Source organism: Staurois parvus, unplaced genomic scaffold (assembly GCF_062004578.1).
Source record: "Staurois parvus isolate SC_StPar_1 unplaced genomic scaffold, SC_StPar_1.0 ptg002861l, whole genome shotgun sequence".
In the NCBI taxonomy this organism is placed as follows: domain Eukaryota; kingdom Metazoa; phylum Chordata; class Amphibia; order Anura; family Ranidae; genus Staurois; species Staurois parvus.
Window position 1 is genome coordinate 44,909 of NW_028320657.1, and position 72,089 is coordinate 116,997.

At 41.0% G+C, this 72,089-nt stretch overlaps 1 long non-coding RNA gene across 1 annotated transcript; it reads left to right on the forward strand.

Moving 5' to 3' along the window:
• The first annotated feature begins 16,535 nt into the window (after positions 1-16,535).
• Positions 16,536-50,758, forward strand: LOC149429021 (uncharacterized). Its single transcript, XR_016310626.1, has 2 exons — positions 16,536-16,603; positions 47,901-50,758. It is a non-coding gene; the product is annotated as an uncharacterized LOC149429021 (long non-coding RNA).
• The last annotated feature ends 21,331 nt before the right edge of the window (positions 50,759-72,089 follow it).

Consider the following 72,089-nt stretch of genomic DNA (forward strand, 5'->3'; position numbering starts at 1 on the left):
CACTATGTGTGGAGAAAAAAAGGCCCAGCAGACCAACATCAAAACCTCATCCCCACTGTAAAACATGGCGGAGGGAGCATCATGGTTTGGGGCTGCTTTGCTGCCTCAGGGCCTGGACGGATTGTTGTCATTGATGGGAAAATGAATTCCAGAGTTTATCAAGACATTTTGCAGGAAAACGTATGACCATCTGTCCGCCAACTGAAGCTCCGCAGAGGATGGGTGATGCAACAGGACAATGACCCAAAGCATACAAGTAATTAAAAAAAACAATGGCTGCAACAGCACAGAATACGCCTTCTGGAGTGGCCCAGTCAGAATCCTGACCTCAACCCGATTGAAATGCTGTGGCATGACCTTAAGAGAGCGATTCACACCAGACATGCCAAGAATATTGCTACACTGAAACAGTTTTGTGAAGAGGAGTGGTCCAAAATTACTCCAGATCGTTGTGCAGGTCTGATCTGCAACTACAGGAAACGTTTGGTTGAGGTTATTGCTGCCAAAGGAGGGTCAACCAGTTATTAAGTCCAAAGGTTCACATACTTTTTCCTCCCTGCACTGTGAACGTTTACATGTTATGTGCAAGTAAACCATGGCAACATCTAATGTTTGTGTAGTATTATGTTCAGCAGACTGTGTTCTTCTATTGTTGTGACTTGGATGACATTCAAAGCACATTTTATGCCTAATTCATGCAAAACTCCACGTAATCCCAAGGGGTTCACATACTTTTTCTTGCAACTGTAGACCTAACTGTAGGTTAGATTTCTGGTACCTGCTGGAAAGAAACATGGCCGTGTTGTCATATTATCCAGATTTTTGTTTTGTTTTATTTTTTTTTTTAAAGCTGCACTTGAAAAATAAAAGCTAGATACTCTCATTGCACACATGGTAGGAGTTAAATTAAAAAAGGACCAGTTGAAACATGTTGAAAAAAAAAATAAGTAAAAAAAGGTTGGGATTTTTACATGATCCCTGTTGAAAGACAGGATCAGCCAATGTGAATGCCAGAGGCGTATTTACCGTAAGGCAAACAAGGCGTTTGCCTGGGGCAGAATTTTTCATGTGGCAGGTGACAGAAGATGGGGACCAGGTGAGGCACTGACTGAGTTCCGCCATTTGATCCGAGAGAGGCTGCGGGCTTCTAGAGGGTGAAGGTAGAAGCTGACTCTTGTTCCTACAAAAGGGCAACACTGGGGATAGCGGGCTGCTTTAATTTCAGAGAGGTGCAGGTGAATGCTGGAAGACCACATCTCTCTGTCTGCTTTTTTCTCTCTCCCTTTTTTCTTTTTTTTTTGGGGGGGGGGGGGGCAGCACAAAGACCAAATACATTACTGAGGAATGCTGATCCTCCCCTTTAGCTCCAATCATGTGAGCAATTTCCAGTGCCTTCACATATGTGACCAGCACAGGGGAAGTCTGGATTTTGCACACATTTCACTAAGATGGCTAAAGCGACATTGACCCTCAAAGAAAAGTGTATTCTATTAAAGTTAGATGTGGTGGCTGCATTTGTTTTTTTTGTTTTTTTTTAGAGGGTTTTTTCCCTTTATTTTAACCAGGATGGATCCAGCCAGTAGGCATGTTTTTTTCATTTTCCTATTATAATACACCAAACTACATGTACACGTACATTATCCGGCTCTTACGGGTAGGAGGCGCCCCGTCTGTTCTGCCATTTGCTCATGCAAATGCAAATCAGCGAGTTTTGGCCAATGATTTATGGCCAGAACCAACTGATCGGCTGAGCAAATGACAGAAGAGAGCTCTGTGCTGATAACAGCACAGGGCTTTTTACAGACAGTGGCGATGTGCCATTTTTTTTTTCCCCCTTGGGAACCAGAGAGTAAAAACTGGCACATTGCTTATTGAAAACAGCACACAAACATTGACTTGCCCCTAAATGTTAACCCCTTCCCAGCCAGTGTCATTTGCACAGTGACAGTGTATATTATTAGCACTGATCACTGTAGTAGTGTCACTGGAGATGTCAGTGTTTAATCAATTCCAACCCAGTGTCAGATTGCCTGCTGCACTGTCTCACGATAGAAAATCAAAAAAAATACCAGTATATAAACCATCATTTGTAGAAGCTATAATGTTCACGCAAACCAATTAATATACACTTTTTGGGGGGTTTTTTTCTTTCCAAAGACATGTAGCAGAATACATTTTGGCCTACATTTATGACGAAATTTATTTTTTTTCTTCATATGTTTTAGAGCAGAAAGTATAACATTTTCGGTCTTTTTTCTTTTATATAACAACAAATAAAAACCCAGAGGCGATCAAATACCACCAAAAGAAAGCTCTATTTGTGTGGAAAAAATTGTATGACTTTAATTGGGGTACAGCGTAGCATGACCATGCAATTGCCAGTTAAAGTAGTGCAGAATAGCAAAACAATGCCCTGATTAGAAAGGGGGTAAAATCTTCCAGAGCTTAAGTGGTTAAAGAATACTAAGATGTAAATATTGAAATTTACTTTTGAATCCATCCAGGAATCATTGTAATGTGAGCTCAGGGTATTATAAAGTCTTATTTATTTATTATTTATTGCAGGTACTTATATAGCACCATCAATTTACACAGCGCTTTACATATATATTATACATTCACATCAGTCCCTAACCCTCACCTGGTGTGCAATCTAAGGTCCCTAACTTCTATTCATACATACACGTACTAGGGACAACTTAGACAGGATCCAATTAACCTACCAGCATGTCTTTGGAGTTATTTATAAAAGATCCCCATGTGTATTGGTGACTGCAGCTTCTACTGACATGACATTGCACTGTGCATGCAATCTTTCTGCATCTGTCTTTGAAAGGGAAAACAAAGTGCTCACAGTGCGTGGGACTGAATACGCCAAGCCTAGATGTTCCCATGACAGGTCTGCTGGTTTTCCAAAAACACCGGATTACCAGCAATAAGGCAGTTGCATTGGGGGGGTGGACCTAGTACAGTGAAGCAGTGTATGCCAGAAAACCAGAAGCTCTGGTACATATGCTATGTCTTTTGTATGCATTTCAAGCCTTTGTTTTCACTTTTGACTGGAGTATGCCTTTTAATTAAAAGCTGGTGAGACACTTGTTTTTCTTCTGCTCCTACACATAATGAGCCTGGAAGACCTTTTCTGTATATAAACAGCAGTTGCAGCATTTGTTACTTATTGAAGGAAACTGTTCTGAAAGCTGGTGAAAGTATTACTCAGTGTCTGAGAATACAGACAGCTGGCATTCCTCAGCAAATATGTATGTGTGTTGTATTTAATCTTTAAAGGCACTACTTTCAGATACTGTTGTGAAACAGTAAACAGGCCTTCAATCTGATTTCTGTGCAGCAAAGGCAGTGTGGGGAAATGTGCGGTGAAGGGAATGAAGTGTAAGATTCAGCTTCTAAGCCTACTGAAGCTTTCTTTGGATATGGGGATATGAAGAGGAAACAACTCTCACCAGTATTCGCTTAAGAAAGCAGAAGTTGAGATCCAATCACGAAACTCAATTCTGCATCCTGGGTTTTTACCTATTAACGCTTTCTTTAAGTTAAAATGTTTTGTATAGTCAACGTTTTTTTTTTCTTTTTTTGCTTTGGACACAAAAGGAAATGGTTTAAACTCTGTTTACCATTTTCTCTGTTGTCCCACTGGTGGGATCTCTCTTCCTTTTCTGTTCCGGAGACCCAACAAAAAGTCACTGGAAATCTCAAAGTTCTAGGAATTCTCATCCAAGCAGCTGTCACTGGAAAATTCTAATTAGGATTGTTAAAATTTCATTACACATCTAGTCTAGATCCTGCAATTTCTGCCAGATTGCTCCATCTGTGTCAGGTTGGGATGGGACTGTCGACAAACAGCAACTTTCAACTCTTGTCGCAGATTCCCATTGGATTAGGCCTTTTTAAGATATTTAGGTTCTTGGGTTTAAACCACTTCCTTGTAGCTTTGGCTGTTACGCCTGAGGTAATTGTCCTGTGTGGAAGGTGGCCCTCCACCATAGTCCAGTTCGCTTTCACACTAAAAAACAAGTTGCTCTCCAGAACTGATGATACAGTATGTGTCCTCAACTTGATGCTACTACCACCACCACTTGAGCGATGGTGTTTTCAGGATAACCAATGTTGGCTTTCCAACTCGCTTACCATTTTGTGCTGAAGGAAAAAAAAGTTAATCTCACCAGACCAGAGAACCTTTCTCCACATTTGCAGTTTCTCTTATGCTTTTTGGAATACTTTTTATGTGTTTTTTTCAGCGATGGCTACCCTGTCCTCTTGTCATTTTTCCAATAAACCCATCTTTGTGGAGCATCAGGACCATAGCAACTCCAGCAGTTGAAACTTTTTATATTTAAGGAGTTATGGATTCATGCATGGTCCTGTAAGCACCATCTGGACCTACCACTGTTCCTGCAGCCCTTGTCTGTGTCATACTTCCCTGAATGCTTTATAAACCAATCTAATGTACTTTTTGCTTTCTCAAAAGAACCAAATTATTCAGTTTTTGTTGATGAGCTTTGTGAGCTTGGTGGATGATTAGTCATCCTTATAATAGGTTGTATCATAGAAGTATTCATTGTGAACTCTCAAAGCTATTTCTGTGTACAACCACCATGCACACTTGTTCATATCCTTACCATCCGCTGTGTTTGTGTACCGTCTTGCATATCTAAGTTCTTAACGCTATAAAAAAATGGTGAAGTTACATGACCTTTTCATTACATTCTGCTGCCAGCTAATATTTCTGTCTCTTTTAACCACTTCAAGTCCGGACACTTTTACCTCCTTCCTGTCCAGGCCAATTTTCAGCTTTCAGCGCTATCACACTTTGACAATTGCGTGGTCATGCACTGTACCCATATGAATTTTTTAGATTTTTTTGAGACAGATAAAGCTTTATTTTGATGGTATTTATTCACCACTGGGATGTTTATTTTTTTTGCTATATAAATGAAAAAGTCCAAAAATGTTGAAAAAAAAGTGTTTTTCTTATAAAATTGTGCAAATAATATTTCATCATAAATCTTGGCCAAAATTTGTTCAGTTATCTTTTTAGTAAAAAAAAAAATAACCCAAATTAGTTTATAACCGAAATTTGGATTTCCCCCAATTTTTACATTTTTATTTTATATATTATTATTTATGTTTTTTTTTTTTTTACATACTATCACCCTAGTAGTACATTGTCACCACTGTACTACTTGTGGGGGTGGAAGATTTTTTTTTTTTTTTACATTGATTGCTTTTACACCCATAAAGGCTGTAAAAGCAATCATTTCTCCTTCTCTCTGGCTGCATTCTTGCAGCCATTGAGAAATACTGTGTGAGCTGTGATTGCTCACAGCTTGTCATGTGGTACAAGGCTGTTGTGAATAGCCTTGTACCATGTGACCTCTGTGACATTCACAGATTTCACAAGTAGTAAGCAATGATGTCAGAAGTGACAACTTGCTTACTACTCTGTATGTGATCACTGATAGGCCAATCAGTGATCACATGATTGGGACCTCGCACAGAGGTCCCGTACAACAATCGGTGTTCTGATCGGAGGACACAGCGGGCACCGGTTCACCGGTGCTGCGCGCTCCCATGGAGCATGCACAAGCCAGGGGTGGGGAGGCCGTTTTTAAACGGCCACCTGCCCCTGCACTGCCACTGGACGGGAGGTGGTTAAAAAGTTCCTCAGTTCCTCACAACTATAGGGACTTTGGAGGTCTTCTGTACACAGTTTATTCTATTCTTTTTTTTTTTTTTTTTTTTTTTGTAGTAGGAGCCTGAAAAGCATTGCACCAGCAATCTGCAGATCGCTGATGCCATGCAGGTCTCTTGCAGACTATCAGTTTATCTGCTTGCTCATACATCCTGAACAGGCAAGCCGATACTTCTGACAGGAGGACTCACTGATCTACCACAGTGCCGTGGTAGTTCATTGAGAACTACAAGTCGACGGCTGCTAAGGGTGTAGGGACTTGTAGTCCATTCATTCACGGAACACTGTGAATAAATGACGTGGCCGTGTGAGCGGAGCCCTGTGCGGCCGAGCTTTTTTTACAAAATGACAGCTAGTGGGGGGAATTTCTCCCTGTACTGCTGTCACAGGGGAAGGAGGGATCGGGGGGCAGCTGCAGGATCAGGAACATGTTGAGTATTCCAACCTAAAACTAGGTGGAATGTGTAACATGTTCCCAAAGGTGAACTTGTCATAACAAATTTATTATAATGGCCTGATTTGGTATCTCCAAAACAGAATGACAAATTTAAATACATTGGATTTAAAGTGTCCAAAAAAAATAAAAAATAATAATTTCATGATAATTTTAAGTTTTTCAATGTTCACATAAATTGTGCTCAAACAAGTGGTGCGTTTGCTACTTTTAAAGTGCAGAACTTTAGCTGAGATCTAGAAAGTCCATGAGTGAAGATGTTTTTGTTTTGCATGACAATTCTTCCAATTTGTATGTAATTCAAAATATTGAATCTGCTGACTATAAATCTATATTCAATAAATATATCCTCTTGGTGGAGTATATTGGCCATGCGTTATTTTCATAAAGGACACTCTTTTGTAAGCAATTGTATGATATTATTTATGTGCTTTAAAGTGGTTCTGAGGCAGAAGGTTTTTTTTTACTTTCATGCATTCTATTCGGTTGTCCCAGGACTCCCTCTCTTCATTGGCTGAGACAGCAGCGAGAGGCATTGGTTCCCACTGTTGTCAATCACAGCCAGTGAGCCAATTAGGAGAGAATGATGGACAGGGCTGAGCCATGGCTATATGTGTCTTGTGGATGCATAGAGCCGGGTTCGAGAGCGAGCATGCACCAGTGCCCCCATAGTAAGCAGCTTATTATGGGGCCACTGGTCCAAGAGTGCTGGCAGGGGACCCGAGAAGAAGAGAAAAGGGGCTGCTTTGTGCAGAACTAATGCACAGAGCAGGTAAGTATGACATGTTTGTTATTTTTGTTTTAAAAAAGCTAAATCTTTAAAGTGTTACTAAACCCAGGACCCTGCATTCAGTATATCCGGTCTCCCACAGTACACACAACATGGAAGTGCAATTATGTTAGTAAATATAAACTGCTAAATACCTTTTCTCATCAGCAGTATATAGCAGTCTTGTGACGTCTATCAGTGTCCAGCCGAGCACTGGTTAAAGCTTGTAGGAGGAGTTTCCATTTTGCTCTAGAAAGATGCAGAACCCCTGACCTCTGTCTGGACAGTGCTGATTGGCCCTGTGCTGATCACATGCATTCTCCCAAGAAACAAAAAACCTCTCTAGCAATACACAGAAAGCTGAGCATGAGTGACCCCACACAATATGTCTTTTTAGGAGATGAGAGGGAGATGCTGGTAGAAGGGGAGGATCAGAGAAGTCGGGATCAAGCAGTGTTTTTACACAATGCAGAGGATTAACCCCTTAGGTTCCACACTGAGTATAACAAGCATGCTTTACTGCATATACAGGCTGATTTTACTGTTGTGTGTTTAGTAACACTTTAATACCACTTTAAGAAAGAAAAAGCCCTGCCTGTGCCTCTGGTTGCTGAAAATGACCGGTTCTTTTTTGGCTTGAAGAATGTGGTAATTCTTTGGGCATAATTAAATGCCCTTTATACTAATAGTGTAGGAACAACATTTTTCACCAGCTGGTAGTCACTTTTTTTTTTCAACTTGAGAACTGGACGAATTTTGATCCATCTGTGGCCAGCTTTACCATTCAGGTTCCTTAGAAAGCAGCCACAAACTGAGTAGAAAAGTATGTTTGCTGAAAATAAAGCCTGTCCCCTTGCTTGGCAGGGGAATAAGCAGGGAGTATGAGTTATGCTGATTGCAGAGCTTCTGGTCTGACTCCATAAGGGGTTTGTTGAACCTCTGCAGAAAGACCACTTCTTCCACGCAGAAGGGAAGGGTCTTTCTCTGTAGCATTCTAGCAGGGGAATGCATTTTCTACACAGGCTGCGACTGCTTTCCATAGAAAATGAACTGTGAACGTTTTTTGTTTTGATGCACGGAATGTATTTAGCAGATTTAAATAAAACATTTAATTGGAGTTTATGGATTCATTCACCTAACTACAGTTTCCTCTGTTTTACAGCATAAGGGAAACACGGGAAAGAGCAAGTAGTGGGAAATAATTTACCTTAATACAGGGAATGCATTAAGGTAAAAAATGTCTTGACTTTAGAACCACTTTAATTCATCTCCTTCATCGTCGTAGGGTATATATTAAAACTCCTGAAAAGCATCAGCTATAATTGCAACAATCAAACCATCTTTAAATGAAGAACCAACCATCCACGTATTTCTATGTACCACAACGCTTTACAGTCCCGGTTTGGAGTAGAGTTCTCACTTTTTTATTCAATATTAAGTTTATATTCCTGTATGTATAACTTCAGAGGAGATTTTGTCTCATTTCATGTCCTAGCAACAGGTTTCACAGGAACAGAAAGTGAAAAATCTTTCCAATGGGAGGAGAAACTGTAGTATAAGTATAGTTAGGTAAGGTTAGAATGTCTGTAGGTTTTTATAGCTATCGTTGTCTTCCTTTACTGGTGACACTGACCTCCCTATTTCTTGTCCTGGTGCACAGGGACTGAAAGTGAGAGTGGAGCACAGATGGCTGTAAAAAACAAACAGAAATTCGTACACTTCCCCACTCTATTAAAAGTCTAAATAATTAGACTGGATCTGGGGTTAATGTACCTGTTCACACCAAATGTTGTGTATAGGAGCATTATAACATACACTATATTGCCAAAAGTATTCGGACACTTGCTGTTACACGCACATGAACTTTAATGGCATCCCAGTCTTCGTTCATAGGGTTCAATATTAAGATGGCCCACCCTTTGCAGCTATAACAGCTTCAACTCTTCTGGGAAGGCTGCCCACAAGGTTTAGGAGTGTGTCTATGGAAGTGTTTGACCATTCTTCCAGAAGCGCATTTGTGAGGTCAGGCATTGATTTTGGACGAGAAGGCCTGGTTCGCAGTCTCCACTCCAATTCATCCCAAAGGTGTTATGTTGGTGTGAGGTTAGCACGCTGTGCAGGCAAGTCAAGCTGCTCCACCCCAAACTCACAAAGCAAGGTCTTTATGGGGATCTTGCTCTGTGCACTGGCGTGCATGTTGGAACAGGAAGGGGCCATCCCCAAACTGCTCCCACAAAGATAGGAGCATGAAATTGTCCCAAGTGTCTTGGTATACTGACACCTTAAGAGTTCCCTTCACTGGAACAAAGGAGCCAAGCCCATCCCCTGAAAAGCAACCCGAATCCATAATCCCCCCCCCCCACCAAACTTTACACTTGGCACAATGCAGTCAGTCAAATACCATTCTCCTGGTAACCGACAAACACAGACATGTCGATCGGATTGCCAGACAGAGAAGCATGATTCTTCACAGCAGAGAACATGTCTCCGCCGCTCTAGAGTGCAGTGGCGAAGTGCTTTACACCACTACATCCAATGCTTTGCATTGCACTTGGTGATGTAAGGCTTGGATGCTGCTGCTCGGCCATGGAAAACCATTCCATGAAGCTCTCTACACACTGTTGTGCTAATCTGAAGACCACACAAAGTCTGGAGGTCTTTAGCTATTGACTGCAGACCGTTGCACAGGTGGCAATCTATCACGGTAACACGTTTGAATTCACTGAGCTCCTAAGAGTGACCCACTCTTTTACAAATGTTTGTAGAAGTAGTCTGCATGTCTAGGTGCTTGATTCTATACACCTGTGGCCATGGAGATGATTGGAACACCTGAATCCAATGATTTGGAGGGGTGTCCCAATACTTTTGGCAATATAGTGTGTAATGCCTGCAGAGTGCCCATTGGTTTCAAATTCTGTCCAGCTGCTTTTGTACTGGGAACTGATGGGACTGTAGTCTGAGATTCCCCAGCTGTTTGTAGAATTAGAAAGGGGGATTTAACCTTTGTCTCCCCAGTGCTTGTACATTAGTCATAATGATTGCCATTCCCTTATTCTGACCAGCAGCCATTGCCATTGCAACACCAAATGATGGTCTCCTTTCTTGTTTCAACGCATTGGAGGGGCTATTTGCAGGACGGCTATGCTTTCCTATTTCAAAAACTTTATTTACAGACACTGCTGAGAAATTCATGTAGCTCCACATACAGTATCAACTGTTAGTTTGCAAGCCTTGTATTTGCTTTCAACTTTTTAGAAATCTGAAGTTTGTCCAATACTTGATTTATATTGAAAAATGTAAGCTTTGATCGGTAGATGCAAAAGTCTTCCTGGCAAAAAAAATCTGTTAGAAAATATTAACTCTCTTAAGCAGAAATAAAAATAGATTGTGTTTTTGTAGATACTCCCTAGATTGTGTTTTTGTAGATACTCCCCAAAACAGTTCAGAGAACTATTGTGCAAATATTTTAGTGGAAAAATCTGGACAATTCTTTGGCAACTCTCCTTATTAATGACAGGGTGAAATCTCTCCGTCCACGTCTCGTGTGCCAAGTTTTCTTATTGTGTTTTCTAAACAAGTAGGCACATGATCTTCCCTGAGCTGAACCTGTGATCCCGTCTCTGTCTGTGAACTGGCATCAGCCAGGAAGTCGTGCAAGGACACAGGAGACCAGAATACTCCCTGGCCACTCATTGTGAACCTTCATTCTTTTGAACCCTATTCAAAGTTAAAATATTTCTGACCAAAATAGGATGCTTTTTAACATTCTTCTCATTGTGAAAGACACAACATGGGAAACAAAGCAAAGGACATAAATACTGCTGCATAGTTTCTGTATTATATGTTAAAAGTGAAATCATCCCTGCATTTAGTATTTATTAAAACACTAAAGTAGATGTAAATCCTAACTGGATGACCATGGACATTTTTTTAAATAAAATACTTGTTTTCACCTTCTGTTGTATCACAGTGCTGCCGATTTACTGCAGCCCCTTTTGCAGCGGCATCCTGTTTATGTGCACTTCAACAATGGCTGCATGGCAGTCTTTGTGGCTGGTTTCCTGATAACAATGGATCATGCCCGCATAATGTGTGTTGAAACTGGCTCTGTATTTTCAGCAGCCCATATAACAGGTTGATAAGGCAGGAGCATTGGGACCTTGAAATGGTCCCATGCACATGGCTGTAATAAATTTACACGAGATCTTGCCAGCTGCAAGATACTCCAGAAAAAGTGGTCCATCTTGCATTTCAACTCAGATGGACATACACACATGTAACGGAACTGACCCAGACTGTGCTTGAATACTTCCGTTAGAATACTGCTTTCCCATCTGAACACCGACAACAGACACCACAGCCGACCATACAAGACTAGACGACACCAGTCTTGAAGTAAAGCAGGAGGTAGACTACTTTATTTGAACACAGATACAAGATATATACACTCAGGGGACAATCCCCCCTCCCTGCATAATGACAAAGGGTGGAGTAATCTACATTTAGTAACAAGAGACACACAGTTATTCAAACTTCACACCAGCAGACAGTCCCATCAGGAGGGAGGGCTGCTGGTGACACCCCCCACCAAGCTAATACACATAAACACATACATCCCATAATAGTTTGCTCCCAAGCCAGACAAACAATAGAACAATGGGATGCAGCCACATAACATTAAACAATCAACAACCCTCACCCCACCTATCTCCAAAACATGTCCACACAGTTTGAAACAAAGCCCACACAATATTAGGACAGATCACCCAGTACCCCTAACAGGCACAGGGTGATTTACACATAAGAGGGATATGGGGAGCTGAGATGCGTCTCCCCACCTCTCCAAAGTGAGCTGGGTCCCATGGCCCCCCCCACCCAAAGTGACTTCCATCACAACACACATGTCTTTATGAGTTAGAATGCGCAAGTCATTCTGCGCATGCGCCACCACTGCCTACACATTGTTTATTCTGAATGACTGAAAGCTTAGGTCCTTCTGCACCTATGCTGCATGAGTGACTTATTCAGGGCGATGCATTCTTTAACAATGTGTAGGTAGTGACACATGCCAAAAACAATCTTGACCTTTAGTCTTTCAGAATGACTGAATGCAAAGTTGTCACTGCTGCTGGCTACTCACTTGTTTGCGTCTCGGCCCTGAATTCAGTGTAACAACATATACATGAGTACAGCTTAAAATACTGTCAAAATTGAACTGTGGATTGATTTCCAATTTTCATGTTTTTCTTTATGCAGCTGAATACAGCATATTGTACACCCATACTCAGAAAGTGCCTGAGCATGGACCTTGGTAGAATCGCCCTGTATTATTTTGTTTCAAATTTCTTTAATATGTTTAAGCATATAGGAGTTTTAATGTTTGGGGTTGCATATACTTAATTACATTATTTTAAAACCAAATTCTGCACATTAACCCCCCCTTTGCACACACCACCAAACTAATCATCATGTTACTCTATTCTAAGCTATAAGCTCCCTTATTTTACGTAGGCTGTGGTCATGTAGTGCACCACGTTCTACGTCTTCTAACTTCACTTCACTGGAGGAGGGTTCTTCTTGGGGTGCCCACGTCACTGCCTAGATGCATGCCAATGTAAAATATTGATCACTGGTTCGTGTGGGCGCAGGCTACAGCACTGGATCACTGGTCATCACTCAAGAAAGCAGTGCTGGTACATGAATAGTAGAGTTAGGTGTTTGAGATTTTTTTTGTCTTACTCTATGTGTATAAAATTGCATTGAGGTATGCCACGTGGGCAGCTTAGATGCAAATGAGGAGGTTTTTTGGGGGGCTGAAATGTGATTTTCTAGTGGACAGGGTTGGAACAAATACATATTCAAACCTATTTATAAAGTACAGATATTGCATATTAGCAAGGCAAAAAACTGTAATAGAAAAAAGCAGGTAAATCAGAATATGATAATTGCAACAGCTCCTTAGATTAACATTTATCATGCCAATTGATCGCAGTAAAATATTTCTGTTAAATGGTATCCAAACTCAAAACCCTTTTTTTTTGTCATAGAGCAAAACCAGTGAGCTGAAATGGGAAAAAAAAAACCAAAAAACCCAAATGTCTCTATCCACACAAATGAGGTCCCAACAGGAGCTGATTAAACAAGAATATTTTTTTTTTCCTTTGCCTAGTTCCAATTTTTAAAGAGGACCTGTAAGCAGCAGTTTAAAGCAGAGAACACTTCCGCTGTAATATAGGCATTATAAAGAGACTGCTTCTATTTCTCAATGCTGCTTGTGTCTACAGTATAGCACTGGAACCTCTGGAAATAATGACTTTCTGAAAATAGTATTTATATATGGCTTTGCACAACCATGGTGATGGTGCTCAGCTTGGCAATAGATTTCTCATGCAGCAGGCTGTATCAGTTGTGTTGTCTGCAGACAAGTCCAAGACCAGGGTAGAAGGTTGAGCTTGGGTATTTGGATCACAGTACTTACTAAGGACCATTACAAATACTTTGTAAGGTAGAACAGTTTTCATATATGTATTTGCAGCTTCAAATTTTTCTTTGAGAAAACATGCAGTAGGTCAAAACATTGCTTTGCAGTGTGCTCAGCAGGAAGTCTGCTGTATGCAAGAAATTGGTCTTTTGATCACAATAATACATGTGGGAATAACTCATTCACATCTAATGAGGATTACATCTAAGTGCTATTTGTACCAAATAGACTTAATACTACATCAGCGCAATATTAGACAACCAACAATCCTATTCCTGAAGAAGAAATAACTTCCCAGCTTGAGAAACTGAGACAGAATTGGTAATAAGTTATACTTAAAAGACTAAACTAGGGGTCTCCAAACTTTCTAAAGAAAGGTCCAGTTTAGTGTTCTTCAGACTTTAGGGGGGCTGGACTGTGCCAAGTAAACAAGGCCTGATCTTTGGTATTAGGGGTAGAAATAGTTAGTGTTAGTGGGAGAATACTGCCCCATTTTTATTTTCAGTGGAAGGAATTATGCCCCATCATTTGTGTCAGTGGAAGGAATTATGCCCCATTATTGGTGTCATTGGAAGGAATAGTGATCCATTATTGCTGTCGGTGGCAGGAATTATGCCGCATTGTTGGTGTCAGTGGCAGGAGTAATGCCTCAAGGGCTGAATAAAGGCAAACAAACAGATGCATCCGGCTCCAGGGCCACAGTTTGGGGACCACTGGTGTAAACATTTGTGTATAGACCTAGGACAATAAGACTTATTCAGACAACTCCTCTACATTGCAGTGTGTAATCGCATTTGTGTTAATGTGATGTATTTTATGTGGTAGTGTGCATTGTGGTGCATTGTGCTCATTCAAAATAAACACTGCAGGTATTATCAGACCTGCATTACTCTCCCAGAGACACTCACACCCAGCACCACAATGCATAGATGGTTCGCAGCTGTGTGTTTTGTCGCTTTAAAAATATGTTGTGGCATGTTAGCTCAGTGTATTGGGGTGCCATTCAAAATAGCACTTTGCCACACGTTATCACAACATATAGCAATGGCGGAACCTGTGTTCTGCTCTGTGATGCAGTTCGAAGGCAGTTTTATATATTACCATGTGTTTTGCTGATGTGCATGCACATTGGGCAGCACAGTGGCTAAGTGGTTAGCACTCCCACCTGGCAGCACTAGGGTCCATAGCTGCCGATCACTTTCATGGAGCCGGCAGCGTGGAACCACCCCCCCTCCTCCCTTGGTTCCCTGGATCTCTGCTCTTACCACAGCCTGGGGACACTGCCACCGGCTAGGAGAGGGAGAGGGAGAGCGATGTGAGACCGAGGCAAATCCTTGCCTCGATCTCACATGCAAGTGATGTTGCTTCTGGTTTCAGATACACCCTTTCCTGGCCAGTACAGCCAGGGGACACATTTAACCAAGCTGATCTGTGCTTGGCTAGATGGTGTGACAGGCAGGGGAGATGTTGGGGTCTATTAGACTCCTAATGTCTCCATAAAGAGTACCCGTCACCTGCTGCTATCACATAGGTTTAGCAGCAAGTAAGTTAAGTAAAAATAAAGAAAAAGAAAATTTTTTAAATATTTTAAATCATAATAAAATATATTACAATGAAAAAAAAATGCCATAACCCATGTTGCCCCGCACACCTGCGCAAACATAAGCTCAGGGTGTGCTCTCATATGTAAACCGCGGTCGCACCACGTGTGACATATCGCTGTAAACGTCTGAGCGAGAACAACACGTGACAGGTCCCAGAAGACTACGGGGCCATTCACAAAGCGCAGCGCTTCTCACGCATGCGCAGTGGGCACCTGGCTGTGAAGCTTCAAGTTGTCACAGCCAGGTGCCCACACTGAAGATGTCGGCACCAGGGAGAGAAGACGGCTGGTGAAACCAGCCGTGGTGAGGACACCGCTGGACCGAGGGACAGGTAAGTGGCTGTATTTTAAAAGTCAGCAGCTACAGTTTTTGCAGCTGCTGACTTTTATTTATTTATTTATTTTTAGGTGAAACTCCGCTTTAACTCTAACCTGATGAGCTATAAATGCTTTTAAAGCGTCATCTATGGTGATTTTTGGACACTGTAGTTTTTGGCAATATTGAGGGTGCACACAATTTTAAGACATGGAAAGTTTGGTATCTATTTACTCGATGCAACTTCATCTTTTATATTTTAACCAAAAATGGGTATTCTATTGTGTGTTTTTGCACTGAAATTTATTTTATTATATTTTTTCCTGAAAATCTGTGTTTTAATAAACAGTTGCGCAAATATGATGTACCATAAAATTGTGCAAATGTCATCTTTTTATTCTACAGGGCCTCTGCTTTCAAAAATATATAATGTTCTGAGGGTTGAAGTAATTTTGTTGCCAAAAATTTAGATTTTTACATGTATGTGAAAAATTAAAAAAAAAATACTCTGTTGCTGAACTGGTTAATGCTGCTGTACTCAGGCAATGTTAAGAGCCCTTTCTGACTTAAGTGGGCCTTGTGACGGCCGAGCAGCTGTTTTGCAGCGTGACTTTATTTTAGAGGTGACAGGACACCTTAATGCTGCTGTGCGCAGGCAACATTAAAAGCCCTGTCACACTCACCTCTCATGTAACCTAAGACTTCTGGAGCTCTGCCAGTCAATGAGGAATGATGTTGTGTCTGCGCACATCACCCCTTCTATCCACCGCATGAGGATCTCAATCTGGGAAAACCTGCTGCATAGCTTGCAGACGGACAAGCAGATGGGCGTGAATGGGGCCTCATGTCTAAGTTCTGCCTAAGGCCTCACAAAGCTCTGGTTGTAAGCATCTCGAGGGCAGGGACTATTGTGAATGTACAATATGTGTGTGTGTAAAGCATGCGTAAATTGACAGCGCTATATAAGTACCTGAAATAAAAAGTAAATCAATCTAGTATTTACTCTTGTCTGTATATCCATATATGCTATTGCAGTGGGCTGAACTTCCTGTCTTTCCTTGTTGTAGTATGTTCTCCAATCTAACTCTTCCTCTAACTTTTCTCTAAAATAATAAAAATTGCTAGTAATGCATTCTAAATAGTCATGTGATCTGTCTTCTAAAATCATTTTAGTAATATATATTGTTTTCCTTTTTGTATTGAAGGTTCTTACGGCGGTTGTGTCGCTATTTGTCTTCGAAATCTCCTTGAATGTTCCCTTGGCTATATGGTAAGATCATTGCTCGAAGATCCTTCTTTTGCTCAGTAGAGTGATGGTTGCAGACAAAATATTCTTCCCTGGTCACAGTTCGGTCTTTCTGATTTGGAACCAAGAAAACAGGGATAAAGCAATATACTGTGAAATGTCTCCATGTTTTATTCCCTAAATGATGACAATTGCAACAAATACAAAAATAGTTATTATAAAGGAAATGATGCAACTTAAAAGATAAGTTCACCTTTGAGAACGTTACATGTTCCACCCATTTTTAGGGTGGAACATGTAACAAATGCTTACTGCTGCAGCCACTGCCCAATCCCCCTCTTCCTCCCTGTGACAGCAGTATAGGGAGAAGTTCCTCATACTAGCTGTCACTATTTCAAAACAGTGCATTCACCTGCAGAAAAATTTACTTTTTTTTCATTTTTGTTCAAATTATGAACTTATCCTTTAATGTGTGAGTGGTGCCATAAATAAGTATACTGGTATAATAGATCATATATTGAGTACCCTGAGCCCTAAAAGCTGTGCTTAAATGAAAGCAAAAATCTAACTATGCAAGGCATACTTGCACTTGATACAACCCTCAAATATCATTTATCACAATGTAGATAATTGCTTATTCTGCAGAAAATAGAATATAAGATTACCAAGCACAGTAGTGCATATCAGTCATAGAACAAAAATCATACCTGACTTTACCACTGCTCAGGATGTGGTAAGCTGAGGTTGTGTTTTTTTATTTAATTTTATTTCTTCAAAGTGGTTAAAACATATCTGATTATAATACACATTAAAATTATAAGGGTCAGGTCATCTCATGCTGGTTTTGGCCTCCAGATCTTCCAGAAATTTAAAGTACGCATTTCTCAAAAATTGGAAACGAAGGCTTGAGTAGCATGCATGGCATTCAGCTGGTGTGCTCCATGTCATTATGTTTTTCATTCAGACTTTGCTGCATTGCATCAGTATATCTCATTCATTTTTGTCAGTAGTCTGAGAACCCTCTTTTCCTATCTGTGGTTATGCAGGAGAGGTATTTCCAACATGCCTACTGCAGGCTCCTTGCTGTCTCTACTATACAGAAAGCAGGATGTAACAGTAAGCAATCAGAGTCCAGACTACCTTAGCACTTTCAGTTTGATTTGTGATACAGAGACAAAGAGGAAGTTACTCAGTACTTGCTTAAAATTTCTCTTAAGTCAAGACTTTTTTTCATTTTGACAGGGAATACGTAAAACCCTGTAATGTTTTTTTCTACATCCATTGAGTAGATTTCCCTTAACTTTATGTCCTTTTGCAGGAAGTGAGAGGAAACCCCTCCAAAATGAGGAAATTCCTGCTTGTCACCAGAAATACTGTTGCCTTTGGAAGATATCCCCTCTATTCCTGTTCTGGTTACAACCCAGCATTCTGGATTTTCTTTAACGTCAGTTTTGATGATAATGCCAAACATGGCAAATGGAGAGGTTGAACACCCCTACCACTGAATCTTCCCATTCTATCCAAAACTAAAAAAAATGCCTTTAATAATTATACTTTAAGTAAACCTTATTACTAAAGATACACCCTAGCCAATAAAAATGCTTAAAAACAAACATTCTCATCTTTTAATGTTTTTAAAGGATGAGTTCACCATTTTTTGGGTGGAACATGTAACATGTTCCCACTCCTGCAGCAGTTGCCCATTCTGATGCCTCTAGTGAGAGCAATTGATCAATCTTCACCTGCCCCCGTCATTCATTCACAGACTTCTGTGAATGGGAAACTACAAATACAGATAGCCTTTGCAGCTGTCGGCTTGTAGTTCTCCATGAACTACCATGGCACTCTTGAATGCTCTGGTAGTTAATTGTCTGTTCCTGTCAGTGTGTATCTGCCTGTCCGTATGAGGTACAAGCAGATAGATACACTGACAAGCACCCGCGATCTCCTAATCGTGGGGTACAATGCTTTACAGGCTCCAAAAAAAAAAACACTTTTTTTTCCTGCAAAAAGATGTGCATTCATTATTTTTTTTTAAAAAGGTGAGCGTATCCTTTTAAGTGTTTTTATGAGCTAAGGTACAGTACTATGCAAATGTTTTAGGCAGGTGTGAAGAAATGCAGTAAAGTAAGAATGCTTTCAAAAATATACATTTTAATAGTGTTTTTTATAAAATTACAAAATGTGAACAGAAGAAACCTCTAAATCAAATCAATATTTGATGTGGCTACCTTTTGGGTTCAAAACGGCATCAATTCGTCTAGGTACACCCAGTTTTTGAAGGAACTTGGCAGGTAGGTTGTTCCAAACATCTTGGATTACTAACCACAGATCTTGTAGTCTGCCTAAAATCCTTCTGTCTCTTCATGTAATCTCAGACAGACCCGATGATGTTGAGCTCAGGGCTCTGGGGGGGCAAACCATCACTTCCAGGACTCCTTGTTCTTCTTTACACTGAAGATAGTTCTTAAAGACATTGGCTGTATGTTTGGGGCATTGCCCTGCTGCAGAATAAATTTGGGGCCAATCACATTCCTCCCTCATAGTATGGCATGATGGATAAGTATCTGCCTGTATTTCTCAGCATGGAGGATACCATTGATCGGGCAACGTTGATGACCGCAGACACAGTGGTCGGCCAAGGAAACTTAATGCAACAGTTGAAATACATATCGAGCTTACTTCCCTACAAAATCAGACGTCCAACAGCATCATCAGCACAGAACTTATGGAAACCAGTAGGACTCTGGTACACCCATCTGCTGTCCAGAGAAGTCTGGCCAGAAGTAGTCTTCATGGAAGAAGTGCGGCCAAAAAGCCATACTTCTGATGTGGAAACAAGGCTAAGCAACTCAACTATGCACTAAAGCATAGGAACTCGGGTGCAGAAAAAAGACAGCAGATGCTTTAGACTGATGAGTCAAACTGTGAAATATTTGGCTGTAACAGGAGTTTGTTTGCCGAAGGTCTAGAAAGCATTACAATATTGAGCGTCTGCAGGCAGCAGTGAAGCATGGTCGAGGTTCCTTGCAAATTTGGGGCTGTGTTTCTACAAATTAGGTTGGAGATTTGGTCAGGATCAGTGGTGTCCCCAATGCTCAGAAATACAGACAGATACTTATCCATCATGCCATACCATCAAGGAGGAGTCTGATTGGCCCAAAATTTATTTTGCAGCAGAACAACCCTAAACATACAGCCCATGTTATTAAGAACTACCTTCAGCGTAAAGAACAAGTAATCCTGGAAGTGATGGTTTGGCCCTGATCTTAACATCATTGAGTCTGTCTGGGATTTCATGAAGAGACAGAAGGATTTGAGACAGTCTACATCCACAGACAATATGTAATCAGTTCTCTAAGAGGTTTGGAACAACCTACCTACCGAGTTCTTTCAAAAACTGTGTGTACCTAGAAGAAGTGATGCTGGTTTGAAGCCAAAGGGTATTCACACAAAACATTGATTTGATTTGGATTCCTCTTCTGTTCATTTACTTTTCATTTTGTTAATTGATAAAAATAAACTGTTAACAATTCTATTTCTGAAAGCATTCTTCATTTACAGCATTTGTTTCACACCTGCCTAAAATGTTTGCACAGTACTGTTTATTGTATTATTATATACATTTGTATTTGGTTATTGTATAATTTCGGTATTTGCTGTGCAGGGTTTTCTCTATGTGGCTTTATAAAATTGTTTGCATTTCCTACTAAACTTTCAAAGTGGCTCATTCCCTATATGTAAAATAAATGTATATGTCTTCAAGAAATTATTGTAAAAAGTGGAAAATTGCACTTGGGTGTGCACTTTGGTAGCCCAGCAGAATAAATGGGCATTTACCTATATCAACCACGATATTTGCAATTTGTATGGGTACTCGTAAATTGTTTGCTCAAATGCACAATTCAGTGTCTTCAGTGTTACAAAGGAAAAAAAAAACTTATTTTTACCTTGCTAACAGTTGAAATTATATGAAAAGATTGTTAGTAGAATGCTTCGACAGAGATTTTTTTTTCTTCTTGCAGGACCAAATCTGACATGCATGGGTGTTTTGGGTTGCCAGTTTAGCCATATTGTGCTCCTTCAAAACAACCACACTATCTTTTTCCAGAGCAGCCTGTATTTTTCTTGTGGTTACCTATGGGTTTCCCTTTGTATCCCGAACAATTCTTCTGGTAGTTGTGGCTGCAATCTTTCTTGGTCTACCTGACCTTGGCTTGGTATCAAGAGATCCCCGAACTTTCCACTTCTTAATAGGTGATTTAACAGTACCGATTGCCATATTCAAGGCTTTGGACATCTTTATATGTCCTTTTCCATCTTTATAAAGTTCCATTACCTTGTTACGCAATTATTTTCTGGTCCCCATGGCTCAGTATCTGTCTCAGTATTTAGCCCAGTCAGTGCTTCCACGTTCGGGGGGTGTTGCGGTTGATTGATTGTACACAAGCCAAGTACATCAAGCAATGCAGGCCTTCAACCACTGCATTTTTCATCCTGTCCAAAAGATATCCAAGCAGACTAGTTAGGAAAATTTGCACATATGCAGCTCATCAGTGCAGAAGATCTAAAACAAACTGCTGAGTTAACATCACATGCCAGAGTGCAATGCAGGCAGCAGGCTGAGTGAGGCATTCAGCAGTCCAAAGGAAGGGTTGCCTATGCTTGACCCTTTGTAAAGTGGAAGTTGCATGGGGCTACCTGGGTTCCCAGGACCTGGTTTCTGCACTTTGAAGTTGAGGACCGCAGTCTACAGGCCCAGATGGTGGCTTCATAGTGGAAATATTTAGTGCAGCCTTTTTCAACCAGCCTAGCAGCCTTGAGGTTTCTTCAGAGGTGCCTTGGCAAAATGCCTCTAAATTTCCCAAAAATTGTATACAAGCCAGTGGGTGATGTCACGATCGCAAGATCGCCGCCACCAACATGCGACAATTCCACGATTGCGACGTCTAATATGTCACGATCACTGCGTCAGATCCAAGACCTTCTCAACAAAACTCGTGACCGAAGGGCTAGCCGACCTAAAACCGCAATGTGACGTGCGTAACAATGCCACACTCGGCTGCACCCTGCACAACGATACAGATTGACGTGCCAGCAGCATGGATCGATTGTTACTGGGTCAGGTTAATTAGGCAATTAACCATTCACACTGCCACCACCTCCTTTTTATTCAGAGCAAGAGGAAACTCGACGTTCAGCTATAACGCTATAATGGTTGATATAATCAACTGCATAACCTGGTCATAATACAGGCCTGTTATACACAGGGTTAAAACAAACTGTGGCGGCTCTTCAATGGCAGGGATTCGTAAATTGCATTTAAGAGCTATAGAAACAGTTCAACACTTTCAGAAAGAGAGATTTATTACTAAAAGGGTCAAACAGGGGCAGTAAAAATATTTACAGAAAAAAGATGTAACTAAGATATATATATAAATATACAGAGCATAACCGCACAGCAAAGAGATAACAGAGAGAGGTTAAAGTACTTGCCATTAAGCCTTGGGTGTAAGCAGATCACGTTTCTGAGCAGAAGGGTGCTTTTTGATCTCTCTATGTTAGATGGTAAAGATGGGAGAATTCTTCAACTCTACTCTTAGGTTTGACAGCCTGTTTTAAAGTTTCCCAGCAGGGGGTAGTTCTAAAGTAAAAGACCAATCCCCTGTTTAGGAAGGGATCGTCAGGCGGAACCCTAAACTGGAGCCAACATCTTTCATAATTCATATTCTGGTCCATAACTTCCCATCTGCACAAGCGACAGTCCACCCGCGGGTATATTATTATGCAGACAAGCCTGGGGATTATTTAGATATGAATTATGAAATTATATATTGCACGGTTCGCGAGTTCTATGTTTCGGCTTCCCTGATGGTCCAAGATAAGCGAGGTGTCCAGTTTTTATGTAAGTCTTACATATTCCAAGATATGAGACATAGGGGAAAAATTGCTTTGAGAAGTGTTCATCTAATTCTGTCACCTACGCTGAGCTAGGTTATTAGCTCAGAGTAGCTTTCAAATCTTGGGAAGGCTCTGTTATCTTGTTACGAGGTGTGAAATTACACAGGTACTTTTGGTCAGTGAGATTCCAATTCTCTTGGGAAAGCTGGCCTTATCTCTTCCTAGGTGAGAAAGGATACAGCTTTCACAGACAGCTCGGCACCTAGCTAAAGATGCCTTGTCCGGCCAGTGACCCATAAACAGTACACACACACACACTGGCCAGGTCTCCTCTCAGGAAGGGAGGGGGAAGGAGAATGAGGGAATAACATGCTACTCTTAACAAAATGGCAGACTGCGTCAGTCTCTGGTGCGCACGTTTGCGACAGGTGGATCAAGCCTGCCTTTTATATTACACCAAGCCACAGGTTTATCATTGTTCACCATTAAAATCTTCTAGCCGCCGGCATTTTAACAACCAATTACATCAACAGTTGCTAAAGAGGATATCAGTCACCAGCACAGCATCTTTGTTTGACCCTCCTCTGTCCCTTTCCGTCAGCGCTGGTTTCACATTAGCTGAGTGATAAAGAAGAACTAAGGGAAGAGAGAAACACTGGAATACTAGGCAGTACCAGTGTACAAAGGTGTATTTGCTTTGGAAGAATAAATCACCTCTAACTTTGGGTGTCTTACTTGTGTGGATGTTGCTGAATTATGTAAAACTGTTAAAATAGTTTTTAACATTTTAGAATGGGGTGCCTTGAGATTGTCCATAGTTTTAAAGGGTGCCTTGACGAAATAAAAAGTTGAAACTCTGATCTAGTGTACAAGGTTTTTTTGAAGTGCAGGTACAATTTAATATACTTCTTGTCCAAAGAATTATATTTTTGTACCTGCTTTATGTAATTAAGTGTCTGGTAAGAGTTTGCAACAGTGCTTTCCCTCAGAATTTGCAGGTTAAGGGACCTTGGAGGAAATGTTTTAATTGTTAATGGGGAAACAAATCTGGGTAGAACTGTATTGTCAGTAATGGCTAGTATTTTACTTAATTCCTAGGGTAGACATTATCTTTAGTGACAATGTATTTATTTTTGGTATGCAAATAACTAATGTAAAAACATAACGTGAGTATTTATCAGCTTATATTCATTTCATAATGTATATGATAATGACATTATATTCATACTACATTGTAAGATGATTTAAACATTCGTTTTTATTGGAGACGCTCTAGTATGTTTATTGAATATCTATGGTAGGAATCTGTTCCTTCTTCAAGATAGCAGTGTTAGATGTTCTCTCTGCTAGTGAGAGAGTTAAATGCTTAGAGGTGTTATTGTGGAGTCAAGGCTTGGTAGCAGATGAATACAAGCATTGGATCAATGAAGAGAAGCCCATCTCACACTCTGCGAACCCTGGTGTTCTCTTGTGTCTGAGAATGGCCTCTTCTCACTTGTTTCTTGGAGCAACTCAATCCTGCTTCTCTGATCTACTCTAATCTACATGACTTGTAACTTGGCATCTTTCCCAGGCACGGAGCTCAATGAAGAAAAAAAAAAAAACATTCCAGAGGTCACACATAGTATGCAGAGAGTTTGAACTGCAACATTTCTAATACGCCAAATCAATGGAAAAATATTATGCTATATTATGTGATATTATTTTCTGTTATATTATACAGTCATGAGATTATCCAGCCACTATTTACCCAATAATAAGAAAGGGAAGAAAGCAGTGTATCCTTGCTGAGCTCCATTCTAATAATGTACACTGTAGGTAATGTAGTTACAATAGCCAGCAGTGGAGGTTCCTCCTTTCACGCTGTTTAGCTTTGATTGGAAAAAGGAGAGAAATCAAGCTAGGTGTTACTTTCTTAAAGAGGAATTGCAGGTATGGTAGGTCATGACATGGTTACATTGGTCCAGCTTGGTTGAGAGACGGGGGCAGTTCATTCAGAAAAATGCAGAACTATCTTTGAATGGCACTCATGCCAAGTAGCCAATCTCCTGTTCTGAATGCATCAGGCCAGCCACTCAGCATGAGACCTGGAAGCAATTGGAGGTCACTGAAGTAGTGGTGTCTACTTCTGTGATTTCCAACTTCCAAAGGCATTGGACAGGTATGGTGTATACTTTGTTACATTGGTCCAAACTGCACCAATGTAAATATGTAAAAATAGAACATGCGTGGAATTTATCTTTAAATGTGTGTGTGTGTCTGTGCTCATCTAAAGGTGTTTTATACGTAAACTGTAGAACTGAAGGTGAAAACAAAGGTTGTCAGCAGTTCAGGTGAACAACTTGGAAAGGTAGGTTTTTGAAAACAAAAAGCACATCCTCGCCCTATGAGGGTCAAGCAGTAGATAAGTGTGTTTGCTAAACCCATGTTTTCTGTAACTGGGTATAGATCTAGGAAGGCAGCTGGATGTACATTAAATATCCAGCAGGACTGCCAATTGTTTGTTGCAGCAGCAGACAAACACATGGACATTTATAGCTGTACTCTGCTTGCATGCATCTTGAGTATGGGCCAGTTCACACTAGAAACTGCTTTGAATTGTGCTGTGGTTCCTGTGCGATTCACATGCAGTTCTGTGTAGTTCAATTTCAGCCCATTCATTTTGCACCGCACTGCACCAAAGACAGTTCACGCAGTACGTTTGGAAACTTTTGTACCATGCAATCTGGTGTGGGCAAAAAGTTTGGAACCTGCATTTGAGATGTCGTTAAATTTGCATTGACACCCGCTAAGATCACAAGGGCAGTACGATTTGAATGCAATGATGAAAACCGGCACGGAACGGGAGTTTCCCTCACCTCATTCTAGCTTGAACGGGCCTTAAGGGCAGATCATTTATGTTGTATTTACTTTCTGGAATCTATCTGCCTATGCAGGCAGCTGCCCAGCTCAGGCCCTTCCTCCCCCAGATGAAAAAATAAATGTCCAGGAAGACTCATGAAATATGACATCATTTTGGCCTACGTCAGAAACCAACTAAAGAAATTTAAAAAAAAGTTTAAAACAAGTAAATATAATATACCTTAAAGTGTTACTAATTCCAGGACCCTGCATTACTATATCTGATTTCCCACAGTACACACTACATGGAAGTCCAATTATTTTAGTAAATATAAACTGCTAAATACCTTTTCTCATCAGCAGTTAGAGCAGTCTTGTGACTTCTATCAGTGTCCAGCAGAGCACTGGTTAAAGCTTGTAGGAGGTGTTTTCTTTCTGCTCTAGAAGGATGAAGAACCCCTGACCTCTTTCTGGACAGTGCTGATTGGCCCTGTGCTGATGACATACACTCTCCCAGGTAAAAAAAATCAATTTCTCTAGCAATATACACCAAACTGAGCATGTGCATAGTGTCTCCACACAATATGTCTTATCAGGAGATAAGAGGGGGACACTGGAAGAAGGGGAGGAACAGAGAAGTCAAGCTCAAACAGCATTTTTACACAGTGCAGAGGATTAACCCCTTGAGTTCCACAATTAGTATATCAAGCATGCTTTATTGCATATACAGACTGATTTTACTGACCATTAAATGGAGTGAATGTGGAAAATCTAATCTTGACTGAAATAATGGTCAAATGTTGGTAAATTTTTTAGTTGAACCAATGATAAATATACCCCTACGAAAAAGATTGCCTGATTTATTAAATATAAATTGAAGTGAGTTGATATGAAGTTAACCTGTTGGCAAATCATGCATCCATCCAGTGACATAAAAGGCAATTTGAAAAAAACCCAACAACTTCCCATTGGTTGTTTGAAGTGAACATAGGTCCAGGTCCATGTGAAATAATATGGTAAATACTTGGATAGTGTATGTCAGAGGTAGGTCCCATGTGGATTTCCATCAGTGGTGGTACTAAGAGCTTTAGCAGGCATGTCATAGTTTCTTGTTCATCCAATAGAAAACCAGGCATATACAGTATCTCACAGAAGTGAGTACACCGCTCACATTTTTGTAAATATTTTATTCTATCTTTTCATGTGACAACACTGAAGAAATGACACTTTGCTACAATGTAAAGTAGTGAGTGTACAGCTTGTATAACAGTATAAATTTGCTGTCCCCTCAAAATAACTCAACCCACAGCCATTAATGTCTAAACCACTGGCAACAAAAGTGAGTACACCCCTAAGAGAAAATGTCCAATTTGGGCCCAATTAGCCATTTTCCCTTCACAGTGTCATGTGACTCCTTAGTGTTACAAGGTCTCAGGTGTGAATGGGGAGCAGGTGTGTTAAATTTGGTGTTATCGCTCTCAGTCTCTCATACTGGTCACTGGAAGTTCAACATGGCACCTCATGCCAAAGAACTCTGAGGATCTGAAAAAAGAGTTGTTGCTCTATATCAAGAAGGCCTAGGCTATAAGAAGATTGCCAAGACCCTGAAACTGAGCTGCAGCACGGTGGCCAAGACCATACAGCGGTTTAACAGGACAGGTTCCACTCAGAACAGGCCTCGCCATGGTCGACCAAAGAAGTTGAGTGCACATGCTCAGCGTCATATCCAAATTTACACTGTTATTCAAGCTGTACACTCACTACACTACAAAGTGTTTCTTCAGTGTTGTCACATGAAAAGATATAATAAAATATTTACAAAAATGTAAGGGGTGTACTCACTTCTGTGAGATAATGTAGCTGGTGGAGGATACAGGAGATATGTCGCTGGGAACAATGTGCTTCCAGCAGAGGGCACTCTGTGGCAGAAATTGGCACGCGTAATCATTCTTGTGTTAAAGAAAAGTTTGACACACAGCAACAGAAAAAAATGAAAGCAGACAAAAAAGTGAAATGTCCTTGGTGGCTTTGGAGTGTCGGAACAAGATTTGCTAAGAGAAGAGACTTTCCATGTGTTATGGAGAGGAAAGACATAGTGCCCAGACTTCTAGTGGAATTGTTTTCTTACACTGACATACATGATTTATAGAACTTCAAATCATTCTATATACAGAAAGCAGATATATATATTATTAGATCCACCTAGATTTCTCATTTGTCTGTCTGCTTCCAAGTTATTTCTGGTCCTGTAATCATTCTTGGCATAGCTGTATGTTTATCCTGAGCATTTCTAAAATATTTGACATAATTTTCCTGTACTGGAAGATTCAATGATCTCATGCTTTCACTTATGTGCTATAAGGAATAACATAAATGGCTGCAGCTTATCTGCATAATCGTAACACTATGAGTCCAACATACTTATTTCACTGATAGTGTTGACAGTCAGCAGGGTTTTAACCCTTTCACCGCCAGATGCGTTTTTGTGGGGGGGTTTGCACACATTTTTTATAAAATGATAATATGGGCAGCACAGTGGCTACTGTAAATGTTTAGCACTTCCGCCTGGCAGTACTAGGGTTGTTGGTTCGAATTCCAACCAAGGTACCACCTGCCTGGAGTTTGCATGTTCTCCTTGCGTGGGATTCCTTCAGGTACTCTGGTTTCCTCCCACAGTCCAAAGACATGCTGGTAGGTTAATTGGATCCTGTCTAAATTGGCCCTATTATGTGTATGTAGGAATGTAAGTTAGGGACCTTAGATTGTACGCCCCTTTAGGGACTGATGTGAATGTACAATATATACGTAAAAGCGCTGCGCAAATTGATGGCGCTATATAAGTACCTGAAATAAATAAATAAAATGTGGTAGGTCTAATGAAAGCAGCAGTTTATCAAATGGTTTTTCAAGCACAAAATTTCAGCAAAAAATACACTGACGTTAATTCTTGGGCGCACAAATGCATTATACTACCCAATTTGTTTCGTAAAATATAAAAGGAGGTTTGGTGTGTGTGTGTGTGTGTGGGGGGGGGGGGGGGGAGTACTTGTGTGACATGTTCTGTTTAATGGTATATCAGGGGTCTTTTAGTGCACTACTCAAGCCCTTAGATCTTTAACCCATTGTTAGACCAGACAGTGTTCAAGTGTATATTACAAGTGATAATGAGATCCACCAGTACTGTTAATTATGGTAAACACAGCTCCACAGCCCCCTCCCTAAAGTGGAATTTCACTCTTTCAATCAACATTGACTTTTTCAAATCCTTTTGCTGCTGGCATTAGTAAATATATATGAAAGTATATCATATTTACTTGTTTTAAACTTTTTTTTACATTTCTTTAGTTACTTCCTAGTTTCCATGCCTAGCCAAATGATGTAATTCATCCCAGGAGTCTTCAGGAAGAGAGGAGCGGTTTTCTCAGTTAAGCATATCCTCCTGCCTTTATGCCTGAGCTAAAGGCAGATGGATTGCAGGAAGTAAATGCTACATGAGTCATCTGCCATAACTCAAGATGGCCAAGGCCAGAAATGCCATGGGGTGTTTTACATTGTGATTTCTCAACAACATAAGCAATGGAGACATAGATGGATGGATGAGTTTGCTTTGAATGTTAAAAATACATTAAATAGTGCTTTTGGTTTTGGTTTGTGGTGCTCACATACATTGTAGTTCCGCTTTAACATTACCTAGAAGGGACAAGACAAGAGCAAGTAAAATGTTTTTTTTTTTATTTAAATATTTTTAAACAAATTTAAAGCAAGCTTTATCCTAGTTTGGTGGCAAAGTGGATATACACATAAAGTCTATCTGTCCTTGCCTGGAGGGATCTTAACGTTTAGGTGTAAATCACTTACTACCAGTGTGTTCTCTGGCTGTAGGAGAATAGCTAGATTACCCGGAAGAAAGCCATGTAAATACATGTCAAGAACATGTAAACTCAATGCACATAATCCAGGGAATTAACTAAGCTTCCTGCTCCATTATAATGGCCCAGGAAACTATCAGGAATAGTGTGCACCTCCATAGGAAATACAACCATACATTTTTTATACAACCATATGTCCACTGATTCTCCACAATCTACCAGCTCCTCATTAGAAAGGGCCATGAGAGAGATTATTATTAGCCAAAGTAGTATTATCGCTAGCCCTGAGTTATAGGCCCTCTCCTCCCAACTTTCCCAGCAGCCTCAATCCGAATATTCGAGCAACCCTATCATACTGGCGAGATTCTCTGCTCTGCTGGATCAAGGCCTAGAGAAGGCCAGTAAGCATATCACTACTGAGTTTAAGCAAGATTTCAAAGATCCTGGTGATCATATCAATACTATAGCAACTAAGCTGGACGCCACAGTATCCAGAACCAATCAGAATATTGAACAGATTTCTCATTTACATGTAGAATTGGAGGAAGCCCTGGAGAAAATCAGCGACTTGGAAAATAGGTCTCAAAGATACAGCTTTCGGATTAGAGGCCTTCCTGAGTCTTATACTGATACCCATGCAGCAGTTATGGAACTGATGCGTTCCTTGCTTCCTGATGCACAGGATCATAAGCTTGCATTGGATCGGTCCCATAGAGCCCTAATGGCCCCCCTTCCAAATGGGCCTCCCAGGGACATCATTGTGAAGCCCCACTTCTTTGGGGTTAAGGAAAGGATCATGATCAAAGCAAGAGAAAACCCCAATATCAAATTACTTTGCTGATATTTCACAGGCTACTGTACAGAAACGACGAGCATTCAAACCACTGTTGAAACCTCTTCAAGATCAGAACATTAAATATCGTTGGATGTTTTCTTTCCGATTGTCATTCACCTACAGAGGAAAATCGTATTCATTTGCCAACTTTACTGAGGGAAAATCCTTATTGCTGCATCTCAGCTTGATTACTACCGCACCATCTATGACGCCAGCGTCGCTCACCTTACCTGGAAGACAAAAATCAACCGGAAACTGTCGCTTCCCTGTCTCCGTTGTGGAACAATACCAGAAGCCTCTCCAAGCAAAATTCAAGACCTCCTTGATAAGGTGGACTGGGTTTGTTGGTCTCTACTTAAGTTTCCTGTTTACCTGATATATGGATCCCCCACCCTTTCTTACTTCTGGTCCTTAGTTTTGTTACGGTGGACTGTTCCCCATGCACAGTTGTTCTGTTATATTTTATTTATCAGATTGTATGTTTTCTTTGATATTGACCTGTGGAACAGTTGGAGGACTTATGTTTTCCGCCATTCCTGTTGTTTGGATGAGACTCAGCGCAGGCCTTGTGCATGAGTACTGCACCCCACTCTGATTCCACCTCCTTGATTGTGGCAGACGTGGACTCAGACCCCTTTCCACGATTTGTGGACATTTTTAGTTTGTTTGGTGGTCACAGCAGCATGCCCACAATTGACCTCCCTATAACATATTTCATGATGTTTTGGAATTTACTATTCTGCTGCTTTTCTCTCTTCCTGTTTGCAGGCTCTTTCTTTTTTCCTTACTTCACTGCCATAATTCTCTATTCTCTTTAGTGTTTTTATTTTTCATATCCACCCATGTGGCATCTGCTTCTCCATGGGACAGGCTTCTGGATTAATGCCTGGTTTACGCCTTTCTAGGGTAAGTCCGCTCTATTTTGATGGCCTCCAATAACATGCCCAAACCCCGTATGGTTCTTTTCCATAATACTCGGGGTCTGAATTCGCTAGTAAAACATAGAAAAGCTTTCCAATATTACCGCTCGGGGGGAGCAGATGTAGTTATATTACAGGAGACTCACTTCCCTATTGCATTACAGCCGCTATTGTTGCATGGCCATTATCCCCAATTTTTTCTGGCTAATGTGCCGGACAAAAAGCGGGAGGCTCATAATCTGTATATCCAAAAGGCTCTCCTTCTCACCCCTTAATATGGTTCGGGATCCCAATGGTAGGTATCTTCTGGTGGCGGGAGAGATAGAGGGGGAACAGATGACTTTCCTCACTTACTATGCACTCAACACCAATCAGATAGCTTTTTTCCAGTCCCTTTTCCAGACACTGTCTCCGCTTTTTATGGGAGCTGTGGTCTTGGGGGGTGACTCGAATGTGGCCTTGGTTTCGGTCTTGTATAAGACGAAGGCCCCAGGAACTAAGTTGGGGAGGTTGCTTCATCAATTTGACCTAGCTGACGTTTGGCGGGAATTTCATGCTTCTAGTCACGACTTTACATATTACTCCAATGTCCATTTAACCTATTCTAGGATAGATCACATTTTTATTCCCACTCGAAATGTGCCCTTGTTTACCTCTTCCAAACTTCTAGAGGTCACGTGGTCTGATCATTCGCCTGTTATCGCCACCCTTACTTCTATTTGCAAAGTTGCCTCAATTTATTCTTGGCACCTCAATGAATCGCTGCTCAGCAATCCCTCTATTTGCCTTGATGCTGAGATGCATCTTAAAGAGTTCTTTGCCGTTAATGACCCAACACAGACCTCACCACAAATTAACTGGGCTACCCATAAAGCCTCTGTACGGGGTACCCTTATTCAGCTAGCTTCCAGATATAAAAAACCGTCTGAAGTTCTCATACGCCACAAAGAATAGGAATTGTCCACTCTTCTTAAGGAGCATACACGGAATCCGCATTTGGATCTTCGGAATAGAATAGACACCACACGTCTTGAATTAAACATTTGCCTTACTACTAGAACGGAGAAACACCCTAGGTGGTCTCAAGCTAAATTTTATCAGCACTCTGACCGCCCTGGGAAACTTTTGGCTCGGAAACTGACTCCTAGACCGCAATGAACATCAATCCCTAAGCGTAGACTGTCAGACGGCTCATTGATCTAAAACCCAGTAACGGTGCTCAAGGAATTTCACACCTATTATCGAAATTAATTCAACCATATGCCCACCGCTTCATCAGAGGATTTTGAGGAATTTGTAGTCCATCTTCCCTTGCCTGTCCTTTCAGACTCCCATAGGGAGGCTCTTGATGGGAAAATTACGTTGGCCGAGGTCCTTAGGGCCATCAAGGAGTTAAAGACAGCTAAGGCTCCAGGACCTGATGGCTTTACGGTCCTGTACTTTAAAACATTTGCCCATATTTTGCTCCCACATTTGGTAACTTACTTTAATTCTCTACAACAGGGTGAACTGATGGACAGTGACTCCAATAGAGCCTTTATCTGTCTTATTCCCAAACCTAACAAAGACCATTGTGATGTCTCTAATTATAGGCCAATCTCTTTGATAAATACAGACTTGAAACTTTTGGCGAAAATTTACTCTACCAGATTGAATGGTTTTATCGCTAATTATATCCATAAGGACCAGGTTGGATTTATACCTGAGAGGCAAGCCTCGGATCAGATACTGAGAGCCGTTGATCTTATTACTATTTTGCTGTCTTCATGGGTCTGAGGTAATGCACGGAGAGGTATGCTGTCTTTATTAGATATTCGGAAAGCATTCTTTCGTGATGGTGCTTTGGATCTAGATTCCTGATTTTCCTTCATGCACTATATAACAATCCTTCAGCGCAAATACGGTTGCGGGGATATCTCTCGGATCCTATTTCAATTGCATCTGGCACCCGTCAAGGCTGCCCTCTCTCGCTGTTATTATTTGTTATTGCAATTGAAACCCTGGCAGTGGCCATTAGGACTCACCCTGACATTCTGGGTATAGACAGTGGGCACAAACAACACAAATGCGCTCTTTTCGCTGACCACATACTCCTCTTTCTTATGTCCCCACATACTTCTCCACCATCTCTTATTGATCTTCTGGCTCGTTTTCAAAGCATCACTGGTCTGGCCGTGAACTGGAATAAGTCTGAGGCCCTCAACATCAACTTGCGGGGGGATACCATTCAGAGCCTAAAGAACCACTTTACCTTTATGTGGCAAACCATTTCTTTGCCATATTTTGGAATTAAGCTTACCTCTTCTATAGCGACACTATACAAGGCATATTATTTACATTTATGGGCACATTTGTTGAGGGACGACGAACAGTGGTCCTCTTTTGCATCCTTGTCTTAGATGGGTAGGATTGAGGCAGTTAAGATGGTAGTCTTACCTAACATACTTTATTTTTTTAGCACCCTACCCATAGTTGTTCCAGCAGCTGACCTTCATAGATTCCAGAACAACTTGATTCATTTTATTTGGGAAGCTAGGAGCCATAGATTGCGACATTTAATGTTATATGTGTCACAAGATTCTGGGGTGTTGGGGGTTCCAGATTTCAGAAAATATTATTGGGCAGCTCAGATTACTCAGTTGTCGCAAATTTATGCCACTTTTTATCGACCAGTTTGGATAGTGCTGGAAGCACAGGATTGTGCTCCTCCTCCTATTGACCTGTTGTTGTGGATCTCCCCTAAGCAAAGGAGGGCGATCCTTTGCCCCACGCTAGCTCTGTCCTTGCACCTCTCGGATTTGGCCAACAAACAGGTGGTTCTCCACTCTCCTAATTTCCCTGTGGCATCTATATTTGGAAACCCGGAGTTCCCCCCTGGTTTGCAGCCATGTGAATTCCATTGGTGGATGAATAAAGCCTTGTATCGGGTGGGACACTTTCTGGGTCATAGGGGGGTATACCCCGCTTCTTATTTTGTACAACAGCTTGGGATGCCTGCAGCTGAACAGTTTAGTCTGCAGCAAATTTTACATTTAATTCACTCCTTACAAAGGAATACCATTGATACCGCCACGCGAACAGTTATTGAAAGCAGATGTCTACAAGGCAAGGTTCAGAAGGGGGGCATCTCAAGTCTGTATAGGTTGTTTGTTTCTAACTCGGGTAGACTACAGTATATGCTTGCCTGGGAGAGGGATATGGGTGAGGAGACAGAAGATTGGAGGGAATGGTTCCTCAGAATACACAGAGGTATTATGAATGTTTCCCTTGTGGCGGCGGGTTATAAGGTCCTCTCTCACTGGTATCAAGTTCTGGAACAATTGTCAAAGATGTATCCAGGCTCCTCTTCACTCTGTTTCCAAGGATGTGGGCAAATGGGAACGATGTTCCATATTTGGTGGACGTGCCCTAAGGTTAGAAGGTGTTGGACATGAGTTTACTCCCTGATTTTCACGATGACCATGATTAATGTCATTAAGAACCCTAGAACTGCACTGCTTAGTGAACCTATCATTGGGGCTTCCAGATCCGCTCAGACCCTAATTTATTTTGTGTTCCTGGCAGCTAAAATTGCAATTGCTTCTGTCTGCACGGGTCCATTGGTGGACTTGGCATTGATGGAATTCAAACTTTCCTGGATTATGATTAATGAGAAAATGGTCAGTATACTGCGAGATACCTCTGCCAAGTTTGAGCGAGTCTGGACTCCCTGGATTAGTTACCTGCAAGCTGAGTCCTGAATCTGAATTTTATCTATGATCTTTGTATCAATTTGGTGAGGCTGGTCGTGTGGGTGGCTTCTATCCTGTTTTCTTTTATTTATTTCTTTGATCTTTCTACCTTTCTTTTTCTTGTTTCCCATTTTTCTATTTGTTCTGGACTGCTGGACCCTCTGATGGCTTGATGCCTTACTGCAAGTTCCAGATGCATTGTATAGTATATTGTTCCTTTTTTTCTACCTGATTATAGAGGATTGTAGCTTTTGAGCTTCGGCACCCTGAGTTTTGATTTAATATTTGTCTATATCATTGTTGTATAGTACCCTTTGTATTTGTGAACCTCGCCTGCGATGTGAGTTTATGCTGTATGGCCATTGAGGATCTTTGGGGCCACTGTTGTACACCTATTTCTAAGTTCTACTCTTAAAACAATAAAAATATTGAAACAGAAATTTATGACCAGATTATTGGTTGAACTAGATGGGCCTGTGTCCTTTTTTTAACCAGACTAACTATGTAACTATAACTACCAGTACCAGGTATTATTTCAATGAAGACTGATTTAAAAAATCAGATAAAAATGGTTAAAGTCACCTTAATCTGTTAAAGCTTCTATGATGTTTTAGTAATTGTGTTTTAATGTTATTGTTATTGGCGTGTACTATCACATAGGCAGATCAATATATATTTCACATGACATACCACTTATGTACATTCATGTCCATTATCTACTTTTAATAGGTTTTATATGCAAAATATTCCTCACAGTCAGCACTGATCTGGAAGTCCGTTCCTTGACATACTATTTCATCTTTCATGTAGGTGGCAGTGAGGCATGGCAAATTAAAAATTACACGAGTTTCACATGCTGTGAAGGGCTTTGTGCCCAGACCAATGACCCTCTCCAAATACACTCTACAGTTATTACTTACTAAGGAACTTTATTGTCTCATAAGGCAAGTAGGATGCAAGATTTCATTCCAAGATTGCTTTTACTTTGGTTTTACACAGATTTTATTACACAAGATATGGATTTCAGCCATTGCCAAACTGGAAACCAAAACAAAATTCCAAAGTTCAGAAACAGTACACCCAGGAAGGTTATTGTGGGGACAGAAGGAACTAAAAAGCCTTCCACTAAAACACTGTGAAGTACTGTATTATTTATTTAAAGTGATTCTAAAGGTTACATAGTTAGTCTGGCTGAAAAAAAGACAAATGTCCATCCAGTTCAACCATAAAAAAAAAAAAGTTATCTTACACCTACGGATATTTCCTGGATCAACTTTACCTATAAATAGTAACCAGTTACAGGTTGTAATTAAAAAAAAAAAAAACACAAACATGGTATACTTACCTGCTCTTTACAGTTGTGGCCAAAATTATTCAACCCCCACTGAAATTGAGTGTTTTGGCCAGTTTGACATTGCTTTTGATCATTCAGTCATCTTGCTTACATTTACATTAAAGAGGCACTTGTAGGTCAGACAAATATAACATAACAGTTATAATGAAATAACCACAAATGTCTTTTCTGTGCTCACAGCATTATCAGTTTTATTCAACCCCCAAGTGACATTCAATCTTAGTACTTAGTACAGCATCCTTTTACAGTTATAACAGCTTTTAAACGTGAAGCATAGCTTGACACAAGTGTCTTGCAGCGATCTACGGGTATCTTCGCCCATTCTTCATGGGCAAAGGCCTCCAGTTCAGTCACATTCTTAGGCTTGCGCACTGCAACTGCTTTCTTTAAGTCCCACCAGAGGTTCTCAATCGGATTTAAGTCTGGTGACTGCGATGGCCACTCCAAAATGTTCCAGCCTTTCCTCTGCAACCATGCTCTAGTGGACTTGGAGGTATGCTTGGGATCATTGTCCTGTTGAAAGGTCCAACGTCTCCCAAGCCTCAGGTGTGTGACGGACTGCATCACGTTTCCATCCAATATCTCCTGGTACTGAAGAGAATTCATGGTACCTTGCACACGCTGAAGCTTCCCTGTACCTGCAGAAGCAAAACAGCCCCAAAGCATGATTGACCCTCCACCATGCTTCACAGTAGGCAAGGTGTTCTTTTCATCATAGGCCTTGTTCTTCCTCCTCCAAACATAGCGTTGATCCATGGGCCCAAACAGTTCTAATTTTGTTTCATCAGTCCACAGAACACTATCCCACAACTTTTGTGGTTTGTCCACATGGCTTTTGGCATACTGCAGTCGACTCTTCTTATTCTTTGGAGACAGCAAGGGGGTACGCCTGGGAGTTCTGGCACGGAGGCCTTCATTACGCAGTGTGCGTCTTATTGTCTGGGCTGAAACTTCTGTACCCACATCTGACAAATCTTTTCTCAGTTCCTCAGCAGTCACACGGGGACTTCTCTCCACTCTACGCTTCAGGTAGCGCACAGCAGTCGAAGTCAGCATCTTCTTTCTGCCACGACCAGGTAGCGTTTCAACAGTGCCCTTTGCCTTGAATTTGCGAATGATGCTTCCTAAGGTGTCTCTTGGTATGTTTAACATCTTTGCAATCTTCTTATAGCCATTGCCCTTCCTGTGAAGAGAAATCACCTCTTCTCTTGTCTTCCTGGACCATTCTCTTGCCTTCACCATGTTTGTAACCACACCAGTAAATGTCTAGAAGGAGCTGAGTATCACAGTCATTTTAAAGCTGCCTAATTGGTGCTTATTATGCTTGATTGCTGCTCGGTGACATCCACAGGTGTTTTCAATACCTGATGGAAAGCACCTGTATGAACCTCTGTTCTTCAGAGTGGTAGTCTTTAAGGGGTTGAATAATTGTGGCAATGAAGAAACCACATAAGAACCATTTACTACTGTATTACATAAACAATTGATGTCATTTTAGTTGCATTTGGGTAGTTACAACGTCCTTGTAGGATTTGATTCTGAATACAATTCCAAATGTACACTATAGTCCCTAAACCCCTTTACAGCATTGGGGGTTGAATAATTTTGGCCACAACTGTACAATGGTTTTGCACAGAGCAGCCCCGATCCTCTTCTTGTTGGGTCCCCTGCCAGCATTCCTGGCTCCTCCTCTCTGTTGCGTGTCCCCAATAGCAAGCCTCTTGTTATGGGAGCACTCCAGCAGGCTCGCTCCTGAGCCACGCTCCTGTGAATGGATATTGTCTATTTACACACACAGAGCATGGCTCAGCCCAGCCCCCTACTCTCTCCTCATTGGCTCACTGGCTGTGATTGACAGCAGCAGGAGCCAATGGCTCCCACTGCTGTGTAAACCAATGGAGAGAGAGACACCTGGGGGAGCCACTGCTTTCATGCACATCGCTGGAGCGAGATGGGGCTCAGGTAAGTATAAGGGGTGGGGATTTAGCTGCATCCAGAAGGTTTTTTTGCCTTAATGCAACAAATGCATTAGGCCCCATGTACACGGGATGTTTCTGAATGATGGATACTGACTGCTGGAAAATGTAGATTAAAAAACGTCTGTTTAGCCGCGTTTGCATAACGCGTTTATGTGCGTTTGCGTTTAGAAGCGTTTTTTAAAGATAAGCATAGGAGAACCTGCCAAATGCCCAGAATGTACTGAAGAGTGCTAAATTATTACTATTTCAGGCTGTTTAAGGCTACGTTCACACTAGCGTTGTGTGCAGGCGGCAGAGAGGCGTTTGGGAAGCGGCTCTGCCAATTCTGCACATTACAGCACATGGTGCTGTTCTAACGGGAGTGTTTGGTTGAGTCAGGAGGCGTTGAAGCCTCCTATTCTAGTCTATGGTGCTGCTGCGCAAACGCCCGGCCGGCGTTTGCGGTGCGGTTGCGGGCCAGTTGCGGGGCGTTTGCGGAGCGGTAACACCATTCAAACTGCATTATAGGCAATTGTGGGGTGTTTTTAATGCTCGGCAAACGCCTAGCAACCGCCGGTAAACCGCGCATGCGGCGTTTGCAGAGAAATACACACAGTAGAAGCAGAGACAGCAGTATGTGTTGACATTAGCTAGGTGTGAGTTGCTCTTTAACATTTCTTTTGTTTCCAAGGGTGGGAAAGGTGTCTGTTGGAGTGAGTCATTAACCACTTCCCGACTGGCCGTTGTATATAAACGGCCGGGCGGTGGCACTGCAGGGTCGGGTGGCCGTCTATAAACGGCCTCCCCGCACCCTGCTTGTGCGCGCTCCCTGGGAGCGCGCAGCTCCGCGATCCGGTGCCCGCTGTGTCCTCCGGACACAGTGAAACACTGATCGTCGGACGGGACCTCTGTACGAGGTCCCGATCATGTGATCACTGATTGGCCAATCAGTGATCACATGCAAAGTAGTAAGCAAGATGTCACTTCTGACATCATTGCTTACTATGTGTGAAATCTGTGAATGATCACAGAGGTCACATGGTACAAGGCTATTCACAAAAGCCTTGTACCATGTGACAAGCTGTGACCAATCACAGCTCACTCAGTTCTTCTCAATGAGTGCAAGAATGCACACAGAGAGAAAGAGAAATGATTGCTTTTACATCCTATATGGGTGTAAAAGCAATCAGTGTAAAAAAAAAATCTTCATCACCCCTCACAAGTAGTACAGTGTCACCATGGTGACACTGTACTGCTAGGGTGACAGTATGTAAAAAAAAATAAAAATAAAAAATAATAATATAAAAAAATAAAATAAAAATGTAAAAAAAAATGTTTAAAAATTATAATTTTTGCTTATAAACTAATTTGGATTTTTTTTTTTTTACTAAAAAGATAACGGAATAAATTTTGGCTAAGATTTATGATGAAATATTATTTATTTGCAAAATTTTATTAAAAAAACACTTTTTTTCAAAATTTTTGGACATTTCATTTACATAGCAAAAAAAATACAAATCCCAGTGGTGAATAAATACCACCAAAATAAAGCTTTATCTATCTAAAAAAAATGGTAAAAAATTCATTTGGGTACAGTGTTGCATGACCACGCAATTGTCATTCAAAGTGTGATAGCGCTAAAAGCTGAAAATTGCCCTGGTCAGGAAGGGGGTAAAAGTGTCCGATCTGGAAGTGGTTAAGGCCACCTGGCAGGGAGTCTTCATGAGGAATCTGAGGTGTGAACAGTTATTAACATATCTTTTGTTTCCAAGGGTGGGCGAGGTCTGAGGTGTGAATTGGTCAATACAATGTGTGACAAGCTTGGTAGGAACATCCTGTGTTAAGTGTTTTGATATTCACATTCTGGTGGATATAAAATTTCTTCCAACTTTGTGGCGACCCTCTCTTCCAGCACAGCTGTGCCCTTCTCATTTAAGTGCAGTACATCCCAGTTCTCCAGGAACCCAAACGCCTCCTCCCTGCACCAGTTCTTCAGCCACTTGTTAAGCTTCCTAATCTCCTGCTGCCTCTTTGGTGTGGCTCTAAGTATAGGCAGTATTTCTGAAAATACTAATTTGAAGGTCTTTTTCTTCAATATAGCTCCTACGTCCCTGAATTCATTTTGTAGGACTCGCCATCTTCCTTTAACATTGGTACCAATATGTACCATGACAGCTGGATCCTCCCCAGCCGCAGCCAACAATCTGTCCATCCGGTCTACAATGTCCCCAACCCCAACCACAAGCTTAGCGGTTGTCAACCAGGGTCTTTGTGACAGATTGCCCTCTCTGTTCATCTGATCATTGAGTCCCCTACAGCCAATATTTGACTATTATTTCCTGTAGTCTTGTGCCCATCTTCACTGGAGGAGATGTTACCATGGCATTCTGGGGGAGTCTCAATGTGAACATCACATTCTGGGGGAGTCTCAATGTGAACATCACATTCTGGGGGAGTCTCAATGTGAACATCACATTCTGGGGGAGTCTCAATGTGAACATCACATTCTGGGGGAGTCTCAATGTGAACATCACATTCTGGGGGAGTCTCAATGTGAACATCACATTCTGGGGGAGTCTCAATGTGAACATCACACTCTGGTGGATTCTCAATGTGAACATCACACTCTGGTGGATTCTCAATGTGAACGTCACGTTCTGATGAATTGTCAATGTGAACGTCACGTTCTGATGAATTGTCAATGTGAACGTCACGTTCTGATGAATTCTCAATGTGAACGTCACGTTCTGGTGAATTCTCAATGTGAACGTCACATTCTGTTGAAGTTGCAATGTAAAAATCACATTCTGGAGGTGCCTCAATGTGAAGGTCACACTGTGGTGCAGTCTCAACATAAACGTCACATTCTGGTGAATTCTCAACGTGAATGTCACATTCTGGTGGAGTCGCAATGTGAACGTCCCATTCTGGTGGAGCTGCAGTGTGAATGTCACACTCTGGTGAATTCACAATATGAACATCACATTCTGGTGGAATCGCAATGAGTTCATCACATTCTGGTGGAGTCGCAATGTGACTGTCACATTCTTGTGGAGTCGCAATGTCAATATCACATTCTGGTGAAGTAGCAATGTGAATGTAACATTCGGTCTCACTCACTGGGGCAGGCCTGCCATGTGAGCTGTGTCTGTGGTAAGGACCGCATACATCTGCCATAAAAAAGAAGAATCGGAGTTAGCACCTTGACCTATATTTCATATACAACATCAAATTGTAGAGAGAAAAGTTCAAAACTCCAATGCCAGGGACAATAAATAAACCAGACATGACAGGAAAGACTGTTGTTGGCCTTTGTATAAAAATGCTGGTTTCTTGGTACTCGTCCCTACCCACTGCCTGTGATACTTTCTACAAGTCCATGAGCCAAGAAGTGACCCATCTGTAACTGACAAAGGAATACATTCCCCTTCTGTCTAGCAGATTGGATGGCAGTCATGTGTAAATGGATAGGTGGTCTGTTTACCTCTGACCGCCCATATAGGAGAGCGGGTTATGTCTGCGTCTGTTCTGTGTAAGTGGAGCAGACACTGCCCAGCCATCCACTTGCTCAGCGGGGATCAGTGGACAGATTCCCTGCTGAGAAAGCGGACTCCTGGCAGAGGCCGTCCCATCTGTAAGGGGTCTAATAGGAAAGCAGAGGGACTGGCAGGAACACCAGGGATTTCACACAAAGGAAGCAATACAAAGAGAACAGGATACATTTCTATACAAGTACATAGTACAGCAGGCACATATCAGGAATCTGAAATGTAGGGTTTACATAATCGTTGATGATTTCAGAAACTATTTTATGCTTTAAAGTGATTGTAAACCTCACACATGAAATATAAACAAAGCATATCCCTCACTGAGCTTTGCAGAGTGTAAATTAAGCTCTCCGCCCCCTTTTTTCTGAACTCTCAGATAAGCTTTATAGATTAAGGACTTTGAACAGATGTACAACTTATGCAGGAGGGTATGTTTTCATCTTCGTGTATCACCTGAGGCCAGTCACTTCACTGGGTGTTTTGAAAGGGTTTACAGCCACTTTAAAAACAAATTGAGCAAATAGCCTATGTGTGAAAAAGATCCATCAGTGAAAATGGCCATAAAAATGAATATCTGACCGCCCACCCATCCATCTCTCTGACAGTAGCATTGCTACTCCCTCATTGAGCCCTGTGTGTAATATGCTAGACCCCTTTCAGATTGCCGTGTCCATCATCCTCCCATACCAAATGAACAGTAAAGTAGAACTAAGGTTAAGTTTTTTTTTTACAGATTGGATAGAGTAAAAGAACGTTATAATACCTGCCAGTTTTTTTGCCATCTTTATTCTCGTTGGGGAGATTTATCTTCACTTCCCATAGCCAAAACAGGAATTGAGAAGAAATCCCTCCCAAATGAGCAAATCCCTGGTTGTCACCAGAGCTAGTGTACCCATTGGAAGATTCCTTCTCTATTCCTGTTCTGTTGACAACCCAAAATTTAGAAATTTCTTTCACTCTCAGCGATAATGTTCATCAGGACAAATAGAGAGGGGTAATCTCCCTCATGGGGGGGGGGAGAAAACAATAGAAACCTTAAACGGAGTTTAAGCCCTCTCCACTCTATCCAAAACTTAAAAAAAAAAAAAAGTTTGCCTCCAGTTATACATGTCTGCAACAAAATAAGCCACAAACATCTTAATTGTCCCCATACATGAACAGACCTATACATATGTACATATGGGAATGGGACCTGTCAAAAAAGCATCAAATTAAAGTGTACCAGTTGTCATCTTGTATTTATCAATATCTACAATACTTACCAGTCCAGTCTTCTGGTGCGGGCCATTGACTTTACAGCCAGCACCAAAACATCCAATGATGGCTCTGAAGTAGCCACGCACAAAAGTCCAAGCTCTCTTCGTTCTTCTGGGCTTCTTGGTTGGGGTATCTGCAGGCTGTTCATTGATACCTCCTTCCATAGGTGGCTATCCTTTGGTTGGTTTCTCTTCTGTGTTTTTCTGAGAAATAACCTTTGTAAGGTTAAATTGTTTCATTTTTAATGAATAATTAAACACGCTTTAAGCGGGCAAGAATTAAATTGCAATAAAATCAAATCAATTGAAATTGAATTGAATGAAACTGCAAAAAAACACTTGCCAGAGAGAGAAGCAGGTCTTCACTGATCAGTGAACACGCAGCAACTGAGGAGACCCTACTGAGAGCTTCCTTATAGGGGCAGATGATGACATCACAGTGCAGAAGATTTGTTTTTTAAATCTCCTGTAGCTGAGCTAAAAATAACTGATAACACTGGGATTTGAGTCTTCTTGCTTCATATAAAGCATTCTTGGAGATTAAATATTGTCATTTCTGTCTTTTATCATATATTTGTTTATTACCCAAAACAATGGACTTTTTTTCTGATCCTTCCAGGATTTCTTTAGTAGTCTCAAGCCCCGTCCCCTGATATCAGTCCAAGCTTTTTCTGCAGTCTAAACCCAAAACAAACCTACATTAATTACTAGCAGCGTGTGTAATATGACAGTATCAGAGCTGCAGACAAGAAATGCCATCAGCTGTTGCCGGCATTTCAAGTCTTCCATTAGGTATCTGGATGAAATCCTTGGACCCATTGTCAGACCCTACGCTGGTGCAGTGGGTCCTGGGTTCCTCCTGGTGCACGACAATGTCCGGCCTCATGTGGCGAGAGTATGCAGGTAGTTCCTGGAGGAGGAAGGAATTGATACCATTGTATGGCCTCCATGATCACCTGACCTAAATCCTATAGAGCACCTCTGGGATATCATGTTTTGGTCCATCCGACACCACCAGGTTGCATCTCAGACTGTCCAGGAGTTCAGTGATGCCCTGGTCCAGATCTGGGAGGATATACCCCAGGACACTATCCGTCGTATCATTAGGAGCATGCCCCGAAGTTGTCAGGGGCATGCATACAAGCACGTGGGGGCCATACAAACTACTGAGTACCATTTTGATTTGCTGCAATGAAATTTCAGCAAAATAAACTAGCCTGCTGCATAATTTTTTCACTTTGATTTCTGGGGTGTCTCTGAATTCAGTCCTCTGTAGGTTGATGATTTTCATTTCCATCAAACGATGGGGCATCCTTACGTTCCTAACACATTACCCAGTCCAAATCAGTATAGAGATCCAACATATTTTTCCCCAATGAGATCTGATGTGTTTTTGGTTGTTTATTTAACCAGAACAGCTCGTCCCTCCGGGTGGACGTCATATGGCGTCCTTTCAGGAACGCGCATTGCACATGCCCGCAGGGCCGTGCTGTGGTGCGATCTGTCACCTCCGCCGTGTGTGTGTGTATATACAGTTGTGTTCAAAATAATAGCAGTCAGACATCACTAACCTGATCAATCACTGTTTTTGGTAGAAATTATATTTCTACATGGCAAATAATTTACTAGCAGGTGTAGTAGAGTAATAGAAATCCAACAGACCCAGCAGTCATGACATGCATGCTGCTGATTCTGTGTAATTGAATCACTAATTGAAAGGGGCATGTTCAAAATAATAGCAGTGTAGAGTTCTATTAGTGAGGTCATTCATTCTTTGAAAAACAGGTAGCAATTATTGCCCTTATTTAAGGAAGGAAGGCAGCAAATGTTGTACATGCTGGTTACAGTGCATCTCTCTGAAATTCTGAGGAAAACGGGTCGTTCCAGACATTGTTCAGAACAGCGTACCTTGATTAAAAAGTTGATTGAAGAGGGGAAAACATATAAAGAAGTGCAGAAAATGATAGGCTGCTCAGCTAAAATGATCGCAAATGCTTTAAAATGGCAACCAAAACCTGAAAGACGTGGAAGAAAGCAAAAAACTACCATTCAAATGGATAGAATAGCCAAAATGGCAAGGACTCAGCCAACAATCAGCTCCAGGAAGATCAAGGAAGGTGTAAAGTTACCTGTGAGTACTGTTACAATTAGAAGATGCCTATGTGAAGCCAAGCTATCTGCAAGAAGCCCCCGCAAAGTACCACTGTTGAAAAAAAGACGCGCTGAAGAGGTTGCAATTTGCCAAAGAGCACATTGACTGGTCTAAAGAGAAATGGTGCAACATTTTGTGGACTGATGAAAGTAAGATTGTTCTTTTTGGGTCTTGTGGCTGGAGACAGTTTGTCAGACGACCCCCAAACACTGAATTCAAGCCACGGTACACTGTGAAGACAGTGAAGCATGGTTGCGCAAGCATCATGATATGGGGATGTTTCTCATTCTACGGTGTTGGGCCTATTTATCGCATACCAGGGATCATGGATCAGTTTGAATACATCAGAATACGTGAAGAGGTCATGCTGCCTTATGCTGAAGAGGAAATGCCCTTGAAATGGGTGTTCCAACAAGACAACGACCCCAAACACACCAGTAAACGTGCAACATCTTGGTTCCAGACCAACAAGATTGACGTTATGGAGTGGCCAGCCCAATCCACGGATCTTAATCCAATAGAACACTTGTGGGGTGACATCAAAAATGCAGTTTCTGAGGCAAAACCAAGAAATAGAGAAGAACTGTGGAATGTAGTCCAATCATTCTGGGCTGGAATACCTGTTCACAGGTGCCAGAAGTTGGTTGACTCCATGCAACACAGATGTACAGCAGTTCTCAGAAACAGTGCTTATACAACTAAATATTCATTAAGTGATTCAAAGGAAAGCAAAATCTTCAAACATTTTTCAGTTTATATAGTGAATGTTTGAGTTTGTAAAGAAGAATACAAACACTGCTATTTTTTTGAACAGTTTAATATTCACTTTTCTTCAATTTTTTTTAGAGGAACAACACAAATTTGATATATTTTTCTTCATGTTTGATTTGGAATAGAATGTGTAGTGTTCCCAATGCATTTGTGTGTATGGAAATAAAAGCTATTAGAAGGATTTTGAGCTTTATTCACTTTTTTCAACACACTGCTATTATTTTGAAAACAACTGTGTGTGTGTATATATATATATATATATATATATTATGCATAACATATACATTATACATAATATAAACAATATTTGCAATATACACAATATACTGTAGGTACTGTATTTGCAGGACCTATGTCAGCGCAGTTATGTTGAAATATTTTAAGCCAACTCAGGTTCCCTTTTGGAATTTGCAGCGTTTTCTGTGCGAATTCCGCACTGCATCAGAATCAAACCCCTGCGGGGGGGGTTAAGGTAACAACACCCCGAATTCAGTCTGCAAAACATGGTGTGATGTGCAGATTCAGATTGCATAGGTGTGAATACCCATATGATCCGATTCTAGTGAGGACCAAAAAAGGGTCCTGCACCTTTTTAGTGTGGGTGCAGTGGGATTTAAGCCAAATGTATGGCTCCAGTCGCACCACACACAAATCACATGTGATTTGCACAGGAATGTGGTGCAGTTCCTGTGCAAATCACATGTGATTTACCACACCACATATATGTGAACCCAGCCTTATGGTCTTTATCATTTGTAGTGTGAGCATAGATTATGACAAATAGGAGAGCATCAAGCTGTGTGGGGGTTCATTAGAAGCAAGCAAGAATGTTTAAACCTTTATCTGACCTTTTGGAGAATCTCTACACGACTGACTGAAGAAAAGGGCAATGAGGCTTTCACCACCATAATCTGCATTCACATGTGCAGTAACATAAAAATGTATGTGTGTGTATGTGTATATATATACAGTTGCAAGAAAAATGTGAACCCCTTGGGATTACGTGGAGTTTTGCATGAATTGGGCAAAAAAATGTGTTCTGAACGTCATCTAAGTCACAACAATAGAACACAGTCTGCTGAACATAATACTACACAAACATTAGATGTTGCCATGGTTTAATTGCACATAACATGTAAACATTCACAGACTGTGTTCTTCTATTGTTGTGACTTAGATGACGTTCAGAGCACATTTTATGCCCAATTCATGCAAATCCCAAGGGGTTCACATACTTTTTCTTGCAACTGTGTGTGTGTGTGTGTGTGTACATGTATGTATATGTGTATGTATGTATGTATATATATATATATATATATATATATATATATATATATATATACATATATTTATGTCTAAATTGTCCTAGTTTTATCCCTGGCCATGCGGGATCTCCTGCATGGTAGAGGTTGGGGAAAGACCTGGCCACCTATCTTGTAAAATAATTGCTAAGAGAATTCATGGAAAAAGTCGCTTACGAGTGACGGTCCATGTAATCACCAAGGGTCGGATAAGACTGAATGGATAGATATAGATATATATAAAAAAACAAAGTAAAAAAAATCCACTTCCAAAACATGTGATAATGTGTAATGTAACCAAAATACAATAACATAATGACCAAGTAGTAGAAAAGGTTGCAGTGCTTCTTGATTGTTAGATGATGGAAATGTGAATGTGCAAATTGGTGGGATGCCTGTCCATCTGTGGCCAACCAGAATCTTACTGCTGGCAATCCAACAGTGAGGTGGTTAATGAACAAGCAAAGACAATTGGTTGGAAGTAGTAAAGTTCTGTATCTTTGGAAAATAAATTGTGCCAGATTGTTCAGTTCTCTGATTCTATACAAACAACTGATGAGCAATCAGCCCAAACATGTCTGGTAGAGATGAGCAAATCCATTTAAGCTCAATACTTTTCACACAATTCTTCTATTAGCAAGAATATGCACTTGATGGTTTGCACACTATACAGCAGATCACATTCATGAGATTTGGGATTTTCTTGGAGAGTATCCGATTCATATAATTAGGTGAACTTACATCTTCTGTGGTGCTGAGCTTTAGATCAGGATTTATGGGCTGTACCCGAAGGTAACCCAGTTTTCTATGTTTAGGTGATGGTTCTATGTTTCATTGATCCTGTCCTTACTGAATAATATTTATCGTGTGTTTTCTCTCCATAGTTTCCTGATATGCTCGCTTGGAGAGGCTCTTCTAATATATACTGAAAGGTCAGGGACATGAAGATAACACAAATGATACAAGACCAGCACAGTATTTCAAATCTGCCCTTTTCAGAGTCCTACCAAATTTCATGGAGCATCAACGCCAATCAAGTAGTATGTGTACAACAAGTGACGTACCAGAGGATAGGCTGCCCACACAGGACCGGCAGCACAAAGAACAGCTACCATGTGTGGTTAACCACAGTAACCAATCAGAAACCACCTCAATCCAGTAAACTGAAATCTGATTGGGCACTGGGAATTACTGAACTTTACAAATCTTCATTGCACTTTGTATTGGTTTATCAAATAATACTGGATGTATTTTGCTTGGCAAATCTGCTATATTAGCTCAAACCAGCAAAATGCCTTTGTTTTAATGTAGAATGTTAGAGTTGTAATAGCAGCAAAATCAATGTCATGGAGTAATTTATCATTATACCATTGTGATATTAACCTTAGAGAATGAGGGGGAAGTATTGATGACTGGCTTACAAGTAGGCAGGCTCACTGTGGTTTTAGGGATTAAGTATATAGGTACCAGACTGATAATGTTAACTTAATCCCTATATACTTAGACTTAACAACTCTAGCTCATTGTAGACCCATAGCAAAATTTTGATTGGCCCCCATGGGTGACCTTTCTTGCTTTAATAGATCCTAACATAAAGTATGTACCAAGTACAGGTGTTGCAGCTATCTGAGTACAACAGCTGGCAGGGGTGATTCCTCTATCTACTCTGTTTGGGGTGGACGGGGAAATCAAGTAAGCAATCATGGAACCTTAAAAGATAAGTTCACCTTTTGTAACATGTTACATGTTAAACCCATATTCAGGGTGTACCATGTTACATGTTACGATTGGACTGGCCCCCGCATCCCCAGACCCTCGTTGTGACAGCTAGCAGGGGTGCTGTCACAATAAAAAAAAAATTAAAAATGTGCTGGGCACCAGCCGCGTCACTCATTTAATGTATTCTTTGAATGGGAAAACTACAAGTTCCAACAGCCTCCACGTCTGTCGGCTTGGAGTTTTCAATGAACTCCACAGCGCTGTGGTAGTTTATTGAGCTTTTCTGTCAGTTAGTAGCTGCTTGCCCATATGGAATGTATGAGCAAGCAGATATACTGACAGGTCAGGGGAAGTTCTGCATGGTGCTAGCGCTCCGCTGATCACTGGTGCAATGCTTTAGAAGCTCCACAAACAAAAAAATAAATAAATGCACATTCCCTGCAAAAAGTTTTTTTTTTTTTTTTTATAAAGGTGAACTTATCCTTTAATGTGTATGGTTAACCCAAGACAGCTAAACAATTCTTCCCTCATACACAGCCCACAAAGGGGGATGATGGGATCAGTGGCTAACAACAACCAAGATTCTGAAGTCTCCCACTGTATGTCTGACGTTACCTCTTCTTGATTGGAAATGTCACAAGGGGTGCAGGGTTTGTGTCCACAGAAACCTCTGCAATGATATAGTACTGGATAAGAGTTAACTTCATATGCAAACAGATTTTATATGTTTAATTTGCCTCAAGAGCCCCTTAAATGGGGCCCCTTTATACCCTCAGGACCCAAAGCAGTGGCAAGTGCTAATATGCTATCCATTCCACGTTTCAGTTAACCAATGTTAACTTAACCTCTGGCACATTATTGGTTTGTGTAACCGCATGGAATATATCCACATATGTGACAACAGCCAAGCCTGGGTGATTCCATCCAAATACAATAGACAAACTGTGTATATCTGGGGCTACTCTGCAGGTTTTAATGTCTTGGTAGCAAATGATTTTACCCATATTTTTTAATTGTAGTTTTGGATAAATCCGGGAAGGAGTATGCCATGTGTCAGATTTATGTTGCAGAGTGTGTTCTTAATGGAGAGATTTTCATTCACTTTCTGTCCTAGGTGGCACTAGCAGTGACAGGAATTCTCTGAGGTTGCACACAGCAAAAAAACCCCAAAAAACTAATCGAGGTTCTAATACTTCTATCCTGTACTAAAAATGTTCTTATTGCTGTGTGTACTAATTCCCTGTCTGGGTGGCCACCGATGATCTAATTCATGCACAAGCACACAAAATGTACATTTTCCCCGGAACCCAGCTCTATTCTTGGCATCTTATCAAGAAAGGACTATACACTGCATGGCGCAATATACTGTCTGTAGCAACTACAAAATCTGCTAGGTGCTGGGGAAAGAGGTTATTGACAAAAGAGTTTGCATGTCTCTTGTGCCAAAAAAAACTCCTAGAAATGTTTGGTTGTGGGACTTTCCCTCCACGTTATTTGCCTATATCTGTATATGTTAAACAGAGTCTACTCATACATGATGTTTATTGAATGAATCTTTGCAATAATGGACAAAGTATAATATAATAACCCCCTAGTTACCAATTGCTCTTCGGCTTTAAAGTAAAAATAGTGAGACACAAATTCTGATTGGCTGCACCATGTTACTGTCATTTGGTCATTGCTTTTCGCCTTCTTGAATACACTTGATGAAATCTGAATACTGCCATTTATGATTCAGCTCACTTTGTACGGGAAGTTTGATTAGTCGATTCTCCAAAATGTTCCTAAAATGTGCAGTAAGTTAGTCTTGAGTAATACCCCTAGTTAAATCCACTAGGATAGGCTTCCTACTAAATGGTAAAAAATGGTTGATGGGATCAAACAAGATCTTACTGTATATGGGCAGCTTTTGGTTTTGATGTCACTAGTTTGGAAAACTATGTATACAGAGATTCCTTTTACCGTCCAATGCTATATTTTAAAGAGCATATCTGAATGTGAAATAAATGTGATTTTTATGCAAGTGTACTTGTTTTTTTGAGCATTTTATAATCATTATTTATTAGGATGTTTAAGCAGTATTAAACACAAAAATGAAAATGTTCTATATTTCAGTTTGCCAAGTCGGTGGTGGCTGGATTCATTTTCTTTTTTAGAGTTTTTTTTTTTTTTTTTTTTTAGTAAAGCTGGCCATACACAGTTAATATTTTTTTTTCTATCATTCAGCCAGTAGCCTGAATGGAGGAAAAAAAAAAAAGATACCTCCATTCGCACAAACAAGGTGGATAGAGGAATACATTGATCAGCAGCTGCAGCCAATGATTGATGGAAAATTTTCCAACATGTACCCTTAACAGAAGTCAGGCTGGCCATACATTATACAATTTTCAGGCAGGCCCTTGCACTACATAGTTGCAGGTAAATCTAAAGAAAATTGGGCAGAAAATTGTATAGCGTATGGCCAGCCTTAAACAAGTGACTTGTCAAGCAGGCGAACCCACGTATTTATCAAAATTCAGCTGGTCCCTGCTCTTAATCTGGGATGTTTACACTTCCTTTAGCAGACCAAGCTGTCCAGAAAAAGTGCAACTTAGAGCAGTGAAGCTTTTTAACAGTGACAGAGGCGCTTACAATGGTCAGCTTTTATTAATTTACGTAAAGCTCTGCTTTCACACCGATGCGTTGCATTTACACAAACCTCAGCTGTAGCGCAGTGCACCTATGACTTTTTGAAGGTTAGACTTCTATTATATCTTGCGGGTGTTGTGCACTTTCTGCAAGTGAAACCTTCAGGATATAACAGAAGTCTATGGCTCAGTGCAGGTAACCCACAGGAAAGTGGCAGCTGCATTGCACTGCACCCTTGGATCAGTGTGAAAACAAGCTAATAGTTGTTGACCTTTTTATAGGCACTAAAATTCCGATTGCAAAAGCATGGTGTATGTGTTGTTTAATACACTGACCTTCTTTTCCTCTTCCAGCTCCTACTGGCATTGCTCTGCGCCTGGGACCTTTCTAGCAGCCCGGTGCTAAAGTGCACTTGGTATCACTAAACCTGGGACAGGAGCCAGCCCTACAGAGGAAGCATCGGCCCATGCAGCTCCTGCTCCCTCTGCAGCCACCTGCTTCCTCCACTGCCAGCCTTAACTCGGTGCACTGTGATGCTTTTGGATGGTAGGACGGCAAGCCCAGATCACAATCCATGGGTTGCTAACCTGAGAATGTGTTTCCCTGGTTGGAGGTCGAGGGCCACATCAGCGGGCTCTGAAGGCTACAGATTGAGGACCCCTGCTCTGTTGTATGTGCTTGTCACAACCCAGAGCATCAAGCGTCATTTCTGTCTGCTGCCTCATTCCTCTGCTATGAGCATGAATCACTTGACATATGTCTTTACAGCAAAAGAAAAAACCAGGGAAGGCACCTCTAGCCCACAGCCTGTGTTTGATAGCCTCAGCTCTGTTCTTGTGTGCTGTGTGAAGAGGGGTATGCCCCTTCCCTCTAATCATCAATCTGTCAATTTTAATTTTTTTTTGTCATTCAGCCCACTGGGCTTATAGTATGTACCAGGCTTTATCTTACCCCCAGAAAATGCTGCCGCCCAAAGGTGGCCCCTTTGCTCCTCCATGTAGAGTGGAGCCACCCTAAATATTTGCACTTCCATGTTGTGTGTACTGTGGGAGACCAGATAAAGTGTTACTAAACCCAGGACCCTGCATTCACTATAAGTAGAGCCTGCTCATTTAACTGCAATTCAAAAAAATGTGCATAATATAAAATATTTATAATTCAAAATAGTCCCAGTACCCCAGTGGTTCCGAGTTTCTCCTATGTACCTCCTACATTTTGTACCGTTATGGTCTACACCCTTGGGATGCTTGTACATGCTTTGCAGACAAACCCCCATGTCTGGATTGAAGGAAGCTCAGGGTCATGTAAAGCACCCACAGTGCCGGTACAGACATCACAGTATGTACATAACACAAGGTGTGCACAGCTGCTTGTTCTATGAACTTTAAACACACAAACTGTACATAGTCATGCTGTCCTGGACACCAGATTATACATATAGGAGAACAGAGGCCAATAAAAGTCTGTTAGGTATATTTATATATTCCTAGCTCATGACCCCTGCCTCTAAAGACGAGCATATAGACTCAACTGTAAATGGATCTGGGTACAAAAACAAAAATAAATGCTTTTCAAAAAGTTTCAAAATTTACTGATAATGCTAATTATACATAACGTATATAAGAAAGTCTAGAAAACTGGCCAAGGAGGGGGACTTGCTGGCTTTTGATATAAAAATCTTTTTTTAAATTCAAAACAGCAAATAATAAATCGCAGAGCAGAGGAAATATTTCTACTTTTTTCAAAATCTTTATATATTTTTAGACTGAAGTTTATTTTTGTTATATTGGACCAGGAACATAACTCACCTCTCATGAATGGTGTCTTGCGTCCTGCTGGCTGTTTCTTATTGTAGAAATCCTCCCCACACCCTTGCCCCCCTCTTTCCTCCATTAAAGAAAACACCTTGTATTGTTTTCGAGAAATTTTCTGTGAGTGGAGGAGCGAATGGAAGACAGGACCCCTTACTCCACTCCTAGAACTTATTTTATTTTGTGAAAACGATACAAGGGGGTTTCTTAATGGAGGAGAGGGGAGGGTAAGCATTGACAGACTGTCACAGCCACTGCACCAAACCCATGCAGTACCAGAAATTCACAGCTGTGATTAGGATCTGTCATCAGTGAAGGGAAGATTTCTATAACAAGAAGCTGCCAGCAGGATGTAGAACACTCTTCATTGTAGGCAAGTTGTGTCAGTGTATCCAAAAACCCCATAAAAACTGCTTTTACTTCAGTTTAAGGCTGGTCATACATTATACAACTTTCTTGAGAATTTTGCTTTAGATTTAACAAAAACCATATAATATGAGGTCAAACCTAAACAACACTTTCAATTGTAGCCAATTAGGCAGGCCCTTGCACTACATAATTGAAGGTAAATCTAAAGGAAATTGGACAGAAAATTGTATAGTGTATGGTCAGCCTAATGCAGGCCATAGACGGTTCGTTTATCGTCCGAAAGAATAATCGGCTGATATTCGCACCTTTAGTGGGGCAATGTCGTCGGCCGATTTTCAAAGGTTCCTCCTTGTTTCCTTTATCGGTCATGCTAGAAAATTTACGAAAAATTAACAATTCTCATAAGCATTAGTGGCAACAGAACAACCGATTTTTCATTTTTCAGCCGAAAATTCGGCAGATAAACGAACCGTCTATGGCCGGAATTATTATATACACGCTAGGCGCTTGAAAAAACACCAGAACCTCTGCCCGAAAAAAAAAGCAGAAAAATTGCTTATACGGACTTACTGCACACACATTTATAGGTTTTTTTCCAAAAACATTTCCCTCTGCTCATCTTTCAGTATAGTCAATTTACACTTGAAAATGCTGCATTTATACATGTCAAGTGGTTTTTTTTTTGGCCTGAAAACTCCTCAAAAATGCATTTGTGATTTTTTTTTTCCCCCAGTCTGTAAACACTCCTCTTCAAATATGCCTGTAAATGGCCAACTGCACATGGACACAGGCAGATTTACTAAAACAAGAGCACTCAGAATCTGTTGTGTATGGTAGCCAATCAGCTTCTAACTTCAGCTTACCCATTGCGCTTTAACAATAAAACCTGCAAGCTGATTGGTTTCTATGCAAAGCTGCACCAGATTTTGCACTCTCCAGTTTTAGTAAATCTGCCTCCTTAGGCTAACAAAGCTGCTGCTACAAGCTGAAGGAAAAAAATGCCAAATGCCTATATCCCAGGCACGGCGCCACCTGCCTGGAGTTTGCATGTTCCCCCTGTGCCTGTGTGGGTTTCCTCAAGGTACTCTGGTTTCCTCCCACACTCCAAGGACATACTGGTAGGTGAATTGGCTCCTGTCTAAATTGGCCCTAGTATGTGTATGTATGAATGTAAGTTAGGGACTTTAGATTGTACACCCCTTGAAAGTTAGGGACTGATGTGAATGTACACTATCTCATATATATATATATATATATATTTTATATATATCGCTGCGTAAATTGATGGAGCTAAATAAATACATTAAATATAAGCAACATTTTTATGCCCAATGTGCATGAGGCCTTATAGTTAGGAGATAGTGATCATAAATGTACACTTGTGATGGGAACTTGATAAACACATCAAAATATTATTAAGGGGTACATATGGTAATAAAGCAAGAAACTTTTCTGTAGGTCATAGCTTGAACTTGCACAGACACCGTGAAATGAGATCATTATGGCTACAGACATAACTCTATTCGATATCATGGTTCATAACGCAGATGCCAAATTAGAAGTGATTTGTAGGTCAGCTGAAATTACTCAAATGACTTGCCATGTTATATAGAAATAAATCAGTACAATATTATCTGCAAATTACCTGCTAATGTCCCTATAGTACAGGTACTCATCCATGCACAATAGGGCCTAGTTAGTTAGAAGCCTAGGTCTAACTTTTTCAGTTTGTAGGGTAAAACAAGAACTCCATAGGGAAGCTCATGCAAACAAAGGAATAGCATGTACATTTAATGTGTATTAATAGGAATCCAATGCTATAGATCAGTGTTAACTGCCCTGCTGCCTAATCTATATGAGCACCTAGACCTGCTTGCTAACAGAGAGCACTAACCACGGTGACTTCCATGTTTTCAGAAAACATGTACAAGTAAGACCACTGTTGAATTTTAACTAGCAAAAATTTGCCCATTGTAGAATGGGCACTATGTCATTTTCTTACTGCCACTGACCACCCAGCCTGAAGCATTGTTTAATCCCACTGATGCTGGGACATTTCTACTCCCCCTCTAACAAAGGGACAGATTCCTCTCCTTCAGGCTTTAAAGTTTGGAGACCCCTGATCTAAAGTATAGTAGAGTGGAATGGGGCCTTCTGTAGATATTGAGATCTGTAATAACTAAAGGAATTGTTAAAGTGATTCTAAAGGCTCATTTTTTTAAAGAAGAAATTACAAACATGCCTGTACTTACCTGCTGTGTGCAGTGGTTTTGCACAGAGCAGCTCAGATCCTCCTCTTCTGGTCCCTCCCTCCTGTCAGGTGCCCTCGCAGCAAGCAGCTTGCTGTGGAAGCACCCACTGCTCCATGTGTCCATTCACATACAGAGCCGCAGCCGGCCCCACCCCCTCTCTTTTCTCATTGGCTCACTGGCTGTGATTGACAGCAGTGGGAGCCAATGGCTCCTATTACTGTCCCAGCCAATGAGAAGAGGGTGTCCCAGGATAGCCGAGACACCTGTGCACATTGCTGGATCGAGAGGGGGCTTAGGTGAATATTAGGGGGTGCTGGGGGGATTGCTGCAAAGCGAAGGTTTTTTACAGTCACGCATAGAATACACGAAGGTAAAAAACCTTGAACCTTTAGAACCAGCTTAATGTATCTTATTCTAAAAAGCTTATTCTATTTTATCTCAATCTGACTTTCCAGACACCACAATCACACAATGGTTCCATAAACACAAACAATTGGCTTGGCTATGGTAGGGTAGGTGTACACAGACTCCAGTAATGCCAGAGGAAAAAATGGCAGTCTTGGGAGGGTTTTCTAAACTGTCTGATAATCATTTACCTTTAGAACGGTTGACGAACGGGTGGTGTCTGCTAGCACCCACAGAGATGAGAGCATGGTGAACTACAGCCAGACTTACATTAACATTATTGTAACCAAAACTGATTCTAAGCCTGATACCTGCCCCTTTTTATAGAGGCACTGAAATTCTGTTTTTAGTACAAAGCTTTTCTTTTCATGTGGTGTTGTAAAAACATACATTTTACAAGCCTAAGAAAAAAAAAATCAGCAAAAAAAAAAAAAATTAACCAAGCATAAAAAATTGATAAATTAGTTAATAAAAAGTTAAACTTTTCTTTTACTTTTTTTTAATTGCAGGTTTACCACAACTGACATCGTGCAGATCAAGGGAAAACATTTCTGCACACAACACTATAGTAAGAGTCAGGTCTTTTAGGGTGTATTTAATAGCTAGTACAGAGCTAAAAGCTCCCAACTTAGCTGTGCCTCTTTCTAAGCTAATGCACCCAAGATAGGAGCCTCTGTTGCCTCTTTGTTAATCTGGCCTTGACCTTTGCCCTCTTGTACTAGACCCTACTCAAACCCCATACCTTAACCCCCAAAATATCGACTTTTAGTATTCTCCAATATTTACAGTGTAGGTTCAGCCAAAACCAATGTAGGTTCTGCACAGGCCCTCTAATAGAGCTCCAGATAGTACCTAACAATGGTTATATCACTTCCACAATCAATCCAAAACGAAAAGGAAAAGAACAAAAAAAATTTGGCTGGACATACCCTTAAAGCGGTTGTAAAGGCTGAAGTTTTTTTTTTACCTACACACATTCTATGCATGAAGGTAAAAAAAACCTGTGTGTAGCAGTGCCCCCAGCCCCCTCAATATTTACCTGAGCCTCATCACAATCCGGCGATATGAATGACAGCCTTGGCTGTCCCAGGTCTCTGACTCCTCATTGGCTAAGACAGTAAGTAGGAGACATTGGCTCCCATTGCTGTCAATCACAGCCAGTCAGCCAATGAGGAGAGAAATGGGTCGGGGCCAAGCCACGGCTCCGTGTGTGAATGGACACACGGAGCAGTAGGTGCCCCCATAGCAAGCTGTTTCCTGTGGGGGCACCCAACAGACAGGAGGGGCCAGAAGAGCCTGCAGGGGGACCCAAGAAGAGAAGGATCCAGGCTGCTCTGTGCAAAACCACTGCACACAAATATAGACATGTTTATTATTTTACCAAAAAAAAAAAAAAGAACCTTCAGAATCACTTTAAGGGCTGATTCACACTGTGCGGTGACCGACGTTTTACAGCACTGTAAAATTCTGGTCACTGCAAGGATTGTTTTCTGTGTATCCAACTTTCACTGCCCTGCATCAGGCATGCTGCATTTTATGGCAGCGCACCAGACAGGAGAGCATGTCACTGTACATAAACATCAATGAAGTGTATTTTTGTACACCTCAAAAAAAGCTGGTACAAAAAATAAATAAATAAAAAGGTCCTCTCTAGCATCATACCATTATTGCCCTGATGAGCTAACTGCTCGTGAACTCCATCCCACCATCCACACAGGGACATGTATTGGTATTGCAGATGTGGAATACCGAAGGGACTGAATACCCTTCACTCCAGCTTTTAAATATACTTTTGTAAATCCTACGAACAAGAGGCCTTATTTGTCTTTATACCTGCACTGTTCAATGATATAGACAATGAGAGCCCTACTCCATGTCCTCCCTCCTTTTTTAGTTCTTGCACACTCATGTTTTACATGTAAGTTCGGAACAGGGAGCTGTCAGAGAGATGAAGGGCTCTGGCAGCTCTCCGTTCCTGTGTGAATTCAGCCTTAACCAGTTCCCAGGCGGGCAGCACGGATCACGTACACATATGTCATCCAGCCTGTTCCAGATTCGGACGTGCATGCACACGCCCGCTGCTAGCCCCCATTGTCAATGGCCACAGAGGGATTTTGTCAGTAGGTCCCGGCCAATGATTTATGGCTGAGACCTGATGTAGCCAATTACAGCACAGAGCCCTGTGTTTACAAACACACAGGGCTATGTACACAGATCAAGAAGCAGGGAGAAAAAACAGCCAGTAAAAGCAGCACATATTATACTTGTTAGGCACACAGTTAACCTTTTGATTGCCTCTTGATGTTAAACCCTTCCCAGCCAGTGTTGTTTAATACAGTGATCAGATTTAATACTGTACAGTGTCACTATTGAGGTGTCAGTTAGTGTACCTCCCAGCGAGGGTCTGTTAGCACCAGCTTGCTTGCCTCACTATCACAGTACCACTATAAGTCACTGATCATTGCCATTACCAGTATAGAATCATAGCTCGTAAATTCCATTAAATTTATGAAGAAATTAGATCTTTTTTTCATTGGATATGTTTTATAACAGAAATTAGATAATTTTTTTCAAAATGATTGTTTTTTTTGTTTATATAATAAAAAAATTAAAAACGCAGTGGTGATACAATACCTCCAAAAGAAAGCTCTATTTGTGTGGAAACAAAATTATAGAAACTTCATTTGAGCAAAGCGTTGCATGACTGAGCAATTTCAAGTTAAAATAGCACAGCGCTATGAAGGGGGTAAAATCTTCTGGAGGTCACTTAAGGGTCGGTTCAGATGAGCCTTCTTATTAGGTCTGCCTGTCAGTTTCACATGTGGATCTGAAGGGAAGATCAATGTTAAGCCCCATTCACACAAGCCATATATTGGTCAGGTCAACAGAAACCGGACAACCCTGTGTGTCCACCAGCCTGTCTGACAGAAGCCGGCTAAGCAGACATGCTGGAAAACCTGCATATGATCAATGCTGGCAGCCAATGGCAATGAGCAATGAGCAGTGTGATCTGGTGGGGGGGCCATCCCCCTGTCATAACACAATAGCTCAGCGGGGAGATCACTGTACTAACATCGGATAGTTATTACAGTGAGCTCCTCCCCAGTTTTTTTGGTTCATCCCAATGTGTTGAATGAAAAAAAAAAACTGATTGTACCAGACAGTCTTTGGGCAGGTGGATGTTAACATATACGTGCGCTAGTTTACATCTAACTACCGTTCAATCTGTCTGGTTTGCACCCTTTTATGATTTTTCAGACCTAAAACATGACAGTCAGAGGTAAAAGGATGTATACAGGTCAATTCACATATGCCTGTCCATAGCCCTAACATGTCTGTTAGGGCTACCGGCAACAGATCATCACCACTCTTGGACAATGTTCATTCAATTGTTTAATTGTATAGGAAAAAAACTAATCACAGACATGCCTCAAAACTATTTCCATTTAACATTCCAACCTTCTGGCTTTAAGAAACACCTAAAAAAAATAAAAAAGAAAGAAAACTGTAGTCAGCTGTAAATGTTTTTGCTGAACAAGTGGAGGAAAAAAATATGGAATCACTCAATTCTGAGAAAAATATGAAATCATGAAAAAAAACCACTACAGCACACCACTAGTACTTTGTTGCACCACCTCTGGCTTTTATAGCAGCTTGAATTCTCTGAGGCATGAATTTAACTATTGACAAACTATCCTTCATCAATTGGGCTCCAACTTTCTCTTATTGCAGTTGCCAGATCAGCTTTGCAGGTTGGAGCCTTGTCATGGACCATTTTCTTTCATTTCCACCATAGATTTTCAGTTGGATTGAGGTCCAGACTATTTGCAGGCCATGCCCATGACATTATATGTATTTCTTGAAGGAAAGTTTTTACGGCTCTTGCCCTATGGCAAGATGTATTAGCATCCTGAAAAATGATGTCATCATCACCAAACATCCTTTCAATTGATTCTTAGGTGATGTCTTACAGTTCGGTTACAGACATTGACTCCAGTTTCTGCTCATTTGTTTTGTTGTGCATTTTCTGTTTTCAAGGAATATTGTTTTAAGTTTTCTATCTTGACGCTTTGATGTCTTCCTTGGTCTGTCAGTGCGCTTCCCTTTTACAACCTTCCCATTTGATTTGTACTCCAGATTTTAGACACAACTGACTAGGAACAACCAACATCTTTTGCAACGCTCCATACTGATTTACCATAATGAGTTTTAGAATTCTCTCCTTTGTTTCAAAGGAGTGTTGGAGCTATGATTCATGTCAATCAGCTTGGTGCAACAGCTAACCAAGGTGTGCAAGCACTCTCAACTGCGGACTAATTAACAGATGTAATCTGATGCAGATGTTTGTTTTAGAACTGCAAAGTAAATGGGGATTCTATAATATTTTCCTCAGAAATGAGTGATTCCATATTTTTTTTTCTCTGCTTGATCTGCAAAAACAGTTGCAATTGACTAGTTTTCTTTTTTTATTTTTCTTTGTGTTTCTTAAATCCAGAAGGTTGGAATGTTAAATTAAAATAGTTTTGAGGCACATCTGTGATTAGTTTTTTTTTCTACACAAATAAACAATTGAACGAACATTTTCCAAGAGTGGTGATTCCACACCTTTTGCCAGGGGTTGTAGAACCGACAGATCACCATCCGACACCAAGATCTAAAAAAAGAAAAAAAAAGCTCCAGGGGGGGTTACTGAAATGTCAGCACTGTAAAACAAACAATTTGACAAATTTATGTCAGCAGTGGCAGTTTCCATATTTCTATCATGATAGGTCCCTTTGGAAGTGAACACTCAACGTTTTCCAAATTGGGCAAACTAACCCTTAACAGACCTCAAAACAACCAGTGTAACCTAATATGAACTAATTACAATCAATCTAGAGTAATGAAACTGTTTTCTTCTGTTCACAGCCCTGAATGGAGTTAAGGCATTTCTCACTACTGAGAATTGTAGACTGTAGCTGCTGGCAGGAATAATGTGGTAGCAGGGAATTTCCATTACTTAGAGCAGCATAGCTAAACTACATGTTTTTGGAAGGCAAAGTAACCGCAAGTGTGATTTCAGCAGCAAACATGTTGGCAGAGAGAGAGGAACAGCATATCATAGCACTGATGGGCTGGGAATGTTCAGGGGTGGCAGGCATTGGGTTCTGCTTCATAGAGACATCAGTCTAAAAGGTCTAAATTAGAACTGCCGGGAAAGGAATATTCTGCATGTGCTCTGAATATAGTGTACGGGAATGTTAATAAAGACACTGAAGTGCATAGAAATTTTCAAGGCTGCAGAGTAACTTGCTGTAATAAATTATGCAGCAATTTACAGAAAACATGGGGCCAATCACATCAGTCCCTGCCCCCTGGAGAATTAACAGTGTAATGTCCCAACTACAGGACTGCGGACACGCACACTAGGGATTGGGTGGAAGTCAAATAAATGCAGGAGGGGTGTAACTACTAATCATTCATGTGGCTCCATAACACCACCTGCACGTTTCAAAAATCATTGAATCACTTTGTGTTTATGCACCTTTGAACTTTTTATATATATATGTATGTATTTTTTTTTTATATATTTCTTTTTACTTACAATTTTGTCCATTTTTTATTTTTTGGACTTACTGCATAATATTATTCATAATTGAGTGGTTTTGAGGTTTTTCATAACATTATTTTTATATGTTCATATATATTTGGGAGTTTTTTTATGTTATAACACAGCACTTGTCACTGTTGTGGAGTTTTGATCCCTCAATAGGGATTCACTTATTATCACTTTGTTTTCAGTTTTAGCAATTTAAGCCACTGTGATTATTATTTTGTGAGTTATTTGGCCCCAATTTAAGGGATTTGTCATCTATTATTTATTTGTCTTTTCACATTATTTTTAGTTCCATTTGGACTTTTTTTGGTTTCACGGTTTCTGTTTACAACACCATGTTCAGTCACTTTTGGTTTTCACTTTAGATCCCTGAGTGGATCAGTTCACTTCACAGTAATATTCACGGTATACATTTTTAGTCACGTATTAATTATTATTGTATTCATGCACTAATAGATATTTATTAGGGTAAGCGCTGTACCAGTTTATTTCGAATTGTTTACATTTTTGGAATGCATTTACAAATATATGTAAAAATATATGTTAAAATTACTTTTTTATATGTTAAAAAAATTCTGAAGAATATATTTTAAAAAATATATTTAAAATTGTAGCATTTCAAATATATGGCAAATTCCATTTCAGTCTTTGCAGATTACTTCAAGCTGTGCAGTGGAATAACGTCCTTACAGGATGCCTTCAACTTACAAGCTGACCTCAACGCACTGTTTAATTGGGCAACTATGTGGCAAATGAGGTTTAATGTTGATAAATGTAAGGTTATGCACTTGAGGGCTAAGAATATGCATGCGTCATACATACTAGGGGGGGTACAACTGGGGGAGTCAATGGTGGAGAAGGATCTGGGAGTTCTTCTAGATTACAAGCTTAATAATGGCATGCAATGCCAAGCTGTGGTTTCTAAAGCAAACAAAATCCTCTTGTGTATTAAAAGAGGTATAAACTCCAGAGAGAGAGATATCATATTACCCCGGTACAAATCATTAGTAAGACCTCATCTGGAATATGCAGTTAAATTTTGGGCACCAATTCACAAAAAGAACATTGGGGAACTGGAGAAAGTACAGAGAAGGGCAACCAAACTGATATGAGGCATGGAGGTGCTCAGCTATGAGGAAAGATTAGAGGAACTGAATTGATTCTCTCTTGAGAAGAGGAGATTAAGGGGGGATATGATCAACATGTATAAATACATCAGTGGTTCATAAAGTGAACTCGATGTAGAGCTATTCACCCTGAGGTCCTAAACATACACAGTTTAGAAGATATTTAATTTAGTAGCGCCGCTAACATCACTGACACATGAGCACTGCCCACTCAATAGATGCCGTGGCTGTGACTACTGCACGCATGCATGGGAGTAACGTGATAGTGGCTCGGCCAGTCAAGCAGCCAAAGCCTGTTGGAAGCCCTGTCAGTGGTGACAGCACTCTGTTGGAGGGCGTAGTTTTGAGGCTAGTCTTTCATACTGTGCTAGTATGCATACCAGCACATTATGCTCTTAACCTGCAGGGTGAAGTTTTTTCTTTTTTGCTGCTTACTACCGCTTTAAGAGACACTTTTTATAGCCTCAGATGGACTAGACTTAGGCATATAGGGTTAATATGAGTGCTGCCTGGGCTGTAGAAGAAGCTCAGAATGCAATAAATCTTCTCCCAGATGGAGAGCAGGATCGGGTTGTAATGCTAACCCACGGGTTGCAACGAAGGGAGCTGGCATCAGTGCACCATTCAGAGGTATAAGAGCATTATCGTAGAGAAGAAAAGGCACAGCTCACCAACCTAAGGATCAGTGTGTGGATGAATGTGGCCTCCACCCTGACATGTTTCGCCCTGCTCTCTGGGGCTTGGTCACAAAGGTCAAGAGCTCTACCAGTGCTGCTTGACAAACAGAGGAAGAAAGAGAGATCTGTGACTAGTAACAACCCTAAAGACTCCTCTTGTGCCTGCAATGTCAGCTCTTCTGCTCCTGAAACTATACAGGGGATCCAGTTCAGTGTCTACTGCAACCCCAAAATGATACAACACTGGATCTGAGCCATCTTTAAATGCACATAGATTGTCTATGTTTTTAAAGTGACTTAACATCCTCCTATCCCTCATAACAGCAATATGGGCTCCCACAGCTATAGTTACACCCCTGCCAGTATGTCCTTAGTCAGCTATTACAGCCATGAGCCTGTTTTCAGCTTTTAACTGTGCCACTGTCATAGATATGGTGGTGGCAGTAAAAGAGTTAAAAGAAATCTCCTTTCTTCTAAAAATGCTGGTTGTCTGGCTGTCAACATATTCTTTAAATATATATTTTTTTTAATTCTACCTTTATCATCTTTTAGTGGTCCCATTGTGTAGCTCTAATAAAATCCCTATGTTCTACACCCCTGCCGCTCCACAAGGAAACACAACTTTTTCACAACTGCTTTTGAAGTAAACAACATGCAATAATAAAATGGACCTTAGATCATATTCAACAAAAATGGCTGAGCTACTTACCAATTCCATGAATACTGAGCACTAATTATTACAAATGTATTCACTTCTACAGGTCATAGACAGCAAGGCCAGGAAAATAAAACTTCTCATTCCCATTATTACAGACAACTAACTGAGCCTTTGTTTAGCTTCTATTAACATTTTAACAGCTCTAGTCCCATAGGCCGTAGAAAAACACACTGCAATGCAGGATCAAGGCTTTTCCTGAATTTTAATACAACAAAGTCTTTTTGTGTTTAGAATCATGTACTTGGTTACCTTTGGAAAGCATTTCAATGTTATATATAGGATTTCCTTTTTTGTTTGTATTGCTACTGCTAGCAAGTTACAGCAAGATGTTACTTTAATAAAACTATCCTGTCTGGCATTTCAGGATTATTAAAAGTCGGTATGAAATATAAAGAAGTTATTGTTGAAGTCAATACAAAATCAGCCAATATGTATTTCTCCACAGGACTTAAAAGTGATTGTACCCTCACCTCATAACACAACCCATTCAGTTTAAAACAAGAAATGAAAGACAAAACATTTCTGTAAGGATAAACAAAAAGCATTATAAATCCCCCCCCCCTTTTTTTTTTCAAAAGTGACCACATACCCTCTTTTCTCAGCTGCATAAGAGCTGTGGGAGGTGAAACAGCAACACACTAATCTTCCCAGTGAAAGGCTGTGCAGGGGGGTGTCAGGACAAGTCTAATCGTTAAAGGAGAGCAGAGGTCCCAGCACAGCTAGAGAACTGACCACACTGTGCTCTCCTGCTTAGTGTAGTCAGTTTTTAATAGGAAAGCAGAGAGGCTGGCAAGAACACCAGGGATTTCACACAAAGAAAGCAATACAATAAGAACAGGATACCTGGTACAGCAGGCTAATGTCAGGAATATAAAATGTTGGGGTTACATATTCTAAGGTAAATTATTCATTAAATTAAGTTGATTTAAACAAGCCTTCCGCAAAAAACAAAACAAAAAAAAAAAGTTACATTCACTACTTTTATCAATAAAGCAGTAGTGTGTTTGGAAATGTGTTAGGATGTCATTCCGAATGCATTGCTGCACATTGTGGTACCAATGTGTTACAGTTATGCAACTGTATGAATCTGGTCTAAATATATTTTTAAACATAACCAACTGTCTTAAAATGAGCCTCCTGTGACAACATCTCAGACTAGGGGAGGTAGGGGCAGAACTCTTGTCCAAATTGCAAATTGTAGTGGGCTAGTGCCAAGGCTGTATTGCTTAACCTCAGTAGAGATAGGGGAGGTTGCTGATCCAGCTATGTTGACGGGCAGGGGTGACCAGATTTCAAGAGCGGCTAAGTGATGTTACAAACATTATGGCTGGTTAAGGTTGTTCTCAATGTATTTATTGTGAATTCTTTTAGATTTTAAACTCTCACGAGCAGGGCCCTCCTTTTTTATTGAATTGTATGACTGTACTGTCTCCCTTACATTGCAATGCACTGAACAAACTGTAGGCACTATATTCACTACTGTGCAAAAGATTAAGGGTGTAAAAAAATGCTGTAAATTAAGAATGCTTTCAGAAATAGAAGTGGTAATAGATTATTTTTATCAATTAACAAAATGGAAAGTAAATGAACAGAAGAGAAAAGCAAAACCAATATTTATGTGACCACCCTTTGCAAGTTTGCCTAGAAGAATTTATGCAGTTTTGAAGGCACCCTGTTTCTGAAGGAACTCAGCAGGTAGGTTGTTGCAAACATTTTGGAGAACCACAGATCTTCTGTGGATGTTGGCTGCTTCAGATCCTTCCATCTCTTCATGTAATCCCAGACAGACTCGATTTTGATATCAGGGCTCTGTGGAGGTCAGACCATCGATTTCAGGAGTCCTTGTTCTTTTTTATGATCAAGATACTGTAGTTCTTATTGATATTGGCTGAAAATTTGGGGTTGTTGTTCCGCTGCAGAATACATTTGGGGCCAATTACACGCCTCCCTGATGGTATGGTATGGCATGATGAATAAATATCCGCCTGTATTGATCCTGACCAAATCCCCAACTCAGTTTGCAGAAATTCAACCCCAAACCTGCAAAGAACCTCCACCATACTTCACTTTTGCCTGCAGACACTCATTATAGTACCACTTTCCAGCCCTTCCTGAAACTGCCTCCTGCTAAAGCCAAATATTTAAAATTTTGACTAATTAGTCCAGAGAGTCTGCTGCCACATTCCAACACCCCAGCTCCTATGTTTACATGCATAGATGCTTAGCCACGTTAGAGGTATACCTTTTTGGCTGTAATTCTGGCATGAAGACCACATACGGACAGACTTCTCTGGACAATAGATGAGCGTACCTGGATCCTACTGGTTTCCACACGTTCTGTGATGATGGCACTGCTGGACAACTTCCAGTGTCAAATGGAAGTATACATGATGTGTCTTTCACCTGCTTTATTACGTTTGCTTTGCTGACCACTGCATCTATGGTCCTCAATATTGCCTGATTCTTTGGGGTTTCCAGATGTGCTGTTCAAGCTCTTTTTGAAGAAGCACAGTCTGCTTTGAAATCTTTGCCTGGTAGAGACCTTGCTGATGCAGTAACATTACCTTGTGTTTTGTTGCTGTGCTCTTGCCATGTTGTATGACCTGTGACATGAAACTGTCTTCCATAACTTCACCTTAGTAGCAGAGTTTGGCTGTTCCTCACCCAGTTTTAAGCCTCCTACACAACTTTTTCTGTTTCAGTTAATGGCTGTGTTTCAATCTGCATCTGAAATTGATGATCATTAGCACCTGCTTGATACAACTGGTTAATCATAAACCTGATTATAATCCTACAAAATCCCTGTAAGTGTAAGAATTGATGCTGGTTTGAAGGGCAGTCACACCAAATATTGATTTGATTTAGATTTTTCTTCTGTTTGTTGACTTTGCATTTTGTAAATTGATAAAAATAAACAATTGATATATATTTTTCTGGTTCAATAGTTTTGATTGTTGCAGTAGAAAAATATAGCACAGATCACCCACACAGGGAAGCTTGATGAAAGTCCAATCAAACATGCATGGATGGAAAAAATGTGCAACAAACATTTTAAAAAGCATAAAAGCCAAGAGACAACCACACGGGAGAAGCTGTTGGTCTACATATATTTCCTGGGCACGTGGGCCTGGGTGTAGACTCTGTAAGCAGAACAGAGGTAAAGGGTGAAGAAGAAAAGGTCAAACCAACAGGCGGTCCTAGGAAGGAAGGAAATGGGAATAGAAAAATGGGAAGGAAAAGGGAAATGGTAGGGGGATGGGAGGGGGTAAGTTCTGCAGGCTAGGGTGGTTAACAGCATTCAAGGAAGAATAGATCGAGGAAATGGTGCCCAAAGCCCCAGGGGAATGTTGGCAGATATGTTCAAAAGCCGTAGTTTGGTGTGGGAAGGTAGAGTTATGTCTTAGGGAGGTCACCCAATGTCGAAGCTGTATAGAATGAAAAAATTCCGCCATTGGGGCAGCATGGGTCTCCTGGCTGGAGAAAGAAAAGCATTTGAAGTGAGGAAGTTGCAGACCTGTGTGAAGCCATGAGAGGACCATCACATAAATGCTCTAGGCTAATCTAGGCCTGGGGGGAAAAAGGGGGTTATTGAAAAGAGGAAGGAGAGGCAGAAACGGGGACATAAGATTACCTGAGTAACGAATGGAGTCCCAGATGTGCAGGCTGTGAAGCATTATAGGGCAAAGTGGAGAAGAACGAAGTCTATAGGAGAGAAAAAGGAGCGCTATTGGGAGCTCCAGCAATACCCAGAAAGGAACATCTGTGGGTGTACAGGGTATGGCATGAAACTCTGGGGCCCTTATAGGCCCATATGAAAGAGAAGAGTCTGTACTGTATCGGGTGTACAGTGCATCCAGAAAGTATTCACAGCGCTTAACTGTTGCCACATTTTATGTTATAGCCTCATTCCAAAATGGATTAAATTGATTTTTTTCATCAACATTCTACAAACAATATCCCATAATAACGTGAAAGAAGTTCGCTTTGAAATCTTTGCAATTTATTAAAAAATAAATGAAAAAAAAAAAAAAAAACACGTGTACAAAAGTATTCACAGCCTTTGCCATGACACTCAAAATTGAGCTCTGGTGCATCCTGTTCCCACTGATCATCCTTGAGATGTTTCCACAACTTGGAGTCCACTGTGGGAAATTCAGTTGAATGGACATGATTAGGAAAGGCATAAACCTGTCTATACAGTATAAGGTTCCACAGTTAACAGTGAATGTCAGAGCACAAACCAAGCCATGATGTCCAAGGAATTGTCCATAGACCTCCGAGACAGGATTGTATCAAGGCACAGATCTGGGGAAGGGCATAGAAAAATTTGTGCAGCATTGAAAGTCTCAATGAGCACAGTGGCCTCCATCATCTGTAAATGGAAGAAGTTTGGAACTACCAGGAATCTTCCTAGAGCAGGCCACCCGGTCAAAATGAGTGATCAAGGGAGAAGGGCCTTAGCCAGGGAGGTAACCAAGCACCTGATGGTCACTCTACCATACAGGCCTGTACGGTAGAGTGGCCAGACGGAAGCCACTTTTCCGTAAAAGGCAAATGGCAGCCTGCCTGAAGTTTGCCAAAAGGTACCTGAGGGACTCTCAAGACCATGAGAAACAAAACTCTCTGGTCTGATGAAACAAAGATTGAACTCTTGGGCCTGAATGCCAAGCGTCCTGTCTGCAGGAAAGCAGGCACCGCTCACCACCTGGCCAATACCATCCCTACAGTGAAGCAAGGTGTTGGCAGCATCATGCTGTGGGGATGTTTTTCAGCGGCAGGAACTGGAAGACTAGTCAGGATCGAAGGAAAGATGAATGCAGCAATGTACAGACATCCTTGATGAAAACCTGTTCCAGAGCACTCTGGATCTTAGACTAGGGCAGCGGTTCATCTTTCAACAGGAACACGACCCTAAGCACACAGCCCACATAACAAAGGTGTGGCTATGGGCCAACTCTGTGAATTATTATTATACAGTATTTATATAGTGCCAACTGTTCGCTCAGCGCTGTACATTACAATGGGAGACAATACATGAGACGGTACAATAACAATACAATGCGATACACGAGGGGTTCGAGGGCCCTGCTCCTTGGAGCTTACAATCTAGGAGGGAGGGGATAGTGGTATGGGAGGAAAAGCTGTGGGGGATGGAGTGGTAGGAAGAGTGGAGATCGGCAATTAGCAGAGGGCGGGGTAGGCTTCCCTGAAGAGGTGGGTTTTCAGGGTGCGCCTAAAGGAGAGGAGAGTAGGTGATAGTCTGATGGACTGGGGGAGTGAGTTCCAGAGGATGGGTGATGACCTGGAGAAGTCCTGGAGGCGGGCATGGGAGGAGGACACCAGGGAACTAGAGAGAAGGAGGTCTTGTGAGGAGTGGAGAGTGCGTTTTGGGTGGTATTTGGATATTAGGTCAGTGATCTAGTTTGGGGCAGACTTATGGACAGCTTTGTACGTGCATGTCCTGGAGTGGCCCAGCCAGAGCCCAGACTTGAACCCGATTGAACATCTCTGGAAAGATCTGAAAATGGCTGTGCACCGACGCTCCCCATCCAACCTGATGGAGCTTGAGCGGTACTGCAAAGAAGAATGGGAGAAATTGACCAAAAATAGGTGTGCCAAGCTTGTAGCATCATAATCAAAATAACTTAAGGCTGTAATTGGTGCTAAAGGTGCTTCAAAAAAGTATTGCGCAAAGGTTGTGAATACTTATGTACGTGTGTTTTTTTTTCGTTTTTTATTTTTAATAAATTGCAGATTTCAAAACAAACTTCTTTCACATTGTCATTATGGGGTATTGTTTGTAGACTGTTGAGGGGAAAAATAAATTTAATCCATTTTGGAATAAGGCTGTAACATAAATTGTGGCAAAAGTGAAGCGCTGTAAATACTTTCTGTATGCACTGTGGATAGAAGGAGGGTACTCGCACAGGAAAGGTTCTGAAATAATATTTTGGGGAGTATGGTCATTTTGACTGCGTTGATGCGCCCAATCCAGGACAAGGAAGAGAACTGCCAGAGTGGTAATATGTCTCAGAAGTGGATAATAGTTGGTTGCTCTTTAGCAGCGGAACTGGACCTCCTAGCTACTGAACAAGTGGAGAAGGCCCTTAGATGGGCCATTTTACACCAGTGCTAACAAGTCAGGTACAATGTTATCTAGGAAGTTAAATGCAGTGAACTGCTTCCACAAATTGATCTGCCTCCGCTCTGCCCAAGGAGACTTAACATCAGTGACTTAAACCCTTGTATGTTATGAGAATAGATGTTCAGAGGTCTGCTAGCCATAACGACAGGGGATGGAATAGCTGTGATGGCTTATAGACAGAGGCAAGATGGCCCGGGTAGAAGAGTACCATAGGTTGGCTTGTGACCAAAGCCTGCAGGATTGGGAGGGAGGGCAAGAGAGGGGGAGGAAGGGAGGAAGGACCAGAGAAAGAAAGACCGAAGAAGAGGGAAAAGAAAACAGGAACTGAAGAAGGATGCAAAGACATAAATCAGTTGCCACTCCAAGAGTGGACCACATCCACAATAAAGGATGTCAGTTGTGGGGAACTCCCAATGCCAGACACATGGCTTGGGTAACAAATAGAGTGAACCTGGAGGGTATAGTAGGGGACCCTGGAGGCGAAGGAGGGAAAGGACAATAGAGCCCGAATGTGAACTGTACACACAGGCGGCCGGCCCAAAAGAGGTCCACTGCGGCCGGCCCCCCTCTGCACCAGGTGGGAGGTACCAGCAAAAAACAGCTGTAGCAAACTTAGGTAAAAGGGCCCACAGATACCGGCTTTGTCTAACAAAAATGGAGGTGCCTTGAAGTAAATGAAGTATATAATCTGCCATTTGTAGTAAAATTGCTTGTGTTGTCAAAAATGAGCAGCGATACAGACAAAGAGGAAGAGAACTCAATATATAGGGTGACTTGCATAATGTCATATGCAAGTTTATATTTTGTCATACACTTCTGACATCCTTTGTTTCAGCAGCATTAAATTACCTAAAGCTATAGGTTTCTCCCAGTCCAGCAATTTACTGGTCTGTGAAAGTTTGCAGATCCTTAACTAGCAGCAGGTTGGTCAACAGCACTCCATGTTCTCAGTAAGGCTCCATGCACACTGGACGTTTTACTAACGCTGGTAACTTTAGCTGTGTAAAGTCACGTTAAAAACGTGCGTTTTTCATCAGTTTTCAGTAATTTTGTATTAGCATTTAGCCGCGTTTTTGTTTTTTAGAGATTTTTTTGGTCAAAAAAAGTCCAAAAACGCTGGTTTGCCACGATTTACCACGTTTTGCAGTGTTAGAGCATTTTTACAGCTAAAACTCCTCTAGAAGCTCACTAGTTATGTTTTTTTTCCAGTCAAAATCGTTGATTACAGTCTGTGTGTGCATGGACACATAGGATAACATGCTGGGGAGTTTACTGGCTGCAGAAAAAAACCCGTCAAAAGCCATAAACAGCATCTGTAAAAATGTCCAGTGTGCATGAGGACTAAAGCTAGTGAAGGCCTCTGAATAGCCAGAAATCAAAATATGCCAGCTGCAGGCTTCCCGCCTACAACTTTTTCAGTTTTCCTTCAGCAAGAATAATCACCTTAAAAACAAGCATGCCAATGCTTGTAGTACTCAGGATTTCAATCTCAAAACTAAACCTTAACTAGATGACATTGCATTTCCTATTCACTGTGCATCGTGACCAATCGCCATGCTTTTTTTTTACCTTTTTCATAAAATACAGTTTTAATTTTTTTCCATCTTTTGTGCTTTTCAGTGCTGA